Raw genomic sequence first — 72,089 nt, 5'->3', positions numbered from 1 at the left:
AAAAAAAAAAAATTTGCTCGACATTTAATACGTAGTAAATTCCAAGTAGTTTATACACTTTACTCTTTCCACAATGTCAACGGTGGTAATGAAAACATACATTTTAATATTGAACGACTTGGAAAACAATAAATAAGGGGAAAATTATAATTTATGCCCCTCCATAATATGCCAATTACAATGTTACCCCTGAATTATTAGTAGTGTAAATGTTACCTCTCAATTTTCAAAATGGTACATATATTGCCCTCGCGTAGTGTAAATGTTGCCTCTCAATTTATAAAATGGTACATATATTGCCCCTCCCATATAGTACGGGAGGGGTAATGTATATACCGTTTTGAAAATTGAGAGACAACATTTACACCACTAATAATTCAAGGGTCACATTGATAATTGGCATATTATGGAGGGGTATAAATTACAATTTTTCCTTAAATAAGATTACATCCAAAACTAATTATTACATGTACATTAAATGTAAATGTAATAATTACATACTTTACACTTCTAAATGTGACAATTTGATAATAAATTTGGCACCGTGTCAACTATTACTACCAAACTAATTATTACATATACGTTACAACTTATAGAAATGAAAGCACATTTTGCATTGTATTCCCCCGAGTCCCTCACACAATATTTTTCTATTATGATTTTTCGCACTTTTGTGGTTTGCCGGCTAATACACATGAGGGAGGGTGCATGCATATCTTTAAGTAGTGGTTGTGATTATATTTTTCATCGTCGTCCAAAAAAAATACTACATATCTCAGGAATAACAGAGATTTATTTATTTTACATTATTTGTGTTTTTATTAAGAAGAAAAAATATTTGTATTCGCGCACTGAATGAAAATAATTGCAAAATTTTAAAATTTACACTAACTTCAAGGTAGGGTCAGGGTGGGTGAATTAATGTTACAAAATCAATTTAAAATGTACATTAATTTTGAGGTGGGCCAATGTGAGTTGTGAAATTGCAAGAATGACAAATTTAATTTAATTTATACTCCGTATTAAATAAGATTGCATCCATAAAACTAATTATTACATGTACGTTAAATGTAAATGTAATACTTGCATACGTTACACTTCTAAATGTGTGAGATTGGCAATACATTTGTCACTGAATTAACTATTACTACCAAACTAATTATTACTTAAATGTTACAACTTATAAAGATGAAAATACAATATTATATTTCACTCGAGTCTATCACCTAAAGTTTTTTTAATGTGATTTATATCTCTTGTGTGGTTTGCTGGTTAGTAGTTCGTACGCATGAGTGAAGATGCATATCTTAAATAATGTTTCTTAGTTTTCAACCATTGAACTAGAACTCTTGCATGCCATCAACCCAGCTTAGGTTCTTGTTGTCATGGCTTTGGAGTTCGACAAGTAGGACACTCCTTCATTCCTTTCCTTTGGTGAAGCTCATTGCACTCTTCGCAAAGAGCCAGATGAGCTGCCTGCCCAACCCTCACGCTCGTCCAATCACTCCATCCCTGCAACTCTCTCTCCAGCTGTTCCTTGCGCTGTGTTAGAGCCGCTATCACTTCATCTATCTTTCTCCGTTTTAGGGGTTTCAGTAGCTTTCTTTGCTGGGATATCGATGCTCCTTTGGGTTTTCATTGTCACCTTCCAGGGACGTTCCTGGGGGCTTTCCCAGTTGCCTTTATTCCCCGTTTGGCTCCTTCCAATTCTGGAACGATACACAGTAGTTTCACCTCTACTGTTCTTCTTCATCTCTGCCATCCCCTTTGGATTCCCTGTGCTGGTGGAGCTTTTCTTTCTTCTTCTTCTTCTTTCCCCTCCTTCACAGTAGACTCTTCAGACGATCTCTCCTTCCCTGCCTTGACCTCAAGCATTTGTTTGTGGAGCGATTCTGCTAACGTTTCATATGACTGCAAATCTAACTCGGGTAGAACTGGGATGTCGTCCGATCCTCGGAAGTCTTTATCATCTTCCCCTTGCCTTTATCGCCATCGCTGTTGTCTTCCATCACCATCTTTCCCTTGCCCTTGTCGCATTTGCTGTTGCCTTCACCGGCTCCTCCTGCTACGTTTGGGTTAACCATTTTCGCTGGGAAATTAACTCTTTAGCTGCCTGCAACTCTCAATACAACACCGTACCAAATTGTAAGATACACATACATGAATTGAAATACAATAACATAAAGATTAGAAAAATTAGATGCATGTTTACTCTTACCCTAAATAAATAAATAAGTAAAAAGAAAAATTCTCATTTCCATTGATGAACAAAGAAAGAGGTGTAACATAAGATCCATAGAGTAGACATTCACTAAATTTTAAAAGATAGAGAAAATCATAATACCTTTGAGTTTTATTGCAAATGTAGAACAGAAAAGAACTAGTCCTTACTCCTCCGCAACAAAATCACCAGTACGAATCAGCAAGCAAATTCAAGATGAAAAACAAAACAAAGCAAAAAAAAAAACAGAAAAAAAGTATAGAGAAACAGAAAGACTAGAAAATATTAGATCTTTACACTTGAAACATTTTTTTTTTTTAAACTCTCTTTTTCTACGGATAAACAAAAAAAGAGGTGTGACTTAAGGTCTAATTCTAATAGATCAGAGCAAGAATTTTCCGAGTTTTAAAAGAAACACAAGGAGAAAACCAGCATATCTTAGGGTTTTATTGCAAGTGCAGAAACAAAAGTAGTCCTCCGATCTGCAACAAAATTGCCAGAACAGTCAGCAAGTAAATTCAAGATGAAAAACAAAGATTATATTATAGAAAATGGGAAATGGATAAATCAAAATCAAATTAATTACTAGACCAACTAAAAACATCAAAGCAACAAAGAAGAAAATGAAAATTAGGCTGGAAAAAGACTACAAGGAATCAAAGGCTGGAAGAGTATTCGTAGAATCTCACACCAAGCAAAATGAAGAACAATAAAAAATCAATGGAATAAATTAGAGCAAAAACTAGAAAAAGTTCAATCTCAAATGAAAATGAGAACTCACAAAAACACCGTTTAAGCAAATAATAGCATGCAACAAGGTTGTCTCTCCTCTAAGTTCACTCGCTCAATTCCGTTTGTGCTCTGGTGAACAATTAAGTTTTTTGCAAGGCGCTATATATATAAGAAGTCAATAGCGAGATGAAGTGCTGCTTGTGTGATTTTTTGTTCGGTGGCACTTAGAAACGGTTTGACGTTACATTTCAATTCACTTTATAGTTACTTATTTGAGTTTCTATTTACTATATCCGGAGGTAACTAAATAAAAATTTAAGGAAAGTCTATTATGCAAATTGCGGCTACATCTTTTACACTTAATACAATCTTGTATATGGCATTGTCTTTTCCCTACAATATTTCACCTTAATTTTTTTCCAAAGATTTATCCAGAGAAATAGGATATATTTTCCTATTTATAAGTTTAAGATAAGAATTAATAGGAAACTAATTAATATATTCAAATGAATTTAATTTGGAATATACTAACGAAAATATGCAGCAATTATTAAAAGAAACACCATATGTGTATGTATGTGTGTGTGTATACACACACACAAAGATTATTTACTATAAAAATTAAATTATAAATAATTTGAATTAATTTTTGTTAATTGAATCAAACACAAATTGAACAAATGAGGTATGTTTAATTTAAAGCATACTCTTATTGACGTTAAATAATGAAACCTAAGTGATATTAGTTTGATATAATTTTTTTTTAAGTGCAATGTTACATTCTATTTTATAAATATGAAAGATTACACATATACAATTATATTCAACGGCAAATTATTTTGTGGACCCGAGTCCACCTTGCAATGTAGACCCGGGTCCAAAATACACAATTTGCATAATGAATGTTCACAATTTATATACTGATTATTCACAATTTGAATTGTGATTTGTGAACATTATATTGAATATGTAAATTGTGTGGGTCCATAGTATAACTATTGATGATAATCAACTATGTTTAGTAAAATATTTAATTATATTATTAATAAATGCATAATCATAATTAAAATCAACCTGATAATTATTAATTAATAAATGATGACTCTGTTTAGTAAAATCTTTAAATATATTATTAATAAATCAACAATCATAATTAAAATTAATTGATAATTGTTAAATGACAATTTTGTTTATTAAAATATTTAATTATATTATGAATAAATCAATGATCATTATTAAAATTCATTGATAATTTTTAAATGACAATTCTATTTAGTAAAATATTTAATTATATTATTACTAAATCAACGGTTATAATTAAAATCAATTGATAATTATTAAATGAAGACTCTATTTATATTATAAACAAATTCACAATCACAATTAAAATCATACTCCTGCTCTCTCTTAGGTGGGGCCAAGGTGAGTTGCAAATTACAATAATAACAAATGAAATTTAACTGATATTTGGTTTTATTATGGATCTTGAACTTTAATTTGTGTATTTTATTATATATTATTTAATTATTTAGTTAGTATTCACACTCAAGGGAGCGGATACAAATTTCTTAAATATACACCCACTTCGATGTGACATTAGGATGAGTTGTACGTGAAATTACAAGAATTAAAAAAATAAATAAATAAACTCTCACTTTTACGGATAAACAATTAAAGAGGTGTGACATAAGATCTAATCTAATAGAGCAAGAATTTACGAAATTTTGAAGAGCAAGAATTTACGAAATTTTGAAGGAAATACAAAGAGAAAACAAACATACCTTAAGGTTTTATTGCAAGTGCAGAAACAAAAGTAGTCCTCCGAGCTGCAACAAAATTGCCAAAACAATTAGCAAGTTCAAGGAGAAAAACAAAGGTTATAGAAAATGGGAAATAATGGATAAATCAAAATCAAATCAATTACTAAACCAACTAAAAACATCAAAGTGACAAAGAGGGAAATGAAAATTATGCTGGAAAAAGACTACAAGGAATCAAAGGTTGGAAGAGTACTCCTAGAATCTCTCACCAAGCGAAATGAAGAACAACCAAACAACAATGGAATAAATTAGAGCAAAAACTAGAAAAAGTTCAATCTCAAATGAAAATGAAAACTCACAAAAACATCGTTTAGACAAATATACAAATAGTAGCAACAAGGTTGTCTCTCCTATAAGTTCACTCGCACAATTCCGATCTGGTGAAGAATGAAGTTTGAGCAAGGCACGCTATATATAAGAAGTCAATGGCGAGATGAAGTGATGCTTGCTTGCGTGATTTTTTGTTCGGTGGTACTTTGAAACGGTTTGACATTACATTAAGTTTCAATTCACTTTTTAATTTATTCGGTCGCACTTAGAAACGGTTTGACGTTACATTTCAATTCACTTTTTAATTACTTATTTGAGTTTCTATTTTACTATATCCGGAGGTAACTAAATAAAAATTTAAGGAAAGTCTATTATGCAAATAGCGGCTATATCTTTTACACTTAATACAATCTTGTACTCCGTAGATGGCACTGTCTTTTCCCTACAATATTTCACCTTAATTTTTTTCCAAAGATTTATACAGAGAAATAGGATATATTTTCCTATTTATAAGTTTAAGATAAGAATTAATAGGAAACTAATTAATATATTCAAATGAGTTTAATTTGGAATATACCAACGAAAATATGCAGCAATTATTAAAAGAAACACCATATGTGTATGTATGTGTGTGTATACACACACACACACACAAATTACTGGTGAAACTGGTGATGGTGTGAATGGATTTGGGTTTGGGTGTGAAAGGTGATGCTAATTTTGGTTTAGTCTACTGGTGGCTTCACAACTTTCAATTATTTGAATTTTACATGCATTAATGAGCTTTGAAACTTTACATGCAATAAGTGTATTGTAAGATGCAATGAGGTAAAATAAAAAATTATACATTTAAAAATTGAAACTACATAATGCTTAAGACTAAAATGTAAAAAATTAAATTAAATTTGTAATAAATCGGATATTAAATAATTATAAGCATATACGGTGTAGAATAAATAGTATTAAATAGAAATATATTTATTATGTGCAAATACTATTTAAATCTATTTTAGTTATATACNTGAGAATAACATACCTTTAATATCTATATTAATTATTATTCATATCAAATTAAACATAACAAAATTATATTTAGGTAGGCAAAACAAATAAAAAATGTAATTAGACCCAGACTAATATTAAATCAATTAATTTAACCTATTAGAGATCTGCATCTCTTAAGCATATTGCCAGGAGGTCTCTCAATACTAATTAAAAAAATTAGTATTTATTTATGATCAATTATATGTCGCTGCATCAAGAATAAGTCACCCAGACGGCCTTAAAATATTACTTTGTGATGAATCAAAAATTAATTGTACTTCTACTAATATAATTTACAAAAAGATTTTTAATAATTTATAATTTAGTCTTTCTTTCAATAATATTCCCCGTGCATCACTTGATATATTTTCATTCCGTGCATCGCACGGGGCCAACTGCTAGTATAATAATAATAATAATTCTTTTTAAAACTTGTCCAAAAAAAAACTAACACCTCTTGCCCTAAAGGCCTCATTCCGGCTCGACAAAATGGTGACGGGTGAATCTTGATCTTGCGTCTTTATCTATAACCTACCAATTAAATTGCATGTACAGACTAAACAAATTACTAATGCATTGATGTTTGTCAAATAGTCAATTCATAATCACTACAAAATATGAATTTAATATTAGCTCCAAATTAAATTCATTTGGATGTATTAATTAGTTTCCTATTAATTCTTAAAATTATAAATAGCAAATTGATTATATTAGCATGGAAGTTCATGATGTAATATTTAGTTTTTCAAAAATGTAATATTTAGTTTTAGTTTTACTTTTTTTTTTGTTTATTTTTCTTTTCAAAGTAATTCTCTTACAACTTTTTTGTTTTTCCTATTGAATTTGCTTGTTGATTCATACTAGTGGTTTTATTGCAAAGGAGTGAGGACTACTTCTTTTTCGTTCTGTATTTGTAATAAAATCCATATGTATTGATTTTCTCTCTGTGTATCTTTTAAAATTTTTGTAAATTTATGCTCTATTAAAATTAGATCTTATGCTACACCTTCTTTCTTTGTTTATCCATATAAATGAGAATTTTATTTTTATTTGTTTATTTATTTTTTATAGAAATAAATATTTGATTTTTATAACCTTTATGTTGCTCTACTTCATATGTATCTTACAATTTGGTGTTGTACTGAGAGTTGCAGCTAAAGAGTTCTTTCCCAGCAAAAATGGTTAACCCAACGCAAGAGGAGCCGATGGAAGGGCAACAATAATGGTGATAATATGGGATTAACTCATAAAGGATTATAAAATTTCTAACTCAATCATTATTCCATTGATCATGGTGTGTGGACCATAAATAATGTGCCTTCAATAATATAACTTTAATATATTAAAAATGTTTTTTTTTTTATATTTATGTTCCACACAAAAATTTGCCTGGATATATCGACCAATCCTCATGGACATCTTTAGATCAAAGTCTTTTTTTTTTTTGGACAAAAGGGGGGGGGGGGGGTTACCCGGATCAATATGTGATCCTCACAGTATTCAAAGCTCCGAGGAGCCCAATCTCATCATCCCGAAAGAATCTAAGAGATCAAAGTCTTATTAATATTGGATTGTGGGGTTCCGTTTATTTGAGTTTTCGGCTAAGACTATGTTTGACATGTCTAACTAAAAAGCTAGTTGAAAACTTAAGAAATTATTTTAAACTCCCTATATTTTACCAAATAATTTATTTGTAGCTTAAAATAAACTATAAGCTCTAAAATAGACTGTATCAAATAGAACCTAATGCAATTCAACCCTAATGGCCTATAATGCAAGGTAAATTTTAAGATTGCTAAAAATAGTTTAACTTAATTAGTTTTAATTTCAGTCCTATAGGTTTTATTTGATGGGTTAAAGATCGTCCATCCTCAAATAAAATAACCCCTTACAAAAGGGAACACCCTTTATGTTTATTACAAATTTATGTATTGATTATTCTCAATATAAATAGAGATAACTACACTACAATTCAAGCACATATATAGCAACTATATAAAACTTGAACCTCTAGTAAGGTTTAAAGTTCAAACTAATGTTAATGAAATTGAATTCAAATTTTATTTGTTATTCATGAAATTTTCTATGATACGTTTCAAGGTATATATATATTTTGAAAAGACGTTTCAAGTATATTTAAATGTATCATACTTGAGTGTACCAATCATGTGCAATAGTATGCGAATATGTCATGCAACTTAATTGATATATCATATTTAATTAGTTATAATTATATCATACCAATTATAATACAAAGTAAATTAAAATTTTGCAATGGCTGGATATTAGTCCTTGACTCGGTATTAAATGTGTGGTTTTTTTGGGTGATGATGAAAGCACACAATCACTACTCGAAGATATGCACCATCCAGGTCCGTCCCTGGGCAAAGGCGGGCTGGGCCCTTGCCCAGGGCCCACCCTAGTCCACCACCTTTTATATATACACTATAGAGTTTAGGTATAGGTATTTAATGTACATTTATGTAACATAACTTTGATTTAGCTTAGTTGGTGGGATTTATGATTATCAATGTTGATGAGGTCATGGGGTCAAATCTTCATGGGTGCACGTATTAAAATTATAACTTATGAAATTTAATTTTCCCTTCCTACTCTTTAGAAGATGAATTTAAAAATATTATATAGTATTCAAATTATAACATATGGAATTTATTTCTTTTTCTAATTATATTTTATAAGTTGTAACTATGTAATTTTTTTTACATTTCTATAATTTTAATGAAATTTATAGTATAGATTAATTTGTGATTCATATCAAATTTTGAATCTATTTCTATTCGAGTAATTTATTAATATTTAGAACATGTGTTATTTTGTGGACTTTATAATGATTTATATATATGTAATAAGTAATATATTCTGTGTTTTAGTTTTGAAATAATTTTAAAAGATATTTTTTTATAAATTATTTAGTCAATGTAGTTTAGAAGTTCTATTATGCGTTATTGTATTCATATTAATCTAAAAAAAAAATGAAATTGATCTAACTAAAAGAAAAGTATTTATAAATATGATATCAATAGAGAACATGCGTGATTTATAATGTGTTTTCTGTTTGAACTATTTTATCCTATTAATCATGTTTTATATTTTGTTATGAATATCATTTATCACGTTTTAAAGTGTTTTGATTTATTACTCCGGGTAATTAAGATTTCATGCTCTACTCTTATTTGTAAGTTGNAGGGGGGGGGGGGGGGGTTACCCGGATCAATATGTGATCCTCACAGTATTCAAAGCTCCGAGGAGCCCAATCTCATCATCCCGAAAGAATCTAAGAGATCAAAGTCTTATTAATATTGGATTGTGGGGTTCCGTTTATTTGAGTTTTCGGCTAAGACTATGTTTGACATGTCTAACTAAAAAGCTAGTTGAAAACTTAAGAAATTATTTTAAACTCCCTATATTTTACCAAATAATTTATTTGTAGCTTAAAATAAACTATAAGCTCTAAAATAGACTGTATCAAATAGAACCTAATGCAATTCAACCCTAATGGCCTATAATGCAAGGTAAATTTTAAGATTGCTAAAAATAGTTTAACTTAATTAGTTTTAATTTCAGTCCTATAGGTTTTATTTGATGGGTTAAAGATCGTCCATCCTCAAATAAAATAACCCCTTACAAAAGGGAACACCCTTTATGTTTATTACAAATTTATGTATTGATTATTCTCAATATAAATAGAGATAACTACACTACAATTCAAGCACATATATAGCAACTATATAAAACTTGAACCTCTAGTAAGGTTTAAAGTTCAAACTAATGTTAATGAAATTGAATTCAAATTTTATTTGTTATTCATGAAATTTTCTATGATACGTTTCAAGGTATATATATATTTTGAAAAGACGTTTCAAGTATATTTAAATGTATCATACTTGAGTGTACCAATCATGTGCAATAGTATGCGAATATGTCATGCAACTTAATTGATATATCATATTTAATTAGTTATAATTATATCATACCAATTATAATACAAAGTAAATTAAAATTTTGCAATGGCTGGATATTAGTCCTTGACTCGGTATTAAATGTGTGGTTTTTTTGGGTGATGATGAAAGCACACAATCACTACTCGAAGATATGCACCATCCAGGTCCGTCCCTGGGCAAAGGCGGGCTGGGCCCTTGCCCAGGGCCCACCCTAGTCCACCACCTTTTATATATACACTATAGAGTTTAGGTATAGGTATTTAATGTACATTTATGTAACATAACTTTGATTTAGCTTAGTTGGTGGGATTTATGATTATCAATGTTGATGAGGTCATGGGGTCAAATCTTCATGGGTGCACGTATTAAAATTATAACTTATGAAATTTAATTTTCCCTTCCTACTCTTTAGAAGATGAATTTAAAAATATTATATAGTATTCAAATTATAACATATGGAATTTATTTCTTTTTCTAATTATATTTTATAAGTTGTAACTATGTAATTTTTTTTACATTTCTATAATTTTAATGAAATTTATAGTATAGATTAATTTGTGATTCATATCAAATTTTGAATCTATTTCTATTCGAGTAATTTATTAATATTTAGAACATGTGTTATTTTGTGGACTTTATAATGATTTATATATATGTAATAAGTAATATATTCTGTGTTTTAGTTTTGAAATAATTTTAAAAGATATTTTTTTATAAATTATTTAGTCAATGTAGTTTAGAAGTTCTATTATGCGTTATTGTATTCATATTAATCTAAAAAAAAAATGAAATTGATCTAACTAAAAGAAAAGTATTTATAAATATGATATCAATAGAGAACATGCGTGATTTATAATGTGTTTTCTGTTTGAACTATTTTATCCTATTAATCATGTTTTATATTTTGTTATGAATATCATTTATCACGTTTTAAAGTGTTTTGATTTATTACTCCGGGTAATTAAGATTTCATGCTCTACTCTTATTTGTAAGTTGTGTTTTATATTTTTTTTTATTAATAATTACTTTATTATTTATTATAATAACAATGTGATTGTCTATAAGCTCATTTGGTTTTAAATTTTTTATTCATTTTTATTAACTATAATTCTTTATTTATGAAGACACATATGCAATTATTGAATATTTTGTATTTTTTAAGCCAACAAAGAAAAATTCATTCATAACTAATGAAAGCATCTAGAGTTTTTTTCACTACTATTATTATTATTATTGTGTATGCACAATTGTTAAAAACTTGTAAATCTTATTTCAAGTTATTTGTCATTAGTTTTTTTTCCTGTAGTTACGCATATATATTTTCACGTATGGCCCATTTTGTATGCTACGCCCCGGGCCTTTAAAATGACAGGAACAAGCATGGCACCATCAGGCATGTGTATTAGCCTGTACGGAATTTGATCCACTGGACAAAGCCACAAGAAGGCTTTGTGAAAATCAATACTGACGGTTCGGTCAATCCAAACACGAATAGAGCTGGGGGAGGAGGCCTAATACGAGACGCTACAGGAAGTTGGCAACAAGGCTTTGCTCATGACATTGGCAGGTGCTCAACTCTAGAAGCGGAGGCTTGGGCTCTCCTAAAAGGGATTCAACTAGCCGCAGCCATGGGCTTCCAAAAGGTGGTCATTGAGTGCGATGCCAGTGAAATCACGGACTACATGCACCAGAGTTCACCACCAACTTCGGTTGTCCACAATATTTTGGAAGCCTGCAAAAAGGAATTCCGGAGCTTTGAAATATGGCAGCTTCTAGCTATCAGACGAGAACAGAATTGTGTAGCGGACCTCCTCAGAGGATTACATATCTTTGCGACACCACCAGAGGAAATAACGGGCCTCCTTAATGATGACATGCTGGGTATTCCCCAATGGCGTGTATATGTGTAATGTTAGAGAACGGTGGCAATCTTTGTAAGTTGTAGCGTATATGTTAAAATTTTTGTAAATAAATTTTTGTCAAAAGTTTTAAAATAAATTTCATTCATCGAAGTTAATAGTTAAAATTATTGTGCGGACCGAATTTTATAGGGATGGTGTGTCTGTATTTATCTATATACTATATATACACTTATTTGAAAGTAGGTATATATACACTTAATCTGAATATGTGACATGTACAAATTTTAAAATTTACCTCAATTCACCCCTTATTATATTACCCAAAAAATTAACTTATGCAAGTTGGATTTAATAAATATCTTTTTGGATTATACCACACATGTGTTTATAAGTCTTTCTTTTATTGTCATTCATAAATATAGTGAGAAAATGTAGTATTCATGAATACAGTTAAAAATAACTAAGTATAATGTAAAGTAAGTGTCTATAATTGTTTGATATTAGTTGGAGGCGTGACGCTAAATAATAAATGATTCTAAATACCTTATACAAGTAATACATAACCAAAAAAATCATAGCAAAATCATATCTTTACCCAAAAAAGTAAAAAAAAAAAAAAGTGTTCGGATAAAAAATGACTAAAAATGAACTGTCACATATAAATCTATGACAAAAAATTGAATTAACTCATAAAAAAAAAAGTAAAAAAAGTGACTTATATGGGAGTTATTTGAGTTCGATTGCTTGATGTTTCCCAGATAGTTTAGTGGTTTATTTGTACTTTAACCTGGAGTTAACCGGTTAAAAATGTTAATTGCTCTTTTTCTGATTTCAGTGGCTTAATTGATTTTTTTTTTCCGGATTCAGTGGCTTATTTGAGGGTTATTCGAATTCGATGGCTTAATTGATGTTTCTCAAATAGTACGATGACTTATTTGTATTTATCCCTATTAGAAATTAGAAATAAGGTTCAAATTAGCCACTGAACGTAACTTGAAATTGCAATTAGACCACTGAACGAAATAAAAGTGCAATCAGGAGTCAGGACAATGAACACCCCAAATGTATGCAATTTCACTTGATAGCAGGTCACCATCCATTTCTTCATGTTATAAGTAAATTAATTTTTATTTAAAAATTATTTTATTAATTTTTTAATAAAAACATTTAAAAAAATCACAGGGTGTCTTCGTCTCTTCAACCCAGAGACGAAGAGTCTCTTCGTCTCCATCTCTAGTTGGAGACGAAAACTGTAACTCCCCGATTTTCACATCTTAAATTTGATACAAAATTCCAATAATATATTGCGGAAGCTTACACATCTAACCAGCAGAAAATGGGTATTACCGCCACACCTAGAGTGAATTCTATCACCTCTTTGACAAACTTCACTCTAAGTGCATAGGCTAAACTTACAACATCAAAATACATCCAAAGTCCAACTTAATACAAGGAAGTAATTATACAACCAAAATTTCCTCCAAATGCCTACTCCTCAAATGGACTAATCTCAACCTCACTTCTATCCTATTCATGTTCACCTGCAAAAATCATTTTAACAAAAACGAAGGGGTGTATATCCCAAAATTAGCATAAGTTAAGTAAGTTCCATTTCACCCCGAAAAATATAGGCTTGGGTTTTTATCATTTATCTCATAATATACTTTTCCAAAATAATGTGGAGATATACTTTTCCCAAAATGACATATTTGTCAAGGAGGATTAAATACCAAGTTGGGGATACAACCCACACCAATACTCAGTCAATAGGACCGCAGCCCTATGTTCTCATATCAATAGCAAATAGAACCGCAGCCCTAAGTGCTCATAATAATCTGGACCGCAGCTCAGACCGGCAGCAAGTATTCTTATCCTCCAAGACTAAATATGTACATATAATTTCCAAAATATATCATTCTTTCATAATAAATATTTTCTTCAAAAATATATAATTTCTCAAGTTCATAATAAATATTTTCTTCAAAAATATATAATTTCTCAAGACATATTTAAATATTTTCTTCAAAAATATATAATTTCTCAAGACATATTTTAATATTTTCTTCAAAAATATATAATTTCTCAAGACATATTTTTCTATTTTCTTCAAAAATATATAATTTCTCAAGACATATTTTTCTCCACAATAATAAAATATATAATTTCTCAAGACATATTTTTCTCCACAATAATTCATTCCATAAGAATATATCATTCTTAGTACATATATGTACATAACACCAAAATTTCAAGCCAAGCATTTACTCAACACACGGGTTTGACCCGTAAAAATCAATTCTCGATAATTCGAGAATCATACACATATTATGCAATGCACTTGTGATCACATGGACATCATAATGCACATAATTTTGCAAAACACATAATTTTGATATCATATCATAGTCGTATACGAATATACATATATATGGGGTAAATAATAATTTTAGTGAACATGAAATCTCACCCTTGAAGACCAAAACTCTCATCAACACTTAATGGGATTCTAGCCACTTGNTCAACACTTAATGGGATTCTAGCCACTTGATAAGAAACTTGAGAGGCTAGATTTTCCTTCAAACCCTTTAAACATCAATAGCTAAATCCCCTCCTTTACTCAATTCTTTCACCAAAATCCCTAGGCAAAACATACCACCATAACAATAATTTTAAGAACTCTTAACCTATAGCTAGGTTCTAGGGAAGAAAACAAAGCTTTTAACCGAATAAAAATGGAATTTTACCGAATAGATGATGATCTTGTGAAGAAATTGGCTATGAAGCTTCTTGAACTCAAGGAAGAAGATGAAGAATTTTCCTCTCCTTTTTCCTCTCTAAATTTCGGCCAAATGGGTATGGAATGAAGAAAATGGGAGATCAAGTCTCCTTTTATAGCAACACTTTAGGGNAAACTTGGAGATCAAGTTTCCATTTTGATCATCTTCAAAAATATTTAAATAATAACATGTGGTGTAGGGAGTTGCTAAGTGTCACATTTTTGTGGTGGGTAAGGGAAAATATCTTCTGTTACACTGTTCGGGATTAAAACAGATATAGTTTCGGTGGAAAATAATTTAAATAGGAAGAATTTTGAAACCAAAATATTCTAAAAATAATCCCGACATAGATTTGAAAAATCGGATAATTTTCGGTACATCGCGAAATACTGCGATACGAAGGTTCGCAGCTTACTTGCTGAATACTTATCAACTATTCGAAATCTAGGCTCATTGGAATGGGTGAGGGGTTACAAAAACCCCGGGTCTTCGTCTCCAACCGGAGACGAAGACAGGTAGACGAAGGAGGGGGTGGCTGGCGGCCACCTTCGCGGTTTTAATTTTTTATTTATTTTTTTTTAATTAAAAATTCATTTAAATAATTATTAAATTTAATTATAACCTGAAGAAATATATGGCGACATGCTATCAGGTAAAATTGCATACATTTAGAGTGTTCAGTGGTTTAATTGCACTTTTTTTTCGTTCAATGGCGTAATTGCACTTTCAGATTATGTTCAGTGATCAATTTGAACCTTATTCCTAAAAATTATAATAAATAGTCAAATAGTGTCCAAATTGATTGCACTAAAGTAAATATCACTTACTCTATATATCCTACTTTTCTTTTTTAGTCCACCTAAGGATAATGTTTACTCTATTAGTTTAAGAATAATGTTATTTTTGCTTCTTGATTTTACCTCCTAATGTTTACATCTCTTATGTGGTAGTGAAATAGAGAAAATTGCCATTTTAGTCTTGACTTTCGCGTTAGGTTGGATTTATCAATTGACAGAAATGGAGTGTCTGTACGGGTTTAGCTCACTAGTTCAACAGACAGAATTTTAGAGAAATAAAGGTTCGAACCTCAGCAATGTGGGGATTGTGCATAAAGTGGTCAGATCCCTTGTGCGCATTGGCTCGAACCTTAGCAAAGTGGGGACCAAATATGTTTATTTTATAATTAAGATATCAAATTTCAACATTTTAAATAATCAAGGGACCAAGAATTTAATTTTCTCACTAAATAAGTAAATATTCATACCGAAAGTGGAAGCACGAAAATCATGAAAAGCGTAACGTCTAAACAATTGAGACTGTGAGTGTGTAAAAGTGACATACAAGCACCACGCCATGGCCCAAATTGTGGTTCATACTACAATAAAAGGGGAAGCAATTTTTTTTTTTAAATATGGGCTGCTGTGCGCGCCGCCCATGCGGGCACGTGCACTGCACGCGCTTGACACTTGATTTTATTTATTTATTTTTTAAATTGTATTTGTTTTTTTGCTTTCTTTTTCATCTACCCCCATTTTCTCTTTCCTAATCACACTTACAAAAACTCCTCAATAACTGTGAAATAACTCCATTGATAAGGATGCTCTAAGCACGGAAATCATGAAAAGCGTAATGTCTAAATAGTTGAGACAGTCAGTGTGTAAAAGTGATGCACAAGCACCACGCCATGCCTGTATATAACATTTGTCGAACATCAGTGGTAAAGCAGAGAACATATGCAAGAAAGCAAGTGAACTTAAATTCGTCTTGAGCTTTTACACACCTTCAAAACAGAGATAATCTTGTTGGGATTTTTTAGCTTAATCGGTGAAGCGTAATGTCTAAATAGTTGAGACAGTCAGTGTGTAAAAGTGATGCACAAGCACCACGCCATGCCTGTATATAACATTTGCCGAACATTAGTGGTAAAGCAGAGAACATATGCAAGAAAGCAAGTGAACTTAAATTCGTCTTGAGCTTTTACACACCTTCAAAACAGAGATAATCTTGCTGGGATTTTTTAGCTTAATCGATGTTTTGTGAGTTTCTCTTTTCACTCAATATTAAACCTTGCTAGATCTTGCTTTGATATATTGTTTTTTGTTTCTCTTGGTGATCTATTACCAAGAATACCTTTTTGAATTTTGATTACTTGTCTGACTGTTTTAAAATTCTTATTTTTTTTAAAAGCTTTGATTATATATAAGATTTTTTTTCATGAAATTTATTTCCCATTTGGTTTTTGTTTAGCTCTATGTGTGGCTTTGATTTTTTTGTTGCACTAGAAATTAGATTTTATTCTTGCTTTATAATATGCAACCTTGAGACATTGAACTTCTTTTCATCTTAAATTTACTTTGGTTTTTGTTTACTTTTTTCTTGCTTTATAATATGCAACCTTGAGACATTGAACTTTTTTTTCATCTTAAATTTACTTTTTTTTTTTTTTGAGTAATATGCACAAAGAGTCAACAGTTGCCTCCACTGAGGCTTTCTCAACCTAATGAAACACAAAGAGTCAATAGTTGCCTCCACTAAGGCTCGAACCCACTCCCATCATCCATGAAGCACAAAGAGTCAATAGTAGCCTCCACTAAGGCTCGAACCCACTCCCATCATCCATGTGAGAGTGTTAACCGAGACACCGGATGCCACTAGACCACATCATCTTAAATTTACTTACTAATTCATTTTGAGAATTTTGTTGTAGAGGACTACTCATTTTTCATATTTGCATTTATAGTGAAATACAAAGGTATGATGGTTTTCTCCTTGTGTTTCTTGTGTTTCTTACTTTTGTTGCTTGAAATGAAAAATTGCTATTTGGTCCCTCAATTATTACTTGTTATACAATTTAATCTCTAAAAAATATACAGTCACCAAGTTGTTCTAAATGTTGCCAATTCAAATTCTGATTACCTTGTCCTTAAACTTTTGTTTTTCGGGTGGCCATTTTTGAAACTTTACACACAACTCTCAATTTTCTCCTGTAACTCAATACATATTCCTTGTTAGTATAGAGTTAATACTCAATATAGTCCTAAATGACTTTTTGTGCTCAATTTAGTCCTCGACTTTGATGGTTTTACCCAATTTAGTCCTTTGTTAAAAATTCTGTTAGTGGACGGTTAGAAATAGGGTCCTAATGGTAATTTCTCATCCTTCATCCCATTTGTTGCATCCCTTATTAAGATCCATGCAGAAATGTAAATCTTTGTACGCAAATATTTATTTACTTTGTATTTATTTATTTAGGGTTGAAGTTGATTTGGTACAAAAATTTGCATTTTTGCGTTGATTTTAATAGGGGGAAGAATAAGGAATCATCCCAAATGGGATGAAGGATGATAAATTATCATTAGGACCCTATTTCTAACAATCAACTAACAGAATTTTTAACAAGAAGACTAAATTGTGTAAAACCATCAATGTCGAGGACTAACTTAAGCACAAAAAGTCATTCAGGACTAAATTGAGTAAAACCACTATAGTCGAGGACTATATTGGGTATTAACTCTGCTAGTATATATCAATTTTAATGCTAATTATTATATCTGATCTTCACCACACATTTCGAACTCTGAGCAGGGTAAAAATCATATGAAATTAGGCAATTAATACTAACAATGTATATATGTTGGTTATGACTAATGATGGAAAATTGGGGATTATGTAAAGTTTCAAAATAAAATCAAAGTAAACCCTAAAACGAATGATAGTTTAACAAATAGAGAATTCAAAATATGGAATTGGCAATTTTTAGAATAATTGATAAACTAGATTTAATAAAATTGACAGTAATTGACTAAATTGTATAATAGAGTGGTAATTGATAAACTAAAAAGTGTGATGTTCCCTTTGAAATAGAAAATATAATGGAGAAGAAAATAAATTTCTTCTGTTTTTTCAAGTCTCACGCAAGTATATTTATTTATTTAAATTCTTATTCTAGTAGGCTATTTTTACTAAAATACATTTCAATTACTAAGTTTTTAATTTCAATTCCGATTATGTTATTCCAATTCTTGTGTGTCTCACAATTTGCTTTTGCATTGACAATTGTTTCTAAGAAAAATGGCTGAGCAAAGGAATGATCGTAAGGTAGTGTTTCCATCTAGAAAGTGCCAAAGCAAGTTTGAGGTATATATGCTTTGATACTTGTTCTAAACATGTTATTATCAGATCTCAGTTCTGTACAATTTTATGCCTAGCCTACATGCATTATATTCTTTTTCCCTGATGAATTATATATAAGATGAAATCTCAGTTCAGTAGTTTTCCTCCCATCAGGTTCTTTGCACAGCCTGCAATGTGCTTCATCAAAGCCAAGGAATGAAGGACTGTCCTCTCTGTAGAACGCCAATCATGAAGCGGATCCAAGCCCACTTTGTTCCTCCAAAACCACAGTAGACCAAACACAATCAAATCCGATCTTGCCACTCATCCTGCATATATGCTCATGTGTTCTCTCCTGAGAAAGAAGCTCATGTGTGATCATTGCACTGTTGGTGATGAAATGAATTTTATGTCACAGATTGTATGGAGTTTTAATTAGATTGGAATTATTTCTCATTTTTTCCATATTTATTTTAGAAGTCATATTACATATCGATTTTTTAAAGATAATTGTAGACAAAATACTGCATATATTATTCAATTAATTGAGTAATACTTTTGAACTAATCTTATAATCAAATAAATGTACACATTCAATATTAGAATTTTTTATAATTTCATCTTTATTTTTATTATCAAAATACATAATAAAAAAATTTATCCGTGCATCGCACGGGTAATTGGACAATTATTTGCTCTAATTCAAGCAAGGGAAATATTAGAAAACATAATCGATCCAACCAATTTCATCAATTGCGCTATTTAATATTCGATGTTATAATTGTTATAATTATATATCGATCTAAATATTTTTTAAATGTTATAACAAATCCATTCTATGCAACGCACGGACAAAAATACTAGTTAAAACTAAAAGTAAATGTTTATGAGTAAATTGAGGCTATTGAAACTTTTGGGCCAAAAGTAAAATTAAACCAAAACTTTTGTAACAAACTTGAAATTTGCCTCCAAATTGTAATAATTGTCTCAATTGAGATATTCCGCAGAAGAGGGCCCACCAAATAATCATTTAATTTTTATATTATAATAAATATTGTTATTGTCAAAAAAATAAATATTGTTAAAATTGATTGCATTGTAATAAATATTACTTATTATATTTCATGTAATCCTTATACTATAATAAATATTGTCAAAATTGGCTGCATTGTAATAAATATTACTTATTATATTCCATGTAATCCTTCTTTTTGCTTTAGCCCGTCTCAAAATAATGTCTACGCTCTTCATTTAAACATCACTATTTCTTTTTTTAAATTTACTTTTTGTTCATTTTAATTTTTTTAGGTTGCAAAAGGATCATATCTACAACTAGGAAGATAACAAAGGGACCAAATGTAGTCACTTAATCTACAATTGTAGAGATGACTAAAGGACCAAATGTATTCATTTTATAATTAAGGAACCAAATTTCAACATATAAAATAATTAAGGAATCAAAATTATAAGAGTCATTTTCATTTTTGGTTCTACTGTTATTGGGGCATTGCCAATTTTAGTCCACATCATTAATTTTTGCCACATTGCAGCCAATGTCTTATTTAGTCCTTACCACTTTTAGTCCACCGTTAAAATTTTTGTCAAATAACCGTCCAAAATAGGGGTATTTTGGTCTTTTCATGCTTTGGTCATCTCCTTTACCCTTTGCAGTGGTTTTCCTTATACATTTTCATCTAATGAAGAGGTCCGGCTAAAGCCATGGGTTTGTAATGTGGCTCACATGGCTTTCGTCGGACCTCTTCATTGGATGAAAATGTGTAAAGAAAACCACTGCAAAGGGTCAAGGAGATGACCAAAGCATGAAAAGACAAAAAATACCCCTGTTTTGGATGACCATTTGACGAAAATTTTAATGGTGGACTAAAAGTGGCAAGGACTAAATAAGACTGGCCGCATTGTGGCAAAAAATAATGAAGTGGACTAAAATTGGCAATGCCCAATAACAATAGGACCAAAAATGGAAATGACTCAAATTATAACTTTCTCATTACACAAATATTCATGTTGAACGGCAAGCACCACGCCATCATGCACTGGCCGACCCTCTTTAACATTTATTGAAAATCAGCGTTAAAGCAAAGCACATTTACTATAATTTGGACGAGTGCTCAAATATAATTAAATATTTTACTAAATAGAGTTGTCATTTTATAAAAAATATTAATCGATTTTAATTATGATTGTGGAGTTATTAATAATATAATTAAATATTTTACTAAAAATAGTCATCATTTAATAATTATCAATTGATTTTAATTATATATATGTAATCTTTGAAAAATTTATCAAATAAGTCATCTAAGTTGATAATAGTGCAATTGAGTCCGAGAAAAAAAAAAAAAAAAAAAAAAAGAGGTCCATNAAAAAAAAAAAAAAAAAAAAAAAGAGGTCCATTCAAATCTATTAATCGACAAAAATATTCAATTAAACTCCAATATAACATGTTTAGGGGGTTACCATTGTCGTGACACTTGTGTTTCTAATGTTGACATAGATCCCAAGTACAATTATTTTTTTACATGATTTTATTTATTAATTAAAACTACCAATTATCAAAGAGACCACTAGTGGCTACCTCCATTCAAAAAAATTATGTTGTGCATCATAAATAAATGTTCATTTTTAATATAATAAAGAATTAAAGATACATTATTTGTATAATAAAGATTTATTATTTAGTAGTATACTAATAATATATCTTCCGTACATATTCATATAATGTACCTTCAAAAAATAAATTTTTAATATTATTATTAAACACGTACATTTAATATAAAAAAATACTCAGTATATTTTATGTCAAGTCCATTGTATAATGATTGTCCATTCACTAGCAATTAAAAAGATAATGGACAGGGTTGTCTAAGATAAGTAGAACCACAACCATCTAAAAAGAATTGAATTGTTTCTAAACAACTATAAAATATTATTTTGAAGTAATTTTTATAGAGTTAGTTGTAACCTACACTTAGTTTTTTTTTTTTTGAATAATTTATTATGTGAATGCTTATAATGTTAGGTGAATGCTTACAATGTGTTGAATGAATTTTTTAAACATACCATGTAAAATAAAATGAATGATACATATTTAATTTTCTTTGGTATGTTCAAATTAAATTCATTGAATATATAAATTACTTGCCTATTAATTCTTAAAATTAAAAACAGCAATCTTATTATTATATTAATTATTATTTAAGTTAATTACCTAATGAAATAAAGTAATAAACAAACCAAACAAGTGAAAATGGAAAAAGATAAAAATGTTGACAACCATGTTATAATTACACAAGGAGAAATTGGACTTTTAGTCATTTAATTATTTTAATTATTTTAGATGTTAGAATATGATTCCTTTATTATAAGATGAATATGTATCGGTTGTTATGCCATGGACCTGGGTGTCTAAAATGGCGTCACTTTGCTTTAAAACGACGCCGTCTGAATTAAAAGAAAAAAAAATTGCTTCCTTCCTTGACGTTTGTCTTCAGAATTTGTTCCTTTTTATTTATAATTTTTTTAACTCTATATTCACAATTTTAGAATAAATATTCACAATTTTAGATCTCAATATACAAAATTACAGAATTCAATATTCACAATTGTAGAACTCTATATTCACAATTATAGAACTCTATTCATAACTCTATATTCACAATTAAAGAACTCTATATTCAAAATTACTGAACTCTATATTCAACAGTATAACACAATTTTGAATCTATATTCACAATTTTTAAACTCTATATTCACAATTTTTGAACTCTATATTAACAATTTTTGAACTCTATGTTCAAAAAAAAATCATTAGCTGAGAAAACAGTGCCACTAACGGCACCGTTATTCCAGATGCACGTTTTGGACCTGAGTCCACCTTAATGTAGACCCGGGTCCATAGCATACTTTGCTAATACATTTCGTCCCTTAATTATCTTCTTTGCTATAGATATCGCCATTTTACTTATGGACCAAATAGATCTCCATTTAAATCAACTTTAAGAAGGAAAATTTTGATAAGTATGCATAACATATTTTTCACCTTTATACATCATTATCATTTGACCAATCGTACGTATTGAAACAAAATTTATTATCCTCCGGTTCAAATCAAGATTTATTAAGGGTCCATATATATATATATATATATATATATATATATATATATATATATNCATTTTCGTCCAATATTCAACCTTTTTGCTAGATTTTACTTTGATATATCCCATTGATGTTTGATTATTATTTATTTCTCTTGGTGATCTATTTGAAGGAGTACCTTCTGGATTTTGATTCATTGTCCGGTTATTTTAAAATTTTTGTTTTTTGTTTTAGATCTGACTATATATAATAATTTTTTGTGAAAATTTTTTCTACTTTTTGTTGCAGATCGAAGACTACTTTTTGGTTTTGCACATGGATTGAAACACAAAGGTATGGTGGTTTTTTTTGTCTTAAATAATTTTTCTAAATTTTTGTTCTAGGTACCCAACTTGAATCTTATGTTGCACCCCTTTCTTGTCTAAACGTATAGTGAATGTATGTGCTTTGAATTTCTTGGTCATTGGTTGAAATAAAATTGTTTTTTTTAAGAGAAAAGATTTGATTTTGTTAAAATTTTTATGTGGGTGTTTGGTTTATAAGTTTTGAACTCTCCCAATAGATTTAAATCCAATTACGTTGTTTGTTTAACTATTTTTATTTCACTTTGAATTGAAATTCAAATCATGAAGGAATGAAAAAAGTCATTCTCGTATAAAATCTCACTTTTGTTTCTTGAAAGGAAAAAATCAAAATTTTTTGTCACGTACTCCACTATTTTCCTTAGATTAGCTCTTCGGTCAATTTTGAAATACCTTCATATCTCAAGCTATATTCCTTGTTAGTATCAATTTTAATGCTAATTATTTCATATGATTTTCACCACATGCTTCAACCTACAACGGTAGAGATCATTAAAGATCAAAATATTTTTATTTTATAATTAAGAGAACAAATTCAACATATAAAATAATTAAAGAACCTAAAGTGTAATTTTCTCTACACACAAATGTTCATGTTGAAAATAGAAAATAGAAATATGAAAAACTTGAAAAAAATGTGAAAATTCCAAAACAATTGAGTGACAACGAGTAAAAATGCCATGCAAGCTGCATGCAATGTCCTGTCCGCCCTTATATAACCTTTGTTGAACACCAATGTTAAAGTAGAAACACATATGCAAAAGAGCGAGTGAACTTAAATTCTTGGAAATCTACTATGCAACCTCAAAAACAAAGACAACCTTGCTATGGTTTTTTTTTTTTTTGCTAAAACAGTGTTTTGTAGGTTCCCATTTTCGTCCAATATTCAACTTTTGCTAGATTTTGCATTGATTTATCTCATTGATGCATGTTTGATTATTCTTTATTTGTCTTGGTAATCTATTTGCTACCTTCTGGATTATGATTCCTTGGCTTATTATATGTAAAAATTCTTGCTTTTTTGTTTTTAGATCTAACTATATATAAGAATTTTTTTTTGAACTTTTTCCTACTTGATGTTGCAGAAGACTACTTTTTAGTTCTGCCCGCACTTGCATTGAAACGTAAAGGTATGATCTTTTTTTTTTTTTTTTTNTTTTTTTTTTTTTTTTTTGTGTTTCTTATATAATTTTTCAAAATTTTTGTTTTACCCAAATTGGATCTTATGTTAGTTGCATCCTTCTTTTGTCTAAATGCATAATGATGTTTGAAATGAAATTATTTTTTTGTAAGAGAAAAGATCCATTTTCAAAAAAAAAAATAATCTGATTTTGTTAAAAAAAATTTGTGGGTGTTTGGTTTATGGGTTTTGAACTCTCCTAATAGATTTAAATTCAATTACTTTGTTTGTTTTACTATTTTTTCACTGTGAATTGATATTCAAATAATGATGGAATGGAAAAAGTTATTATTGTAAAATCTCACTTTTGTTTCTTGAAAGGAAAAAATAAAACTTTTGGTCCCTCCACTATTTTCCTTATGCAGTTTATTTCCTCAGACAATTTTTAAACAATCAGTCCCTCAATTATTGTTCTTAGTGTCACCAATTTAACCCCTCAGTTAAATACCTTGTGTTTCAACTTTCTTTAGTTTCAAGATTTTTCTTGGATCTTTTTTTTGGGGGAACTATACACAACTCAGAATTTACTTTCATATCTCTATCTATATTCTTGGTTAGTATCAATTGCAATGTTAATTATTTCATATGATTTTCACCACGCTTCAAACCCTACAATGATAGAGATAATTAAAAGTCAAAATGTGTGTATTTTATAATTAAGGGACCAAATTCAACATATAAAATAATTAAAGAACCTAAAGTGTAATTTTCTTTGCACAAATGTCCATGTTGAAAGTAGAAATTAGAAATATGAAATATTAGGGAAGAAAAGGTGAAAATCCCAAAACAATTGAGTGACAACGAGTAAAAATGCCACGCAAGCAGCACGCAATGTCCTTACAGCCTTTATATAACCTTTGTTGAACATCAATGTTAAAGCAAAAACACATATGCAAAAGACCGAGTGAACTTAAATTCTTGGCAATCTACTGTGCAATCTCAAAAACAAAGACAATCTTGCTACGATTTTTTGCTAAATTAAAATAGTGTTTTGTTGGTTCCCATTTTCGTCCAATATTCAACTTTTTTGCTAGATTTATTTTGATTTATCCCATTGATGTTTGATACTACCTCCGTCCCAAAATGGTTGTCTGGTTCGTTTAACGAGGCTTGACTGAAGTAATTTTTAATCCAATTTTTCATGATATTAAGCTTAGCATTAATATTTAAAATTTATATATTTAGAAACTACATTAAAAGTACTATTAAACACAACAAATTAAATTTAAAAATAATAAAATAATACTAAAGAAAATAAGCAAAGAAGAAAGAGTTGGTTTGACCCATGAATAGTAAATAGGACAGGTAAAATGGGACAGAGGTAGTATTATCTATTTCTCTTGGTGATCTATTTGCAGGAGTATCTTCTGGATTTTGATTCATTGGCTGGTTATTTTAAAATTCTTGCTTTTTGTATTTAGATCTGACTATATATAAGAATTTTTTTTGTGAACTTTTTTTTTTCCTACTTTTTGTTGCAGAAGACTACTTTTTTGTTCTGCACTTGGATTAAAACACAAAGGTATGGTGGCTTTCTTTGTGTTTCTTATATAATTTTTCAAAATTTTTTTTTTGCCCAAATTGGATCTTATGTTGCAACCCTTTCTTGTCTAAATGTATAGTGAATGTATGTGCTTTGAATATCTTGGTCATCGGTTGAAATTAAATTGTTTCTTTTTGTAAGCAAAAAGAGATGATTTTGTTTTAAAAAAATTGTGCATGTTTGGTTTATGGTTTTGAACTCTCCTAATAGATTTAAATCCAATTACCTCGTTTGTTTTACTATTTTTTTCACTTTGAATTGAGATTCAAATCATGAAGCAATGAAAAAAGTTGTTCTGGTATAAAATTTCACTTTTGTAGCTTGAAAGGAAAAAATCAAACTTTTGGTCCTCCAATATTCTCTTTATGCAATTTAGTCTCTCAGTCAATTTTTAAACAATTAGACCCTCAATTATTTTAAATGTCACCAATTTAGCTCCTCAGTTAATTACCTTGTCTTTAAACTTTCTTTAGTTTCATCAAGATTTTGTTTGGATCTTTTTTAAGGAACTTCACGCACAACCTTGAATTTATTTTCATATTAAATTAATAAGGCAACTAATACTAATGATGTATATGGGTTGCCTACGAAGGGAAATTGGGAACTGTGTAAAATTTTTTTAAAAAAATTAAGGAATACCTTAAAATGAATGAAAGTTTAACAAATTGTCAAATATGGAATTGATAACGTTTAAAATAAATGATAGACTAAATTTCATAAATTTGACAATGATGAATAAATTGTATAACGTACAATAATTGAGAAACTAAAAGTGTAATAATGAGGGATGGGTGAATTTATTTATTAATATAAGTTTCAAACTAGTGTACTAGACAATTGAGTGACAACAAGTAAAAATGACACGCAAGCCGCATGCAATGTCCTGACCACCCTTATATAACCTTTGTTGAACAAAGAGTGAGTGAACTTAAATTCTTGGCAATCTACTGTGCAATCTAAAAACCAGAGATAATCTTGCTAAGATTTTTTGCTAAAACAGTGTTTTGTAGGTTCTCATTTTCGTCAAATATTCAACTTTTTTGCTAGATTTTTTTTTATTTATCCCATTGATGTTTGATTATTATCTATTTCTCTTGGTGATCTATTTTCAAGAAAATCTTCTGGATTTTGATTCCTTATTTCAAAATTATTGCTTTTGTATTTAGATTTGACTATATATAAGAATTTTTTGTGTGAACTTTTTTCTACTTTTGGTTGCAGAAGACTACTTTTTGGTTCTGCACTTGGATTAAAGCACAAAGGTATGGTGGTCTTCTTTGTGTATATTTCTTATATAATTTTTCAAAATTTTTGTTCTGCCCAAATTAGATCTTATGTTGCACCCCTTTCTTTTCTAAATGTATAGTGAATGTACGTGTTTTGAATTTCTTGGTCATCGGTTGAAATAAAATTGTTTCTTTTTGTAAGAGAAAAGATATGATTTTGTTAAAAAAAAAATTGTGGGTGTTTGGTTTATGGGTTTTGAACTCTCCTAATAGATTTATATCCAATTACCTCGTTTGTTTTACTAGTTTTTTCACTTTGAATTGAGATTCATCATAAAGCAATGCAAAAAGTTATTCTAGTATAAAATCTCACTTCTGTTTCTTGAAAGGAAAAAATCAAACTTTTGGTCCCTCCACTGTACTATTTTTCCTATGCAATTTAGTCCCTCAGTCAATTTTTAAACAATTAGGCCCTCAATTATTCTAAGTGTCACCAATTTAGTCCCTCAGTTAATTACCTTGTCTTTAAACTTTCTTTAGTTTCATGATTTTTCTTTGATCTTTTTTAGGGAATTTCACACACAACTTTGAATTTACTTTTATACCTATTCCTCGATCGTTAGTATCAATTGCAATGGGCTAATTATTTCATATGATTTTCACTACTCTTTAAACCCTAAGCAAGGGTGAAAATCATATGAAATTAATAAGTCAACTAATGCTAATGATGCATATGGGTTGCCTAGCAATGAAGGGAAATTGGGAACTGTGTAAAATAAAATAAAAAATGAAAGTTTAACAAATAGTCAAAGATGGAATTGATAACATTTAGAATAATTGATGGACTAAATTTCATAAATTTGACAATGATAAATAAATTGTATAACGTACAATAATGAAGAAAAAAAATTGAAAAAGAAATAAAATTCCTCCTTGTTTAATTTTCAAGTCTCAAACATACATTGTATATATGGGTGAATTTATTTATTTATATAAGTTTCAAACTTGTGTACACTACGAAATAAAAAATCTACTACATACACATTACAATTACTAAATAGTTAATTCAGATTTCAATAATATTCCAACCAAATTACCCCTCTTTGGTTGTCTATTTATTGTGTATCTTACCATTTGTTGGTGCATTTGCAGCTAAAAACTTGTTTCCAACAAATTAAAAATGGCGGAGGAAAGAGCAAAAGAAGGTGGTGGGGACAGCAAGAATGAGGAGGTTTTTCCCGGTGTGAATGATAGCAAGGGGAAGACAAAGGTGGAGTTTCCATCTTCATCTTCCACAGAGTTAAGGAGTTGTGATGAGTTGAATGAGAGATGAGATGAGTCCGATGGGAAAGAGGGGCCAAAAGAAACAACACCGTACCACTCTCTGAATGGGAAGACCCCATGGCATTAGAGTTAGAGAAGGCCCTAATCCCAAACATAAAGAAAGCCACCCTCACTGTAATGAACAAAATAGTTGAATGCGGATTCACCCAATGGCAAGTTATATCCTGCTGGAAATGGTGTGTGTGCTTAAAGAGGTGAAGCCATTCCTGAATGTTGCAGAAGCAATGTGGCTCCTTTTGATATGCGATCTCAACGTGTTTGAGGCTGTGGAACATGGCATTGTGAACACCAATCCAGTCCTGTTCTCCCGCGGCACCTCCAAGCATTCCCAATGCGAAAACGACACCCCAAGAGGTATATATGTAGCCATTTAGCTATTCGAATATCTATCTCCAATTCATTCTTTCATTTCTTACCCGTTGTAATTGCAATCTAAAACTAAAACTTCTGCTGCAGGTAGCAGTAGTAAAGCCAGTGGTGCTGGCAGAAAGGGATTATCAGGGCTTCGCCAGAAGGCACATCGAGCTGAGACGAGGAGCAAAGGTGGTAAGAGGAGAGGGGCGTTTATAACCAGAATGAACTGTTCAGTTGATGTGACTATGGGCAAGCCACTCATCTCTCAGCTTAGCTCTTCTGGTGGGAAGAAGAACAAAGGTAGTGGAGTTGTTTCTGTTTCTTCACTGCCTGCTGTGACCTCCAAGGCTGTAGCAGTGGTGAAACAAGAAAGTAAGCCAACTGTGAAAGCCCCGGGCTCTTCTGCTATTCCGTCTTCTGTCCATATAAGTGAGAAAGATGAAAGGATAGTGACGTTGATGGTGCGCAAGCAACTTCTGCAGCAGGAGCTAGAAGGCTGGACTGATTGGGCCAGTGTGAAGGTCAGGGAGGCTGCTCAGAAGCTCAGCAAGGAGCAGACTGAGCTGAAAAAGTTAAGGCAAGAGAGAGAGGAGACTCACAACTTTGAAGCATTAATGGAGGAGAAGGTTAAGCAGAGGCAATCTGAGTTGGAGGGTGAACTGTCTGGTTTTCATGCCCAGATGGGACTGAGTAATTCTGCTGTCCAAAGGCTCGAGGCAGAACGTGCCAAGCTGAAGAAAGGGATTGCAGATTCACTGATGAAAAGTATACAGTCTTGTGTAAATCTGGAGGAAACTGTGGAGAGGGAGCAGGAGTTACTGAAACAGTGTCAAACACTGGAGGGGGAGACTAGCTCTCTGCAGGAATATCTTGCAGGTCTGAAGGGTGAATCAGCTAGCTTGCAGGCCCGAATAGACAAAGCTAAAAAGCGTGAAGGGGAGTTTGAGGTATGCTTAGCTTCTTCACAGGGATTATGCTAGTTTCCAAATTAGTTCGGTATAGTTATTCATGTAACATGGCTATTTCAGGCTCTCCGGCAGCAATAAGAGAGGGAGAAGATAAAGAATCTCCAGAAGCTTGAGTCCATAAGGAGTAAAAGAGAACAATGGAAGCGTCAGGTCAAAGCGGAGGAGGATAATTTGAGAGCAAAGGCAACAGCCAACAGGCTGCAGTACGAGGAACGCAAGAGCAAGCTGATTGAAGAAATCTCTGCTCTAAAACTGGCAGCAGCTTCGGGAGGTGTCAAACGCGAATGGGAATTCACTATATGCTTGACTAAGGAACCCTCAATTGCTTTCCTCCCTTGTGCTCATCAGGTTCTGTGCAAAGACTGCAATATGCTTTGATGAGCACAGATGATGAGTGTAAAAAGGGTGTAATGTCGTTCCGCTGAGGATTGGGGCTATGGCACGTAATTGTGTGAATTACCAGGCACTAGAGTATGTGAATTAATAGAATTCAAGCAACAAAGATTGAGTGGTGTAAAAGAAAGCAATTGATTAATGTGTAAACAGTATGATAAAAGTATGATTCTAACAAACTCAGGATTAGGGAAAGAATAATTAACCAAGGGATATATCGGCAATGCACAAAAGAATCCTACTCAGCTACTTTCGTAATCAATAAGAGAATTAGGCTAAGATTGCCCCACTGTCGTGATGCATCAATCATAACCTTAAGCACCTAAGCATTGTAAGCCCCCAAAATTACCTCTACTTTCATAGCAGAAAAATTAGGTTGAAATTGGTAAGGCTCGAGGTCTCCATCCAACTGTCGTTGTAATGAATCCCTCTTCTAGACTAGCAATTAATTCTGGCCACAAACCAATAACTAGTGCAAAGAAATCCCCAAATCAACATAAACCCTATGTAAAAGATTCAATCCCTTTATGCAATTAATCATAAATCGAATATCAAGATTAACAATGGACCCCTAATCCAAACCCATAAACGAATTACTCCCGCATGATGGGAGTAAACACAGCAAAGCAAGAATAAATAACCATAAACATTGCAAGAAATAAAAGGGAAGAGAAACTTAACTGATAAAGAATAAATCCAACTTCAATCCACGATTCCAAGCTTGAAATTAAATAATCTAATGTAAAACTAATCTAAACTATGCTGGGAAAATATAAAGAGAATAAACTAACACTAACTAGGGTTCAGAACTCTGTAAGGGAACCTCCTTCAATTGTAGAGAATAGGTAGAATATATAGGAGGTAGATGGGCCTTGGCCCATTAGGTAGCTTCCAATTCTTTTCCAACTTGTATTCTTCCTTGTGATTCCCTTTTCTTCCAGAACTTGTCCAAAATGCTCCAAAATTCCTCTTTTGTAGTTCCTTGTAGATAATTCAACACTTGGACAATATAACACACACACAATTCCCAATTTCACTAGGATAAGGGAAATACAATTGAAATAAGGGGTGAATTATTGTATAAAATAGTAGATATCATGCTTCATGAGAACCAAGCAACTTTAGACCATGCTCCTTTGGTAGTTGCAATTGAGCCTCAAGTTAGGATGGGAATAGGGTCTTTCTCTTTTCTAAATGTATGGGCAGAGCATGAGAAATTCATAAGAATAGTTAGTGGGGCTTGGAAAATCAGGGTGAAAGACAATGCAATGTATACCTTTGTAACTAAGCTAAAAAATGTGAAAGTAGCATTAATAAAGTGAAATAATTTTGAAGAAGAATTTTTTGTATGGGCAAAAGGATAGTACAAAGAGTTACAAATATAACTATCTATCTCTCAGATACTTAATTTACTATGCTAAGCTTTGCTCTCTAATGGGATGCAATAATTTACAATGAAGAGTGATTGCCTATTTATAACAAACTCAAGTCAATATTTGCATCATCTTATTTGACTTTATTCTTCACAAACCTAACTTATTAAATGCAAACATACTCGACATTTCACTTTATTCTTCACAAACCTCCCACTTAAAGTCTTCCTTCTTCCACCTTTTCACGAACAAAGTGATATTGAACTCGTATGTGTTTCGTCTTGAAATAAAATGTTGGATTCTTTGTTAAAAACAAAGCGTTCTTACTATCACAAAGAGTCATTTTCTCTACTTTGTGTCCAAGCTCCTCCAATAGCATTTGTAACCATATAGCCTCTTTACTAGCTTGAGTAGCAACTATGTATTTTGTTTCTGTCGATGAAGTTGCCACAACATACTGCAACTTCGAGACACAACTTATTGCTCCGCCAACAAGAGTAAACACATAACCCGTGGTGGATTATTTACAATAATCAAGATTACCTGCGTAATCTGAATCAACATAGCCTTTAATAATGAAATTTGATCCTTCATAACACAATGTAATATCTGAGGTACATTGATATATCTAGGGATCCTCTTCACATCACTCAATGCTCTTTACTAGTATTTGCCATGTATCAACTAACCGCTCCTACTACTTGTGCAATGTCTGGTCTAGTGCTGATGGAACTAATTTGTTCGAAGAATTCATGTATTGTTTTGTACGTATGAATCTAGAAAAGTGAAGGGAGGAATTGTCTTGAAGGAGCTTATTTAATTGAATGTGTAGAGAATGTCTAGTAGAGAAAGAGTTCAGAGAGGGAATGAAAGAGAAAAGAGGGAAAAAATAGCCCCTTTACCCAAGGTCAAGTGCCCTTATATAGGTCCAAATGCTGACATGTTGACTTTGACTTTGAGCCGAACCGCTTGACCCCTACCCGACTACAAAACAAGAGCATAGACGTATAGGGAGGTTAAAATTGAGGAATATTCCCTATCAAGTGCAGATCATAACAAACATTAAACTGTCCACTGCTGATACATACGGTACTCAACATTTCCATCCTCTCTGCTTCGTTGCTAGGACTCATACTTGATGATAACTTGAAATTAATAGAAAGATGGGTACAAATTAACTTACACATCTTCCTATTATTTCTGTCTCGGTGGATTTCCATCCCTAGAATCTTATTTGTTGGTCCCAAGTCCTTCATTTCAAATTACCTAGCCAATTGAGCATTCATATATGTTATACGATCATTGTTGGGGCCCAATATGCACAAGGATCTTAATTAAATCTATGGTATCCAAGACTGAAAATGAATGAATCAAATCTCTTATACCAACATCGCGACGCCTGTTTGAGAGCGTATAGAGATTTGTTGAACCTGTAAACCAAGTTCTCTTTTTGTTTTTCTTCAAAACCTTTTGGTTGGTGCATATGTAAATCTCTTCTTCAAGTTCTCCATGTAGAAATGCAATTTTCACATCCAACTGCTCAAGATACAAGTTAAGCACAACACACATCGCTAAGACTGCTCTAATTGTTGTAAGTCGTACAACAGAAAAAAAATATCTCGTTGAAATCAACTCATTCTTTCTTTGCAAATTCTTTCACAACTAATTGATCACGATACCGTTCCACTTGATTATAGCTATATCGTTTGATCTTATAGACCCATTTATTTCCAATAGCCTTCCTTGTGGTAACGGGACAAGTCCCCATGTTTTATTCTTATGGAGATCTTCAATTTCTTCTTGCATCGTTGTCATCCATAAAGATGCATTTGGACCTTTCATAGCCTAATGGTAAGTTAATGGCTCACCATATTCTATTAGTAGACAATATGCAAAATTTCCCGGCTCACCATATTCTATTAGTAGACAATATGCAAAATTTCCCTCCATAGAATAATCTGAGTGCCAAGCTGGTTGTCTCCTCTCCAAAGTTGATTGTCGAACTTTTGAAGTTAAAGACTCAGCTTGATCTGCCTTCCGCTTGATTGGATACACCCAACATCTCCTGGAGTAGTCGTCGATGAATGATAAAAAAAAATACTTTGCACCTCCTAGGGATATAACTGGTGTTTGCCAATCATCAAAGTAGATTAGCTCCAAGATAGCTTTGCTTCTTGCTTTAGAGCTCTCAAACTTTAATCTATGCTGCTTACTTATAACATAATGCTCACGAAAAGGTAATGAAACCTTTTTGAGTCCTGGAAGAAGATGTTGATCAGCAAGAACCTTTAGACATCATTCTGATATGTGGCCAAGTTTTTTTATGTCACATCATCGTTTATTCGTCTGCCAGATTGTCTGATGCAATAGATTTTTTCCTTGTAGTTGTGTTTATCCTTTAAGTATGTATATATTGACCACTATCTTTTCAACTTTCATCCCAATAAACGCGCCCTTGGTTACTTTGATGATCCCATCTTGAGTATGCAAGTACCTCATTGTTGTTGATTAGATTGATAATGAGTTGATCATTTGAATTCGGTAGACTTTGGAGTGAAATTTCAATAGGTTCCTTCACTTCTATTTTATAATTCAACGCCAAGAGTTGTGAGAATAGAGTATTGAGAGTGTTAATGTGCTCAGTTACTGATGATGCCTCCATCATCCTGAGTGTATAGCTTCCTTTTCAAAAGACCTGTGCAGTGATTTAGCCTCATACAACTTTATGAGAGTATCATATATCTCTTTTGGGGTACTTTTCTCTACCACACTTGACGGAACTTCATCAGCAAGTGCTAAATGAAGATTAGTGTTGCTATCCATTTCTATCCACCTCACATCATTAGTGAAATTGACTGGTCTTTCTCCAATTGCTGCTACGCAAGTATCTTTCCTGATAGCTGCTTTATTCTCATTTTTCATAATGAGAAATTGTTCCTATTGAACTTTTCAATCCCATACTTTGATGCCATTGTAAGTGGTAGGGCCGGTCCAAACATTTTATAGGCCTGAAGCGAAATTTTAAAAAAGGTAGTATTTCAAAGTAATCATTTTTTAACCCTTGTTCTCCTTTTGTATTAGAACCATTATCACTCTACAATTAAGAATCAAGTTTAAGGTTTAAGAGCTCTTTAGCAGCCAATGCATCCTTTGTTGTTGCAGAGATAACAGCATCTGAAGCATTTGGCAAATAATAATACTTCCCTGAAAAAGAAAATTTTTTAAAAGAATTATGGTCAAAAAGCGCTTCCTAAAAGTGAACTCATAAGAAAAAATTTTAAAAGGATTAGTATCAGTGTATACCTTCAGCTCTTGAGCAGAGGGTCTGGGTGCATCAGAAGAGGCTATTGCTTCAAGATCAGTAGATCTTTTTAGTGATATGTTTGCCCATCAGTAGTTGCAACGATCATTATGCGTCCAACATCACCGCTCTTCTCTGCATTCATCCCAACTCTAACCGCGTGAACAGGATTACACTTGAACTATGAGACCACTATACTATAACATACCCCGAGCTATATGGTGGTTAGTATAAGAAGTAATATGCTTGAAAAGCTAAATACTATTTTCTGCAATTTATCAAGTGAGAAAGCAAAAGTTGCTTATGAAAAAAAATTCAAAGCATGAAGTTTAATTAAATTTTGAAAAGAAATTCCTTATATGCAACCACTATAAATTATACAAAGAACTGCACGGCAAGCAACACTTACATAAACCAATCTAATTCATCCTTGACTAACTTTTGCTATTCAACCGTCAAAGAGAACAGACAAGAGTCTGATAATAGATAGGGGAGAGTGGCATGACAGCCAAGAGAGACAACCAAAGGAGGTCACCAACCAAGAATGGGGATAAGAGCGTCGCACGAAGGGAGTATGAAGAAAAGAAGAATGCCTTCGTGTCGAAGCTGGCATGTTACGTATGTAAGGGGCCACATCCGAATGATGGATTGTCCAAAACTTGGTTCCCCTAAGACTCACGAGGAAGAGAAGCCGAGCAGGATGGGATCACTCCAAGTCCTCACAACCTTGAAAGCCCAAACAACGCTGACGACTTCGACCAAGGGGCTAATGTACATCGAAGTAGTTGTTTGGTAGATACTCACACACAATTTCAGGACCGAGGATGAAGCTAAAAGACTCGGTCTTCGTTGGACAAGGGAAAGGTTGGCTCAAGGTCACCAATGCGAGAGCCCAACCACTTAGCGACTTAGCGCGAGGCATAAAGCTACGCTTAGGTTCGTAACACCAATGGATGGACTTTAGGGTTTGGGGTTTAAGATTTTAAGGTTTAGGGCTTAGGGTTTAGGACTTAGAGTTTAAGGTTTAAGGTTTAAGGTTTAGGGCAGGTTTAAGAGGTTTTGGGTTTAGGGTTTTAGGGTTAGGTTAAGATTTAGAGTTTAGGGTTTTGAATTTAGGGTTTAGGGGGTGGAATAGGTATAAATACCCCTCAAGGGGCCTCATTTGTAACAATCCAAGAGTGAAAGCAATACAAGTTCCCTACAAAGCTCAAGTGTTCCCTTTAGCTTCGTTGTGTGATTTTTGCCTAACTTATTTTCGTAGGCATCTCATCGTAGTAACATCACTTCCAAGGGTCGAGACTGGGTTTAGGATTTAAGATTTTAGGGTTTAGGGTTTTAAGGTTTTTAGGTTTAGGGTAGAGCGAGGTTAAGAGGTTTTGGGGTTTGAGTTTAGGATTTAAGGTTTAAGATTTTAGGGTTTTGCGTTTAGGGTTAAGGGTTTAAGATTTTAGGTATAGGATTTAAGGTTTAGGGTTTAGGGTTAAGGTTTTGGGGGGTTTTGGGGTTTAAGATTTTAGGGTTAGGGTTTAGTGTTTGCAAGGTGTATGGGTTAGGGTGTTTAGGGTTTAGGGTTTAGGGTTTTAAGATTTTAGCATTTAGGATTTAAGATTTTAGGGTTTAGGGTTGCAAGGTTTAGGGTAGAGGTTAAGAGGTTTTGGGTTTTGAGTTTAGGATTTAAGGTTTTAGATTTTAGGGTTTAGGGTTTGCGTTTGGGGTTAGGTTTAAGGTTTTTAGGGTTTAGGGTGTAAGGTTAAGTTTAAGGTTAAGGTTTAAGGTTTAGGTTTAAGGTTTAAGATTTTAGGGTTTAGGGTTTGCAAGGTTTAGGGTTTAGGGTTAAGGTTTAGGGGGGTTTTGGTGTTTAAGGTTTTGGGGTTTATGGTATTAGGGTTTTAAGAGATTTTGTGGACGGCCCAATAGCCAACTGCAAAGCGAGAATCCATATCGACACCCTAAAGATATTAGAAGATTTGATACCATATTTCCCACTCCCAATTTCTGTTCTTAGTTTAGGAAATGGAATCTCGTGCCTATGGAAGGAGTCCAAAACTCAATTTATGAAGGTTGCTGATGGTTTCCCGATCTTTAGGCGATCGGCTGGCGGGCCAACACTACCGGAAAATTGCAAGAACAACAAGTATATTTTAGTATCAACTCTTGAATCTCTTAGTCTCTCCCTTTATTGTCAATCTGCCCCTCTCAAAAGATCCGCACAGCTATATATCTTAGGCACTTGGACGGTTACATATTAAATCTCCTAATTAATGCCGCAGGTAATGGCTCATAAAATACATTAAATACATATAATGATAGGCGTTTGAACATAAATATCCGTTGATTATCTTAAGCCTTCGTCTTTATGGATTGTCTTCCCAGAGGTCCGTCGACGATCGACCGAGAGCTTCATGTATCTAGTCAAATAACTCATTCTGATCGACCGACCTCCAAAGGATTCGGGATGAGTCTTGAATGTTCAGGACATTAATGCTTATTGGCTTCTCCTTCCGGTTGACCGACCTCGAAAGGAGTCGGGATGGGTCTTGTTCAGGACATTGATGCTTATTGGCTTCTCTTTCTGATCGACCGACCTCCGAGGGGTCGGGATGGGCCTTGAATGTTCAGGACATTGATGCTTATTGGCTTCTCTTTCTGATCGACCGACCTCCGAGGGGTCGGGATGGGCCTTGAATGTTCAGGACATTGATGCTTATTGGCTTCTCTTTCTGATCGACCGACCTCCGAGGGGTCGGGATGGGCCTTGAATGTTCAGGACATTGATGCTTATTGGCTTCTCCTTCCGATCGACCGACCTCGAAAGGAGTCGGGATGAGTCTTGAATATTCAGGACATTGATGCTTATTGGCTTCTCTTTCTGATCGACCGACCTCCGAGGGGTCGGGATGGGCCTTGAATGTTCAGGACATTGATGCTTATTGGCTTCTCTTTCTGATCGACCGACCTCCGAGGGGTCGGGATGGGCCTTGAATGTTCAGGACATTGATGCTTATTGGCTTCTCCTTCCTACCGACCGATTCATCCAACCAGTCACTCTTATATACCATCAGTTGCCTAAGTTAAATTTGTAAATCATTTTCTTTCCTTTCTTTGGACTAGCTGCCACGGGGTCACATTGTGAGAGGGAAAAAAGAGGGTTCTCGATTGCTACTTTCTAACAAGGGGTTGGACTTCTAATTTCTACTTTCTAACAAGAAGATATGAGGAGAGATCTAAATGGAGCATGTATAAAATTACCTATGAAGATAGTGAATTTTGGTTTGGCACTGCCGAAAAAGGCTCGTGATTTTTACCTTTCGATTTTCACGTTAAAAATATTTTGTCTTATCTATTTTCCCCTCTCAATTATTTATATTCTCTCTTCCGATTAGTTATGTTGTCTTGCCGACTAACTAGTCCCCATAGTCATAAAACCAACATTGGAGTCATCCGCACGGATTGATACAAAAAGTTGTGTGCTTCTATCGATTAGATCACGATGAAACAGCTAGCAATGGGCAAGTGGGCGACGGACTTTGAATAAGCGGTCCCCCCACCCTGGCTATAGAGTTGAAGCAGCGGGTGAGGGACGGTGAATAAAAGGTTCCCCCACTTTGACTATGAAGTTAAAACAACACAAGTGAGAGAGCGACCCTAAACATGCTCTACGACTCTGTGTGGTGTTGGAGTCGGCAACGAAGTTAGAAGGGATTTGAGGTAGGCTAGTAGTCTGGAAAAGGAGTCGGCGCTCAGTCTTACCACATTTTTATGAAAAAGGAGTCGGCAAAAAAAGTTGAAAGAGATTTGAGGTAGGTAGGTAGCCGGGTAAAAGAGAGTCGGCGTTTAGTTTTACCTCACCTCCTTGAAAAAGGAGTCAGTAAAAATGTTAGAATGTATTTGAGGTAGTCCTGGTCAAAAAAAGAAGTTGGTGCTCAGTTTTACCGTGCCTCCTTGAAAATGAGTCAAGTGAAAAAGTTGAAAGAAATTTGAGGTAAATTGGTGGTCAAAAAAGAGAGTTGACGCACGGTTTTACCGCGCCTCTTTAAAAAAGGAGTCGGTAGCAAAGCTCTATATAAGGACTTGAGGTAGAATAATCAACAAAAGTGATTACTTTCCTGCGCTGTCAGCAAGGTGAGCCACAGGAAAGTGTGTAGGCGCCCTTTTGGGATGCAGGTGCGGGCTTCCTCATCGCTTGTTGCTTTGTGCTGCCTAGACACTGAGGTTGCGCCGTGGCTGACTGAGTTGGTTGCAGGAGAGATGTAAACAGGAGAAGTCTAGCAGCAACAGTCATTTGGTCCTTGTGCTTTGGTGGAAGATCGATAAATAAATTTTTTTAAAGTGAACATAGTTAATGTCTTGAAATATTATCTAACTTGATCCTCTGTAATCCTTATTCACGAAGTTTTAAAACGCCATTTTTAATAAGCTTTGTAGTTAAAGCTTTTCAGAAAAGCCTATTTTTCAGTATCGTCCAGCCACACTATATGAATTCAATTTTGAGTACATTAAACACACTCATAAATGCCGCAACTGATGGTGTTCTATTGCATTTAATCCCCACTTATCAATACAGGTCTTTCTCCATAATGCAAAGAATGGGTAATATACAGCAATTCATGATTTTATACATATCTGTAAGGGACCAAGAATTTCAAGAAACAACAACCTTTTGTAGTTCAGTAAGCCAACATACACAATTTCTAGATCAGTCTAAGGATACATTCCATATATTATACCCAAGTTCACAACTAATTTATCATTGACAGCCCAGAAGTAGGGTCCGGGCTTCGGCCACAATTCCTGTCTCATAAGTTGACCTAGCCATAGGAACGGAGGACTGAATGATCAAATGGGTACCCACGATATTATGACATCTATCATCACCCAGAAAAACAGAACCGAAAGTACCTGATAATGACTTTGAAGAATTGCCCAAAAAAGAATTGTAGGAAAAGGACCAAAATTGCACCTTAATGTCTTAGGGTTGCTCTCTTCAGATTGGTATGCAATCATCTGCATTGATTTGACTGTGATTTCCAGTCGTCGAGGAGCTTGTTTACGGATGACCCCAACTTTTCCATTTGAGGTCCCGGCTTCAAAACATTGACATCGCCCCATTTCGAGCATTGCTCCATCAGCCAGTTCTTCTTGCCAGTGCACCATGCACCCGGAGTGACTTGGTTAGGGCTGCGATGGAGGATATGCTCGTCAATCATATCCAGTGCCGGGTCATCTTTCTTGAACTGCCTTGCAAAAGCAGCACCGCTTTGAACCATGCCGTCATAATCTGAGGCGTTTAGGAAGTGGGGCTCCATCTTAGGTGGATTATCCCAAACAAAATATCTCAGGTCACCATTAACTGTTGTGTTTTTGAACTCGGGCGAATTGCAAATAACAGAGTGGAAATAGAATTCTTGTGACAGAACGGAATTAGTAAAATACATCAGAAGCTGTCTAGGAAGATTATCCCAACCATAAATACAGAACTCAAGAAAGGAACGGCTTAAAACAACCCATGGAGATCCTGGAAAATGAAAGATCGTAATCAATGATAATGAAGACTGATTAACTCTTCATGTTTAACAGTATACGCATAGAGTAGAATGTTACCAGTGAAAACTTTGAAAGAATCAGGCATAGGTCTTTTCTGAGTGGCATAAAAAATTTGGGTTTTCCTTGTCAAGTAAATCCCTGGATCAACAATTATGGGTCGGACCCGTTGATCCCTGCAATGACATTGCATAAAATAAAACATTAGAAATTTGGGCACATACGATATATCCATATCATTTACTACAAATTAGTAACAAAGGATTGCCTACTCTTTCCATCCGAGATCACTGGTATGGTCAATAAAATTTAGGTCTCTCTTAACAGTTGAGAAGACATGAAATAAATCTGAAAGAAAATCAAAAACAATTTCAAATGTTAGTCATATAGACAAGTTCTCTAAAATTTAGAAGACCTGGAGAGATTGCACACAAGCTTTTATTATATAGAAGCAATGAAAAATATAACAAAAGAACATGAACAGAATAGACCTGGTGAGATTGCAGACAAGTTTTCATACTATTATGAAAGAAAATAAATACAATGTAGACTATTCAAGGACCACCCTTTCGGCACACATAGCCAACTGATGTTCAAAATAAGTAGCATAATATAAAGGAATGACTTGTTTCTGTGATTGACTCATTGACCGCCTCTCCATGCTAAAATCCTCACTTTTATACCTCTTGTAAATTTTCATTTTCTGATCAAGATATCAGCAAGACTTGCTGTTCAAGAAGTTCGGGCTCAATTAAGTTGTTGCGTCCTCTTTTAGGTGAAAACCTTCTCCCAACACCAGGTAAAGTGAAATGTTTCATTTGGCGTGTACAAACAGAAATGGCTAGGTTCTGAACACGTATTGCTTTACCTAAGTGTATACAGTATATATATGATGAATACACGCTACCAATTTATTGTTTGCAATTCTTATAAGGAGTGTGCTACACTGGAGAAACTTTATTGTAGGGCAGCAATTNCCAGGTAAAGTGAAATGTTTCATTTGGCGTGTACAAACAGAAATGGCTAGGTTCTGAACACGTATTGCTTTACCTAAGTGTATACAGTATATATATGATGAATACACGCTACCAATTTATTGTTTGCAATTCTTATAAGGAGTGTGCTACACTGGAGAAACTTTATTGTAGGGCAGCAATTAATAACATATCTGTTAAGAGTCCCACATTGAAAAATTGAAAAAATAAGAGAATATATATATAAAGTCATGTGTTAGATTGACTAATTGATTGGATTTAATTTTCAAGTGTTGTCCAGGTAAAGTGAAATGTTTCATTTGGCGTGTACAAACAGAAATGGCTAGGTTCTGAACACGTATTGCTTTACCTAAGTGTATACAGTATATATATGATGAATACACGCTACCAATTTATTGTTTGCAATTCTTATAAGGAGTGTGCTACACTGGAGAAACTTTATTGTAGGGCAGCAATTAATAACATATCTGTTAAGAGTCCCACATTGAAAAATTGAAAAAATAAGAGAATATATATATAAAGTCATGTGTTAGATTGACTAATTGATTGGATTTAATTTTCAAGTGTTGTTTAGAAATCAAAAAACATCTTCCTTGCAATACTATTCCACTAGTGCTGGACTACTTCATAAGAACTCTTTTCTTACTCATGATAAGTTTCAATACAACATTTTAGAACCATAAGAATTCTAGACAATATTGTTATATAATCTGCTTGAGAAATACAGTACCTATGTTATTAGCTTTGATATCATTAAACAGAAAAGCATCTTCTCTTTCTCTTCTACAGAAATGGGATTGATCCAGATTGACTAAAGCATTCATCTAAGCAAGTAAACATTCATCTAAGCAATACAGTACCTATGGTATTTGTTCACTGGTTATATTGATGAGTATGATTACTATTAGCATCAAGCGACGCCAAAAACTAATAGATAGCCGTGAAGACGCAACTTTATTTTTTTATACCTACATAGATAGCCGTGAAGACGCAACTTTATTTTTTTATACCTACCTAGATAGCCGTGAAGACGCAACTTTATTTTTTTATACCTACCACACAACGCCAAAAACTATAGCTTGTAGCAAATGTGTAACTTTATTTCCTTATATAGATAGCCGTGAAGACGCAACTTTATTTTTTTATACCTACATAGATAGCCGTGAAGACGCAACTTTATTTTTTTATACCTACCTAGATAGCCGTGAAGACGCAACTTTATTTTTTTATACCTACCACACAACGCCAAAAACTATAGCTTGTAGCAAATGTGTAACTTTATTTCCTTATATGCTACACATTTTCGAGATACAGAGTGCTAGACTTAGCCTTTTATCCACATCCACCTGACTGGACTTGGCCTTTACCGACCTCCGCCCAACGATTACCTAAAAATACCATCCATTACTTGCAAGCTATATAAACAACATCAAATTAAATGGAAATCCAAACATACCATCTTGGGTAATCAGGGGGTAATCCAAAGCACTAAGAGTAATAAACCAGTCCCATCCACTCTCCATCTTCAACAAAATTGCAGCTCCCCTGAGAAGTGCAGCAGTGTTAGTTGAGCCCATATAAGTCACAGCATCTGGCTTCCCAATCAAATCCACATTCCCAAAAGCCCTAATTGCAGGCACAGACTCCACAAGCAGCCCCAACTTCTTCCTCTCCTTCTCACTTCCCTCTGATCCCATGTGCAACAAATACCTATTCCTAGGATGATAAACAGCTAACAACAGCCTAAACATCTGGTCGGCGTCTCCCACGCCGCCCGTAATGTAGTAGGCGAAGGCCGGGGGATTTCCCGGCCCACGGTGCACGGCGGTGGAGGCAAAGGACCCGTGGGAGGGGATTGCATAGTATGAGGATCTAAAGCCCGAAATGCCGGACAGGAATATTAGAAGTGATACAAAGGCTATAGAGAAGAGTGCATATAGCCATTTCTTCTCTACCCCCATTTTCTTGATTGATACTCCCCCTTATATACAACTCTTGGGGCATGGAATGAAACTAAGGAAAATTTTGGGATTTATGTCTGCAAATGGGTTTAATCCAGATCTTTGCCTCTGAACTGAAATCTTACAAAACAAAATTCTGGGTACTATTAAACACAATCAACTGTATGAATAAAAAAGGGATTTTTGAAAGAGAATCAGATTCAAGAATTGGCTCAACTTATGGCAGATCATTCAAGAGAGAGACGAGTTACTATTATTATTATTATTATTATCTCTGTGAAGATTGAAACTGGTAATGAAATGGGAGAGAATGTCTGTTGGATGAAAGGGTTTGAAGGTAGGGACTAGGGAGGAGGTGGAGATCTTTGATGCATTGGAGGTTGAAGCAGAAATGGTGTCAATTCTGAGCTGGGGATTTTGAAAAAAAAAAAAGTATAGAACACAATGCATAGCATGTGAAGTAGTATTGCCCACTCGCAGAAGGGGAGCGTGATATCAAAAGAGTCGGTGCTTTTCTGAGAAGCTTTGATGGGTGACGGCAGAAAGGTAGAGTTGCATTGACGCGCTAGACGGTGGCGTGGGGTTGTGTGCATGGAGATCCATGATTCTGCATTTCTGTCACGGTTGAATTTAACTTGTCTGAATTTTCTTCAATATGTATTTAATTAAATATGTATTCTTCAATAATTATGTTGGAGTGAAAATGCTTCCTGCCAAATCTTGATTATTGTTTAATTAAATAACTCAAAAATAGCCAAAGACCTTGTGGTCTAGTGGCACTATGACCCAGTGTCCCAAAAAACACTCAAAGGGCGTTTGGTTGGGAGGAAGGAATTAGGGGGGGAAAGAATTGTAATTCGGTGGAATTGCAATTCAATGAATAAAGTAGGAATTGAAATTACAATGTTTGGTATGCAGAAATAGGAGTACACGGAATTGAAAGGTAAGAAACGACAAAATGACTAAAATGCCCGTATGTTGTGGTAGATGTTGTAGTAATAGTAATAGTAATAGTAATAGTAATAGTAATAGTAATAGTAATAATTCTTTTAAAAAATAAAATAATAATAATAATAATAATAATTCATTCAAATAATAATAATAATAATTCTTTCAAATTTAATTTAAAAAAAAAAAAAAAGACAAAGGGTATGGGTGAAGGGGCATTCTTTACACCAACAAATTGCCCCTCCTCTCCACCGAATTGCAATTCATGGGGTACCCCATGAATTGCAATTCAACATTTGGAGGGAATTGCAATTCTGTGGAATTGTAATTCTCTCCAACCAAACACTGTAGTTTGGAAATTCACTGAATTGCAATTCAATGAATTGCGATTCCCCCCAAACTACATCCAACCAAACATGTCATCAATGGAGGCAACTATTAGACTCTTTTGTGTTTCAGTAGGTTGAGAAAGTAGCTATGAATAGATACTACATTATAACAGAGCCAGTAGTACTCAAAATAAAAAAAATATTTTGATTTAAGAATTAATTGATAATAATGTAACATGAAATATTTTTATCCCATGAATATCTCTATCATTTTCTGTAAATAATTATTAAATCATGATGTTTTTAATTGACCGAGTACGAATTGAAAATAGTATTGAATCAGAGAATGGGTACGATCACCGTTAATAAATTTGTAAATTTATCCTTCCATCATCATTAATTTTAGAATAATTTGACGGTAGTCTCCATTCAACATCCTTCTAAATGTCATCAAAGACTAGAAACCTTTGTTGAAATTAATTCAATAGAACAATTAAAAAAAATTAAAGAAATGAAAATATCCTTATCTAAAATATGATCTTACTAAAAATTTCATCAGAATAGTTAAAAATGTCTAAAATATGATAATTCATGATGTTAAATAGCAAAAACGATAGTCGATGACAAATTTTGAAATTATCACTAAAGACAAAGAACATATGTTATAATTAACTCTTAATTTTAACATAAATTTGAGGTAAGAAACTAAAATGGCTACTAAACAAACAATTAAAGGATTAAATGGGATCACATGCATAATTAAGGAACTGACTTTACCATTATAGCATAATTGAGAGACTAGAATATTCATTCTTCCTATAAAATATTATATTAAACAAATATGTTTTACTATATATGGAGTATCATTTATATATTTACCTAGACGACCAACTATTTATTATACACGCACGCATGCGTACATACATACATACATACATACATACATACATACATACATACATACATATATATATATATATATATATATATATGGTAGGGTTGAAATGAGATCACTTGTTTGGTTAAGATCGTGAGATTAGATCTTGTGTATCCATGTAATATTTTTTAATGGTCTAGATTGATTGACACACACACTCCGTTTGCACACATTTAATCACCGTTCGCACACACTTCAACTTGGAATCTTAATCAATTTAGACCATTAAAATATTTTGAGATCAAATCTTGTACATTAATCTAAAAAAATTTTAATGGTCTAGATTGTTTGACACACCAACTCCGTTCGCACACATTTAATCACCGTTCGCATACTTTTAATCACCGTTCACACACACTTAATCACCGCCCGCACACATTTTATCACCGTTCGCACACACTTCAACTTAGAATCTTTAATCAATCTAGACCATTAAATTATTACATTGATGAACAAGATCTGATCTCACGATCTTAACTAAACGAGTGATATATATATATATATATATATATATATATATATATATATATATATATATATATATATATGGGCATGCACGATCAAGTGAGAACGGTTGTCCAGGAGAGATATTAGAATCACTCACAGCCGTCCACGTGTCCAAATTCAACGGGTCAGATATAATTTTAAAAAAATGACGCGGTGACATTTTTCGTAAATAACTCAAACTTTGGTGCAAGTAAAATGTGTTACAAGTGCAAGTTTGAAAGTAAAATCACTTACAAGTGCAATTATTTTGACTTAAAAGTGCAAGTAATTTACTTTAATAACATTCGTGCGTGCACCTAGTGATAAAGTCTTTCACATAAGTGCACTTAATGATAACGTCTGGTGCAACTAATTATAACGTTAGGTGCACTTAATATTGATGCTTAGTGTATATTTTACTTGCACTTGTAATACATTTTACTTGTACTTAGGTGCACTATATGAAACTGTTACTTGCACTTTTAACACAATTTACTTGCACTTCGATGTTCAATTATTTACAAAAATGTCATTGCATTTTTTAAAAATTAATATTTCTGATCTGTTAGATTTGGGCAAGTGGACGGCTATGAGTTGTTCTTAGTTCTCTCATGGACTACCCGTTCTCACCTTAACGGCCTCCTATATATATAGAGAGAGACAAATAAGACTTAACTTTTTTTTAAATATATATAAACATAAAAATTAAGTCAATAATTAATCATTTTAATATAATATATATTCTACCTATGTATTATTTATTTATTATTTTTTGAATTATTTTAATATAAGCATAATTTTATCGTTAGGCATTAATGTTGGGCACTTAATTTTACACAGCGCCTATAAAAATGAGTAATTATTCTTTTGTGAGTCTATATGTAATTCAAATGTTTTTGGCATCTATTAAAAGTGATGTCATAGGTCATTCCTTGAATAAATGGACAATCAAGAAAGGCCTGCACAACGAAATTGATTTTCAGATTTGATTGTGTAATGCCCTTGGAAAATTAGTAGAAAAGAGAAGAACAGATAGCAGTTGTAATACCGTGGACCATGCGTCATGGCTGATACTGCAGTTGTGTTGAACGGATATTGCAGTTGTGTTGAAAGGAAACTGCAGTTGTGTTAAAGGAAATTGCAGTTGCGCGGAACAGAGGTCATTTCATCCGTCTGTAAATGTAGTTATGTTGAACTGATACTGCAGTTGTGTTGAAAGGATACTGCAGTTGTGTTGAATGGATACTGCAGTTATGTTGAACGGATGAACGACCTCTGTTCCGCGTAACTGCAGTTTCCTTTCAACATGACTGCAGTATCTTTTCAACACAACTGCAGTATCCGTTCAACACAATTGCAGTATCAGCCATAACCACGGTCCACCATATAATTTGCAAACATATAGGGAAATAGAAAGTAGGAAGAAATTGGAGAGAATTTTAGGAAGAAATCTGAATTTTATTGATAGCTCAAAACATGCCTCTACAAACTGATTTCCATACAGAGTTAATTACCGATTTGGTCCCTCGACTATTGGGATTTCACTACTTTGGTCCTCGACAATTTTTCTTGACCAATTAAGTCCTCGATTTTGAAAAAATTAACCAATTTGGTCCTCCGTTTATTTTGGTGTTAAACAACCGTTAAATCAGGACCAAATTAGTGAAATCTAAATAGTCAAGGGACCATTTCAGTAATTAATTTTGACTGAAATTGTCCCTTGACTATAGTGAAATTACCAATTTGGTCCCGATTTAACGGATATCAAATGGTAAAATAAATGGGAGGACCAAATTTGTTAATTTTTTCAAAGTCGAGGACTTAATTGGGCAAGAAAAATTGTCGAGGACCAAAGTGGTGAAATCCCAATAGTCGAGGGACCAAATTGGTAATTAACTCTTTCCATACATATATAGCTTAGGAATGACAGCTAACCATCCCTCACAATCCCCTAAAACTTCCCTTCAAATCCCATCTGCAATAAAAATCCGCAACATATTGTGTAAAGGAAATAAATGACATCGTTCTGACTTATTAACTGTTTGGCCAACCGTCACGCTTCAAATGGCGTCGTCTGAAGGGTTATTCAACAACTTTTTTTTTTTTTTTTTTTTGTTTTTCTTTTTCAAACAGGTTATTCAACAACTTAAATTGATCCTATGACGACGACATTTTGACTGGAATTAATATTTCCAGCTAATTTTTCCTGCTTCTGCTTACTCTGATCTTTTTGCCTTGTTTCTTCTCATCAACTTCCAAGGCCATTACAGAGTGCATCTCACATCTAATTATTTAGCTTAGATGTTTCTTCTTGCGCTGTGAACTCTACAAGTATCAGCAACGCAATTACAAATTTGACTTGCATTGCTTTCATTGACTACATATGCCCAGTTCTTGTTTTGAAATATTAATGATGATGTCTCATTAGTTTCTTCTATGTGAAACTCATGGAAGATGGAAGTTATTAGCTGTTAGGTTTCATAGACGTTGCAACCTAGGTTTTCCAAGATAAAACGCGATTCCAAGTTTGAACACTCAAACAATGGAACTCAGTGAACTAGAACGTGGGATGAAAACATGAGATTGAGAAAGAGGAAGAGCATAGTTTTCAAGAGGTATAAAGTTGATTTCAGTGTGTTCAGACTATGTAAAGTTGTAAATTGCTGCTACGTACTCAACCAAGTTTATATAGGAGTTGTAGGATTAAATAGCATTTAATCATGACATTCAACTCTTGTTTAAAATCCAGATTTTAACCTAATAATGGCATAAATAATTAATCCTCCAAACAGTTACTCTGACTAGGGGTGTACATTCGGTTAACCGAACCTAATTAATCGAAATTTTAAAACCTGTAACCGTTAACCGAACCGAAGTTTGTGTTACCGAATTAACCGAATCGAAATTTTTTTCAGTTAATCGGTCGGTTAACCGATTAACTGAACTTTTTAAACCTAAAATATAAAATTATAAAAATAACACCTAAAATAATAAATCCAATTAAAATAAAATACAAATCATCCATACCTTCAAATATTCAAACATCCATAACTTCAAATTTTCAATCCAATAATTAGTATTTAGTATTTATATTTAATTATTTATCTATATATATATAAATTCGGTTAACTGAGGTTAACCGACCTTTCGAACCGAATTAACCGTTAACCGAAGTTTCAAGATTCCTTTAAACCGAAATTTTTCGGTTCGGTCGGTTAACCGAAAAATTTTGGTAAATTGCACACCCCTAACTCTGGCCTAGAGAGTGGTTCAAATGACCGAGACTAAGATGGTTTTACCGAGACGAAGATGGCCATAGGGCCGGTACTTGTCCCTGACAACCTATAAATACAACATTTATTGTTGTTAAGGGGACTTTTTGGCTATTTTCTATATAATAGTCAAGTAGCCCGGGAACCTTTGAGGCACTGTCACGTTGACCGAGCTACCTTAGGGTATAGTCATCTTGTACCCGAACCATTCATCTATAAGAGTATTTTGTTATATCTAGCCACGTGTAGCATTAATACGTACTTGCGTATTTATTCTATCATTTTGGCGCGATCCGTGGGGATCGATCACAACGAAGCCGATTGATACGCTCGTTCACTGGTCCTCCTCGAAAATGTACCCATACATGGTTTTCTTCAACGACCAAGAAGCGGATGCAAATTCAGATCTCCGATCGCGTTTGAGTTCCTGGTTGGAACCCAATAATATGGCGGGAGTGCCTCCACCCGAATCAGTTAACATCATTAAGCAACCACATGCTTTCTCAATCCGTATAGGGCCTGTCCGATTTCAGTACCTGATGTACCCAATAGACCCCGCCATGCAATAGTGGCCAAACTCTCCTCGTTTCTACGCCCAATTAACAGTTCTCATTCCACGCAAACGGCGTACCCCCATGCCCCGGCTCAGCCAGAAGCCACGACCATAGAGGTAGCCCCTGCTGTTACTCCCGAGCTGCGCCGGGTGTAGTCAGAAATGAGGGCCCAATCTTCTGGACCGCAAGCCCTGGAGCCAGCACGCCGTTCGGCAGGCACTCTCTCGACTTAGCGTCTCGAGGGCTTCCCGCCCCAACGTTGATCACGAAGAGCGGTCACGGGCGAGCGCGTTCGATGATATTACTCCACCCATCTGAAAGAGACCGGGACCGGTAGAAGAGGGACGAATGTCTTTAGATTTACCAGCCATGCCTAGCAAAGGCGACTCAAGTGAAGCTAGCTCAAGTAAGTCCTGGCGCAAGCGTAACCGTGACTGCGCTCCAGGCACCCGCCTGTCAAGAGGAATCCTCGATCAAGTAAGAGAAGAATTCAACCGCTGAAAAAGAGAGCAGGGAGACCCTTAACTGGCCGGAGGGGCCAATGACCTGCTTAGACCCCATTCACCCGAGACATAATGGAACAGTACTATCCGATTGATCTCAGGGTTCTAGGAGAAAAAGATTACAACGGACGAACCGACCCCGAGCAACATGCCAACTCGTATTATGGAAATATGCTCATGATGGGAGTTTCGGAAGTAGTCATGTGAGCTGTCGAGTGTTCAAAACCCTAGAGCCCAGCTCGATATCCAACTTCTAGGTTCGTGCAGCGGTTCGCGATGTCCAAAGCGGTTAAGAAACATTTCACATATCTTGAGAACGCAAAGCTTAGCTCAATAGTTTAAGAGTCATCCTAGAAGTTTTGCTCCAACAACAAAGTAAGAATTCGACTGAGCTGACTTGAGATTTACCTTCTTCAATCTAGTGTAAGTTGGGAAACCTAATTTATTAAAAAAGAAGATAAAATAAATCATAATTCGATTCCTAGTAGCATTTTATGCAAGGAAAAATCATACTCCCAAAGTGGACAGCTCTCTTGTGCGCACCATTCAGCATTTGGCCCTGTGTGCCGAGTCACCGAATTACCCTGATTTATATATCATCTCTAGGGGTGGGCGTAATTTGGATTACCCGAACTAACACCCGAAATCCGAACCGAATTTTAAATTTTGGGTGAACCCAAATAGTTATCGGTTCGGATATTTTAAATTTTGGTATATCCGAATATAAATTTGGTTCGGATATCGGGTGTTAAAAAATTTACCCACACCCGACCCGAAACCCGAACTAACCGAAATTTTATTATAAATATAATAATATATATTATATATTTAGTTATCAATGTATTTCATAATTAATAATATATTAATTTTAAAAAGTTTATTGGTTAATTATTACTATTTGTCTTATTTTTAGTTTGATAGTATATGAAAAAAATATAAATAATAAAATAATCAAAACATAAAAAAAATTAAAATTGATAAAAATAAAATTTTGGGTATATCCAAACTAACCCGAAATAAACCCGAAATAATTTCACCCGAACCGAACATATCCGAATTAAATTTGGTTCGGATATCGGGTGTCAAAAACATCACCCGAAATTTTCGGATATCCGAAATAAAATTCGGGTATCACCCGAACCGAACCGACGCCCACCCCTAATCATCTCACATGTTGGGGCCCTTGCGGTTTGGTATTCAACCTTTTGGGAGAGGATATAGACTAGGCCTAAATTACGTAATCAGTGACCTAATCTAAATAATGAAAGAAATTGTTATCATCATCAACATGTATTACATATTGTAATATATATATTAATTTAATTCCCAATTGGAGCCTTTTGTTTGTCATGCACGGAGCAGGGCAGCTCCATCTATAGGCTATATATAGAAAATACTCCGCCATGCATCACCAAGATCGAAGCTGCCGGCCGGCAATCTGAGATGCTGAATGGGGAATTCTGGTTTTGACCCACAGAATGCTGCTCAAAACGAGGCTAACGGTGAAGAAGAAGACGACCACCAAATACTTGTCCTTGTCAATTCTCCAACCCTCCAAGACTTGTATCTTGATGCTGCTGTACAACCACCATTTGATGAATCCAGCAACAAGGAAACCCATCCTGCAATATTGCCTTCCTCCCTCGCCCTCCTCAAACGCTTCGGAAGAAGATTCAGTAAACTAAAGGGACAAAAAAAGACCAATCCCAGACGTAAAAGAGCAGAAGAATCGGATAATCCCTCCAAGAAGCTCTCCACCGATGCAATATTACGCCTGGCTGGGCATAACTTCATCCAATCATTTTCCCATCACGATAGTACTTTCTTCTTGGGACTTTCGGATCAAGATCGTAAAGATGTAGAGCTGGTAGGATACCTTCTTTCTGCTGCCGAGAAAGTGGGGCAATCCGACTATGATTCCGCAGAAATTCTACTCACCAGATGCGATGAACTAAGTTCCCATCAGGGGAATTCTGTGGAGAGACTAGTCCACTATTTCTCCCAATCTCTCTGGGCAAAAATCTTTTGCCAAACAGATTCCAGCTCTCTGTTCTTCCAACAAGATCTTGAAGAAGCACTCATGAACCTACGGCCCTGCATTGCTTACCATCAAAAAGTACCCATCACTCAGGTCTTCCAATTCACCAGCATTCAAACCGTGATAGAGCACGTAGAGGATGCAAGAAAGGTGCACATCATTGATCTTGAGATTAGGAGTGGGGTTCAGTGGACAATTCTAATGCAAAGCTTCGCCGAATCCCCCTGCCCCGAGCATCTAAAGATTACTGCTCTGCAGGCAAATAAACACCACTCCAAAATCGAGGAAGAAACGGGCATGAGATTAAGGAGCTTTGCCCAGTCCTTAAACTTGTGTTTTTCGTATAACCTAGTGGCTTTAGATGACCTGCTAAATGATAATAAGGAAATTAGCTTCTCAGCCCTCTCTGGGTTTCAGCCAGATGGTGAAGAAAAAGAACAAGAAGAAGAAGAGGAAGAAACAGTTATAGTATACGCAAGTTGCTTTTTCACAACAATGATTTCAAAGCAAGAAAAGATGGAGTCTTTAATGAGGGTGATCAAAAATGTGAACCCCAGGGTGATGTTCCTCACAGAAGTGGAAGCAAACATGAATTCCGTGGGGTTTGTGAACCGTTTCACTGAAGCCCTCTTCTACTACGGGGCGTATTTCGACGCATTGGAGGATTGTATGAAGAGTGATGAAGCTAATAGGACAACAATGGAAGCGAAACACTTCGGACAGGGAATAAGGAACGTAGTGGCAAGTGAAGGGGAGAGTAGGGTGATTCGACATGTGAGCATAAAGGTGTGGAGAGAGTTCTTTGTGCGGTTTGGGATGGAGGAGATGGAGCTAAGCACGCCTTCTGTGTATCAAGCAACTCTGGTGTTGAAGAGATTTGGTTGTGGGAAGAGTTGCACACTTGACATGGATGGGAAGGCCTTGACTGTTGGGTGGAAAGGAACTCCTCTTCTCTCACTCTCTGCTTGGAAATTTCTTTAGGTCATTTCACCATCTTCCTGCACATTTAGATGTGTAACGTTTTCCCTTATATCAATAATAATATTTAGTATTATTTATGTGGTGCAAATTATTTAGGCCTACTAAGTATTAGTATGGTAAATTATTATGTTGTGTGGACTGTAACAAAAAAGTACATTTTTAATGTACTAAATGTACATTATTTTATATATATATAAAAAATAAAAATGTTTAGGAAATTAGATAGATAATAGTAAAGTAATTAATATGTTTAGGAAAGTGATATATTTTGTTAATAAGAAATACAAAGCTTCCTAATAAAAATAAAGTCTTAAGTATTTTGCAAAAAAGGACCCGGTCAATATTGAATTTTTTTTTTATATGATGTGGCACCTTCTCATTCACCGTCGGTGTATAGCATCTATACACCGGCGGTGCATCAAATATTAATCCTTTAAAAAATTGCATCCACTCCACCAAATGTGAATACGATAAATTATTTTTCAAAAAGTATAAAGTAAATGCACATTAAATATATAATACATAAATACTATAGCATAATATAACTTAATTGTTATTTTTTTTAAAGGCAAATAAATATATATCAAAACTTTAAATAAGTCTTATTCATCTAAAATTAAAAATAAGAGTTAATTTCACCAGAGGTTTTTTGTCTTTGGTGGCAATTTCAAATTTAGTCCCAACTATCATTTTTTTTTCCATTTAACATTTCATACTATTATTTTTGGACATTTTTAGTCCTTCTCATAATTTTTCGTATTTTTAGTAAGGGCATTTTTGTTTTTTCATATTTTTCTTTTGTTATTTTTTTAGTTTCAACGGGTTTAATTGGTTTAGGACTTTAGGTAATATCCACCAATTTTTAGTAAAATCCTAAACCAATTAAACCTAGTGAAACCGAAAAAATAACAAAAGAAAAATATGAAAAGACAAAAATACCCTTACTAAAAATTAGAAAAGTCATGAGAAGAACTAAAAATGTCCAAAATATAATAGTCTGAAATGTTAAATGGCAAAAATGGTAGCCTGGAACTAAATTTAAAATTTCCACAAAAAACAAGGAACCTTTGGTAGAATTGACTCTTAAAAATAATAATTATGTTATTGTGTCGACAAAATTTTATACACATGGTATATATAAAACATGCACCCGATTTGAAAATGTAATATGATAAAAATTATTAAAGTGGGTTTAGTAAATAAATTCTCAACTAAGTTTTTTTTTTTTTTTTTTTTTTGTGACGATGAGAACCCACAACCACTACTTGAATTTTTGCACTCCCACTCATGTGTACTAGTCTGCAAACCACACAAGATAGATAAATCACATTAGACAAACTTTGTGTGATGGACTCGAGGAAGATGATGCAGAATGTGTTTTCAACTTTATAAGTTGTAACGTATATGCAATAATTAGTTTGGTATAATAGTTGGCACGATGTCAATTTGTCATGTCTAGAAGTGTAACGTATATAATTATTACATTTACTTTAACGTACATGTAATAATTAATTTTGGATGTAATCTTATTTAATGCATTCCAAGTCCTCCTATTTTTTTTTTTAAAGTATGTTCTCATTACCACTTTTGAAAATGTAAAAAATGTAAAATGTATAAACTACTTGAATTTTACTATATAATAAATGTCAATCTTTTTTTTAATCAAGTTTTATAATATGTAATCCGGGGATGACTTGAATAAGACTAATTTGAGATTAATTGATTGTATTCACTATTTGTTCCATTCTTGTAATTTCACAACTCACCACCATCACATACTCACATTAGAGAGAGTGTACGTTTAAGAAATTTACTTCCGCTCCATTGAATGTGAATACTAACTAAATAATTAAACAATATATAACAAAAATAAACAAATTAAAGTTCAGGATCCAGATATATAATAAAACTAAATATAATTTAAATTTTATTTGTCATTATTGTAATTCACAACTCACCATGGCCCCACCTCAGAGTGAGTGCACATTTTAAAATTTTGCTTCACTTCTATTGTGTGAACACAAACTATTTTTCATCGTCTTAATAAAAAATTCAAATAATATAAAACAAACAAACAAATTAAAGTTTATAATATATTATAAAAATTAATATAATATAAATATTATAACATAATAACTTAATTTCAAAAGTTTTAAAGGTAAATAAATATTTACCAGAATTTTAAATAAATTTCATTCATCTAATATTAAAGTTAATAGTTAAAATATTAAGTAGACCGAATATGTGACATGTACAAATTTTAAAATTTACTCCAATTTACCACTTATTATTACATAAAAAAAAATCATCTAAGGGAGTTGGATTTTGTGAATATTCATGGTTTTGATTATACCATGCATGTGTTAGGTTTAAAATTTCTTTCTTTTAATGTTATTCAAATATATAGTGAGAAAATGCAGTCCTTTATTGTCTTGAAGAAAAACGTCATGCATGAGCTCATGCCCTGCAACCATTGATGACTTCCTATATAACCTTGGTTGAACTTGTTCAATTCTTTGCATAACCAGTATTGTGAGTTCTTTTTTTCTTTGTTCTTTTTTTTTTTTTTTTCCAACTAGTTTATCGTTGTTCTCTATGTCTTGCGCTGTTGTTTTTAGTTGAACTTATAGTATAAATTTGTTTGTTGTTTTACTTTGCAAATTTCATTGCAGAGAGCTACTTCTTTTGGTTCCTCATTTGCCCTTAAAAACATAGGTATAGTGCTTGTTTCTCTCTCTCTCTTTCTGTATGTGTTTCATTTTTGTTATGCAAAACACAGAATCGGATCTTGTGTTGTTCCACTTTCATGTCTTATGTATATTCGGTGTATATGTGTGAGAGTTATTTGTTCATCGGCTGAAACTTGAGTGTTTTTTTTTTCCTTTTTGGGTAAAGATCTGATTTTGCTATGATCTTTCTGGTTATGTATTACTTGGTTTCTCAGTCAGCCATATCAAGCTGAAATACCTTTTTGGACTTTGATTTCTTCTGTAGCTATTTTGATTTTTTAAAAAGAAAATTTAGATTTGATTATATGTAAGATATTTCATGTGAGATATTTTGTTGGACTCATAAGTATAGAATTGCTTGCTGAGTCGTGGATTTTGTTGTAGATGATTACTTCTTTTTAGTTTTACACTTACACTGAAATATATAGGTATACTGGTTATTTTTTTCTTTGTGTTTCTTTTAAAATTTTGTGAGTTTTTGCTCTATTAGAAGTAGATCTTATACTAAACTTATTTCTTGTCTTAATCTATAGTGATTGAGTGTATATCTTTGGGATTTCTTTGTTCATCGGCTAAAATGAGATTTTTTTAGTTTCTTTTTGTAAGAGTAAGGATTTGATTTTGCTATGATTTTTTTTAAAAATCTATTACTTTGTTTCTCTTAGTGTATATATGGAGAATACCTTTCGAATTTTAGTTCATTTTCTGGTTGTTTCAATTTTTTATGTAAGATTTATTTTTAGTTTAGCTTAGTTTTTGTTGTGCTCCATGCCTTGCTTTGATACTTTTATAGTTCAGACTAGTAATTTTAAATTTGTTTGTTGATTTGTTTGGGTTTTCAGTTTTGTACTCCATTTGCTGAAACCTAAAGGTATATATAGTACTTTTCTCTTTGTGTTTTGTTCAAAATTTCATGAATTTAAACTCTATTAGAATCGGATCTTACATTACACCTCTTTCTTTTCTGAATCTATAGTGAGTGTATGTATACCTTTAGAAATTCTTTGTTGTTGAGATTATAATTATTTTTTCCTTTTTGTAACATTAAAGATTTGATTTTGCTATAATCTCTTATTCACTATATATTTCTTGTCTATCTTGACAAATGCAGCTAAAGAATTTTTTGTGAACAAAATGGTTAACCCAAGAGCAAGCGTGTGAACAAAATGGTTAACCTAAGCGCAAGCGGAGATGGAGAAGGCAAAGGCAACGGTGACAAGGGTAAGAGGAAGATGGTGTCTTCAACAGACACTTGCAAGGATGATACACCACTTGTGTTGAGTCAACATGAATTGTTGGAAGAATCACTCCCAAAAACAAGGGCTGAGATGGAGTCTAAAGCAACAGAGACCTGCAGCTCTTCAGCTGCTCCGGGAAGTGATGATAACATTATCTATGATGCTCAACCTCTGAGGAGCATGGCCCCTAGAATGAGAAAGATGTGGTGATAATGAACCTTAATCTGCACATGCAGCGGCTGGAGAGAGTTGCAAGGATGAGTGATATGGAAGCCAAGTGATCATTTCCATTATGCCTTTTTAAACAAAAATAAAAATAAAAATATTTAGATGAAAAGGTTAAACAAATCATTCATGTTGAAATTCCAGAATCATGAGAAAAGTGGTTGAAAATTGTTGGTGGCATTGAATTGACTATTTTTTTTTTATTTCTTTCTTTTGTTAATATTTTATTCAATTACTAAGAAGGCATGTAACAGCCAAGGACTTTGCAGTCCAGTGACATCAAGTCCTTCTCTTTGTACGGGAGGTGATGGGTTTGAGCCTCAGTGGAGGCAATACTAACTCTTGTGCTTGGAGGCAATAAGTTGAGAAAGTAAGTTCGAGCCTCTCTATTATTAGTACAGAGTAACTTCCTTTTCAATAAGAAGTTTTTGTTATAAATATGTTATTAGTGTAGACATTATGGCTATTCAATTTGTAACGTTGTAACGGTTCTATATGTATACTATATATTACATGATATATGGTTGTACTGAGCACTTGAATGTAATTAAAAAAATACTCTCCTCCCTATTCTTTGTTTACTCTCTCATTTTCTTTACCTGCAGTGATAATCGGTTTGAGCTAATAAGTTCACAACACGTTAACCTTTATGCATTTTCAGTGCTTATGCATATATATGTGGTTCTATCAGTAATTTTATTTTTTTTAGTATGCATCTATTGTATCAACTATTATGCTTTGCATATGAGATCAATTGCCGTATAAGTTTTTTTTTTCACATGATATGATAATCTGTAATATTGGATTTCTGATAATGTTATATTGCAAAATCTTAAAAAGAAAGTAGCAGAGATAGAAATACTTTCTATTATATAGTTTGTTGTTTTAAGCATTGGACATAGCAATTCTGCAATTCTATAATCAAAAGAATAGAAACCATGTCTGATTTTTGCCCAGGCCGGGACCAATACATTCATCAATAAATATACAATGTTTTTTTTTTTTCTTTTCCGAATAATGAAATAAAAACCTTACCTGTGAGATACAAGCGGCGATGGTGGTCGCGGGTGACGGGAGACCTACAATTCGGCGACGGCAAGATGCGACTCCGGNGGCGGTGATGGCCGTGACTCCACCCGCCGATCCCTTCCACTCTCCGCGTCTCCCTCCCGTTTTTTTTTATTTATTTTTATTTTTTATTTTTTATTTTATTCTCTCAATCCGTGGGCTGCTAGGTTATTTTCTGCAAGATAATGAATTGTTTGGACCGAGTTTGGCCCAAATTTCGGCCAGACCTAGTAGTCCCTTTTAAGCCTTGTTAGGTAAATGGCTGTTGGTTGATTAGGTTGGTTGTTTGGGTTAGAAGATATGACTTTTTGATAACATTAGCTGATTATAGAAAGTTGTTTGATAAATTAGCTGTTAGCTGATAACTGTTTGGTATAATTTATTTTCTCAAAAAGCTAATTGAAAAGGATGTTTTGAAAAGCTAATAGTGGTCAAATAAGCCAAAATTGACTGATACGCTGATTATTTACCAAACATGGTCTTAAAAAACTTTTTGGGCTTTTCTTGTTACTTGGGTTTATGTTTATTTATATATTTTCAAGCCTAGTCCATTTGATATGTTTTTTTTTTTTTTTTTTATGCCAAGAATGGGTGTCAATATAACTTTTGGGCTTATTATTGTTGTTAGGCTCAATTCATAGATTGAAATGATGGATTATTTTGAAAATTAAATTGAGCCTATTTAAGTTCTTACATTCTAGTCTAATTTAATTTAGGCTTACAATCAAAGCAGTTATATGATTTTTGGGTCCTTTTGTTTCAAAGCATTTGAACTAGCTTTAAATGTTCGATCCATTTGATTTTAGATTTGGGCTTAATTCTTTCATTAACTCAAATCCTTCAAATTTTCTTCCATCATTTGTTATTTTGGGCCTATGTTTATTAATTATTAAAGATAAACCCTCATTTTTAGCTCACTATTGCATAATTCCAATCCTTTTGTCCAAATTTTAGAACATCTATTTGCTCGAATTTGCTTTTGTTTGTGGTCTTGTGAACCATCATAATATTCTCGTTGGTCATAATTATAGGCCATAAAGTAAATTTCTAGAATATATTGACAAGGATTGGTATTTTTGATTTTTCACACTACAAAACGTGACATGGTTTTGTTCAGTTGCACTTGTTGGTGCTAAAATTATCCCTTGTGGTAACAATTATATGCCTTATAGAAATCTCTGAAGGAGTCCTTTTTCTACAGACACACTTTGACTGCCTTCAAACTTTAAGGATTTTAAGTCAGTGAGTGAATCTAAATCAGCTATTCACACAAATGTGTCCCAAACTTAAGTTATCCAACTAGTCAAGGGCATCCTCATTCATATATAACTTTGTCCTAGCAGCAAAGTATGCTTCACATGTGGGTATCAATAGCACTGATCATGTGCATGCCACATCCCGAAACATTTTGCAGAAACCTAAGTAAGCAGCACAGTATTGAATCCAACCAAGTTGCCTTTGCCTGAAGCAAACGCTCTTGTTGGTCATATTGATGACCTCCTTTTTCTTATGTCCCCTATTTCGACTGACCTTTATACAACATCTACAATTCTTCTTACCATTTTTGATAAGGTTTCTTTTGTGAGCTTTACTCTACCAGTTTAGAAACATTATGTCAATTGGTTTTCATGTCAAAAACGATTCATGAAAACACCTTATCATAACCCAAAATTTATATCTATCCCATAAGTAATAGGTTCTTCCTCTATAAATTACAATAGTAATTCTGTTGCAAGATCCTCAATATCTTGAACGGATGTATGATCTATGTTCAGCTGAAGATCACTATCTCTTCATGGTGATAGTTTATCCCGATATGAATAATTCTCAGTAAGATCATCCTGGTAGTAAGAATAGGAATAAAGAATTAAAAAGTTCAGATATCTCGATGTTGTATGCATCTAGGTCCAACCAAATTATCCATATCCTATTATACGATATGTCATTTCATACTCATTTCTTTAGTTTTATTGAAGCTGTTTTGGCACTTTTGAGGAATCATACCGTACTTATGATTATCATTTGGTGTACCAAAATGTTATTCTACGGCCCACACAGGTATTGATGTTTTGGGGGACATCATACTTGATATATTTAAATTCAATACCTCACTACATATCAATATCAAATCCCCCATCAATCTAGTACGTGTAAACTATTTCCTAATTTGCATTCCTATTCTTAGTGTGCAGTCCAAATGTTATATCACCACCATTGCGTATCTTTATGGGTTATACATAAGATTACAAAACTCCATCTATTTACATAGAGTCCATGATAGGGAATCAATAGATACGCTGACTGCATACCGAAGATCTATTTCTCGGCATTAGGGGGAGATATACCTGAATTTAAATGCCGAAAAAAACCAAGAAATGGAATGATCTTCATTATAATCCACGTACTAGTAAAACTGAACTAGAAAGTTCAGAAGATAATCTATTTGCAATATTAGCAAATAATCTGCCAAATATATATACCGATAACATATATATACACTGATCATGTTGATCAGAAAAGAGTGACAAGGTCCCATAGATAATCCCCAAATATATTTATCTCAATACTCCTTGACACCAGAAGTGTAGGAGATCTATCGGTTTAAGAGATATGAAACATAACACTAGATCTAATAAAGAAGCATTGTCACTCTTGTCTTAAAACGAATTATGTCCTGAAGACATTTGTCTAGACGACAAAAACCATAGTAAGGTGCACCAAACAAATATAATACTAGGGATGCGGAACAATCATATCTTAATACTGGGAAATGTCAACAATTTGATTAAAATTTGTCATGATTTTGGGAGAAAATTTTAAAACTGGGAGGAATCTTGGGGGCCTCTGTTTAATGTAATCTTTGTTCTCATTTTTCTTTTCTCCTCTCGGACGATGAATTGAATTGATAGCGGCTAGGCGGTGACAGTGGGAGCTCGTCATGGTGATCGATAGTGGCGTTGGGTATAACGATGGCAGTTGGCAACAATGTTCAACAACAACCTGGTCGGGTTTGGGTTGCAACCGTGACCGACAGCGAGGGAGACGACTTGGATGGCGCGGTTAGGGAGAAGAAGGTTTGGGTGCGTGATGACGACTTGTGGCTTTGGAGAATAACTTCCCCCAAAAAATGGGGGAATGTTTTTTTCCAGGAAAACAATGTTATTTTTCCTTTGGCCCAAAGTGATATTTCATTGACTTTAATTTTCCATGCTTTATCAAACACTAGAAGCACAGAAAATGATTTTTCGTGTTTTCAAACACACCCTTAGACAAAAAAAGAGTATGAGCTACTAGGCCTAATATACACAAAACTTAAGTAACATACAAAAAGGCAAATACTTAGCATGCTGCCAACTAGCTGTGACCATGGTTCGGTTCCGGTTCCGAACCGATAGTTCACAGTTCTAAGAAATTGCAATTAATGTTCCGGTTCCGGTTCAAACCTTTTTTTTTTTTAAGTTTGTTATTTAGTATATATATAAAATAAATTTTCTTATTTAGTATATAGAAAATATATAATACCTAATATATATGTATAATATATAATACGAATTGAAGTATCTAATATACTCCGTATATAAATATCTTCCGTAATATCTAATATATATATTATCTAATATCTAATATATATATAATATCTAATATATTATAATATGTAATATATATATATATAAAATGTTCATGAAGTAGTTGGCAGTGGCCAAACTGCCACTTCCCACCGCCCAATTTGAAACTTCAATTTTTATTGTTTTTACTATATTCACGGTTCTGGAACCGGAACCGTCCGGTTCCGAGGTTCCAAATTTTCCATAACCGGAACCGGAACCTATGGGGTTCCGATTAGGTTTCTACAGTAGACAATTCGGTTCGAACCGTGGTCATCTCTACCATAATATAATTTCAAATAATATATACTTTATGTATACAAATTATGTATTTTTTTATTTGTAGCCCACACAGCCGTTTGAACCATGATCCATAGAATAATGGCGACTATGCAACCACGCCTCCACGACTGCCCGCCAAACAGTCCCAAAAACATCCCAAGTCTGCCCATCAACTAGTGTGCTAAACTAGTACACAAGATTGATAAGCCCTTCAATTCGAATCAAGCCAACTAAGCCAATAGTTTTTTTTTTTTTTTTTTGGGGTGATCCACAAGTTCACCCTCTGAATTTGAATGAAAATCGAAAGTGATGATCCCTGTGACTATGGCCAATGGCAGTCAGGAGGAAAGTGATAGGGTCTGTGGTAACCTCATTTAGGCAATGAAGAGTTCACCAAATTAAGACTTTTGACTCTAAATTAAAAAAAAAAAAAGAAAAAAAAGAAAAAAAAAAAAAAGTAGTTTGCTGTCTGATAAGGATTGATTGATTGATGAGTACACTCCATCCCAATTACACACCTGGCCATTGAATACATTATTTTAATACACTAGCAAAAATAAAAAAACACATGAACTTTATATCATATTGAAATACGTTGGTTCAAAATGGAGATGAAAGTGGATGTAAACATAAACCCTAAAGATCTAGCAAGCTAAGGGTTATATAATGCACCGTTTTCACTTACTTTTCTTGCATATATATATATATATAGAAATTGAATGAAACTTTCTATCTAAAATTACAAATTTAAGCCATACAATTACCAAATTTTGGGTATAATACCCCTGGTAGAGAATTGACAAAAAAATGTAACAGTAGATACCTAAAGTAATTAAAAAAAAAAAAACTGCGGTTGTATTTTTGTAAATATATAAAGAACTATATGTGTCTATCACACTGCTTCCTGGATGCTCTGATCTATTGAAAGCCACAAAATTATTAGAGTTACTGTAGGATAAGGTCATCCAAGCAATCCTGCTATCCCAGTTCACCCTGCAAGAGATCCAAAAACATAATCAACTTAAAATATATAATGGTTGTAATATATAGGGTGTGTTTGGTTCAAATATTGGAATCGGAATAGTAATGTGAATCAAATGCTTAGTAATGATAATGAGTTTATGATGTGTCACTTTGTTGGGTAGTAATAGAAATTGAAATAAAAAATAATTAATTAATTAAAATTAAAATAAATGTATAAAATATATATAATACAAATATATACACATACAAATATGTTTAATGCCTGAACTATAACCTTTTTATTTATTTATTTATTTATTTTCATTTTTTCCTTATTTTTATTTATTTGTTAAAAATAAGAGTGTGTTTGGTTCGCATATGGGAATTGGAATCGGTATAAGTATCAAATAATTGGTAAGGGTAATGGTTTTGGTGAAAGTATTTTGCATGTTTGGTAGTAGGGTGGAATGAGAATGATTATTAATAATTGGGGAAGAAAAAGAGAAAGGGAAAGGAAACCATTATTTAATAAGGTTATGTGTTTTTTCATTAATGGGTATTCCAAACCCATAGTAATATTCTAAAAATCTGTCAACCAAACAATAACAATCACTTTAGTACCCATAACTTATACCAAAACCTGTCAACTAAACACACCCTAAGAGGAGTAAAAGAGTAATAAGTTTTATAAATACTAAAAGATTTGGTTATAATAATAAGATAACAAAAATAGACAAACAAACATGATAATAGGTATCAAAACTTATAATAGAGTAAAAAAGTTTTCAACCAAACACACCCTAGTTAAGATTTATCAAAGTTTTACACACTCATCATAGTATAGTATGCTTTACCGGATTTATCAAAGTTTTACACTATTTTTCTTCCTAATTTTTTTTATTTCATTGTTTAAAATAAGAGGAAATTATTTCATTGTTTAAAATAAGAGGAGTAAAAAAGTAATGAAATTTGTAAATACAAAAAGATTTTATTCCAATAGTAGGATAGCGAAAGTAGACAAACAAACATGGTAATAAGTATAAAAATCCATAGTAGAGTATAAAAGTTCCCAACTAAACACACCCTAGTTAAGATTTATCAAAGTTTTACAGACTCATCATAGTATGCTTTACCGGATTTATCAAAGTTTTACACTATTTTTCTCCCTAATTTTTTATTTTATTGTTTAAAATAAGAGGAGTAAAAAAATAATGGATTTTGTAAATAGTAAAGAATTTTATTCTAATAGTAGGATAACGTAAGTGTTAAAGCTCCCAACCAAACACACCCTAATTAAGATTTATCAAAGTATTACACACTCATCATAGTATGCTTTACCGGATTAAGTTGGGATTCTTGGAAAAGAATAACCAAAACCAGTGGTTACGTTGCAGGAAAACAACAGAAGACAATGAAAGTTAGACCAAATGAGCAGAGATTTAAAACCTTAAAACCTTGTCAAAACATGAAATAATGCCACCAAAAACGTGAGAAATTTGTAAGCACGCAGATGAGAAGAAAGTCGCGCATTTTCACTGTCTCCAAATGTTCGATCTGAGCTTTCCCAGTCTTATGTACAACCTGCAACAATTAAACTCAAAAAAAAAAAAAAAAAAAAAAAANAAAAAAAAAAAAAAAAAAAAAAAGCTCATCATTAGAGAAAACCAACAGAAACTACTAAATCTTGGCATCTCCAGATGAATAATCTGTACAGAATGCTTAAAAATGAAACCCCATTTAGTATATGAAGTGGGGTTTACACCTGGTACTTGAGGTAAAACAAGGAATTCTGACACTAAATCAACAACTTAAGTACTAAATAAGCATCAGTTATCTACTAGTAGAGTAAAAATTAGAGTGATGGGGGCATAGTGAAACCAGTAGGGAGCTCCCTTCAGTCCAAGACGCGACATCAATAGCCGCACACAGCTCCTGCATCGTTGGATCGGAAACCCATCCAATAATATCTCCCTCCTATTACAATTGTCGATGAGTTCTCGAACCAACGAGTCAGTAGCTGTGTCATCGGCCTTTCCGATGCCCCGGACTGGACTGAAGAGAGCTCCTTCCCACTCACTGCCTTAATATATTCAATGGTTAACCCTAGAAAAGTTCTTCTGCATGGACAAATTAAAGTAGCTAGGGTTTTCCTCTTGCAAAAAATATTTCTACCCTAAGTGCAAAATGGGAGATCCGAGGAAGATAAGAAAGTGGCCGGCCTTATGGGTGTATGTATAGTTGTATACATGTCTGTGTTTGAAGAGGCCGGGAGAGAGAGGGATGAATTGGGGACATGAAGATCTATGGAGGGCTGAGAGGAAGATATGTAGCAGTCTCCTCTATCCTCTGCAAGCTTTTGTACTTCAGATGTCAAAATTATAGACGTTAGTAGCTGTACGTACTACTTCTTAATCTCACTTTTTTACACCTGAAAAGAAATAGGACTTGTTTGGTTATCAACGTTAGAAGTTAGCCTTAGCGGATTGTGTTAGCGGTTATCAAAAAGCAGATTGTATTAGCGGGTTTGATCAACGGATTGTATTAGCGGTTTGTAAAAAGATGTTTGGTAAAATTAGTTGTTTAGATTAGCGGTTAATATGTAAAATGACCTAAATGGACATTAATAATAATAATAATATTATTATTATTATTATATTATAAAATAAAATTTACAATTTACAATAATAATAATAATAATAATAATACAAAACAAAAAAAAAATTATAACAAAATAAAATTTAAAAAAAAATAGACAAAGGATAGCCACGTGGGGTGGCTGCCCTTGTAAATGATGTGGGATTTTTATCCCATATCGAAATCATATGGAAGAGGAGCACTTGAGCTCCTCTATATAAGAGGAGCAGTGCTCCTCTTCCAATTGGAATAGCTCTCATGCTTCTCAGCGCTGAGAAGCCATAGCGCCGAAAGGCGCTACAGTTTAATTTTTTTTTTTTAATAAATGAGGGCGTTTTGGAGCAATCCGCTGCTCCAAACCGCTGCTAACCAAACAGTTTACTTTGGCGTTTTGACGGTCAAAACGTCAACATGCCCATAAACTACAATTACTTCCTGCTTCAAATAAGGGCATCCCATTTGAGTGGTTTTTTAGGGTTTTTAAAAATAAATAAATAAATAAAAATTCTTAGATGATCTCAGTTTGACCCGCCGGGTCACTACAAAGGTTAACCGTACCAGTTAACCCACACTAAACTTATTGAAGGACAAAGAGTCAATACTGCCCACACTTAGGCTCGAATTCATGACCTCCTATTTGAAAGAGTCATTCAGTACCCCTAAACCACAAGATCATTGTCAAATCAGATATTATTTTATTTCAAACAAAAATTAAAATTTCAAATGTTAGCTCGGTTTTAAGTTAAACCCCGGCCAAAGACCTTGTGGTCTAGTGGCACCCGGTGTCCCGAAAAACACTGTAGAAGCAACTGTTAACTCTTTGTGTTTCAGTAGGTTGAAAAAGTAGCTATGAACAGATACTAGATTGTAACAGAGTCAGTAACCCCGAAATAATGCAATATGGGGTTGATATTTCAATAATTAAATTTATGAGTAGGACTGATGAGAAAACTATCCTAGGCTGGCTCTTGTGATAAGAAATTGAGTTCGTACAACACAACACTGCTTACACATCCAATCACACAGCTGTATAGCTTCACCACAAAAGGCAAGACGTGGGCACAAACTTTGGGTACGAAATCATTCTATTCCATATTATTCATGTGAGTTTTTTTGGCTTCTTATGCTTCCAATTATGGGAGCACAAATGAAAAGTAGAAAACCCTAGAACGCTTTAACTTTGATTTTTTTGTTTTTCATTTTTTTCATTTTAATTTTTTTCTATAATTTTTTAATTTTCATTATCCCTAACAACAACAACAACAACAACAAAACATATCCACCTTATAGTGACCTGACCTTAGCTTCTACAACTGTAACATAAGTAAGAGACTTCATTAGTTGATTCTTCCTCAGTTCTTTTGGATGATGGACCTTGCTATTGATGGGTTGCTGAGTTTCAATTCCTCTCATATTGTTCTTTCTCATGGATTTCTTGACAAATATGATAAATTGCCCATCAGTTAAAAAAAATTAATTTATCTACTGACATGTAAGTTGGTGGTTCACAGGCTCCTTGGGCGATAAATGGTGCAGTGGATTGTATTCGCGGATTGGTTGCCTCTTGGTCATCTTCTGTGGTTCACATCTTCCTCGAGGCCAACCGAGTTGCAGATGCTTTAGCGTCTATTGGTCTTCGTTGCACTTTGCCTTCTCTATTTTTCTTTTTTTCTATTCTTTACCGACGTCTTTTCAGACGACTTTTTTGTATGATTGGTGGGGATTTTCTTCTCCAAACTAATTTGTGCTAATTAATAAATTTCTCTTGGCTTAAAAAAAATGTAAGTTTAATTTGTATGTCTACTATCAAGGCAGTGGCTTTCTCTTCCTTTTCTTCCTCATCCTTAGACCGATCATTAAAAAGTTTATGACCTTGTTTGGTAAATGGCTGTAGCTGATTGGTTTAGCTGATTGGGTTAGAAGGTATGATTAGTTAATAACATTAGTTGATTATAGAAAATTGTCTGATAGATTAGCTGTTAGCTCATAGTTGTTTGGTATAATTTTTTTTCCCTAATTGAAAAGACTGCTTTGAGTAGCCTTTTGAATTTTAGTATTTTAGAGTTACAAAAAGCTTATTAACCAAACAACTAATAGTGGTTAAATAAGTCAAAATTGACTGATAGGTTAATTATTTACCAAGCCGGGCCTATTTGTTTGTAGTGTTCTGGGATATCAACGATATCTCCTAGCAGTGACCTTCGCATGCCAATAAGGTGGCAAACATCTTAATTAGGACTTTAAGGCAAATCTCCTGCTGGCCTATATCTTTTGCCTAAGCTTATTATTCCACGCCAGTAATTTGATGAATCTTGCTTTCATTTGTGACATTGCTTAATTTCTCTTGATACCATCTTAAAGTCTTCACACTTCATGCCAATAGTGAGCTTGTTGTCATTCGATCTTTTGCTCATATCCTAGCGTTCACCAATTTTCATCAATTATTCTCATATCTCTTTAGCAAAAATACGTTTTCGTACTCTAGAAAAGAGTGACTAATCGATTGCCTGAAATAGAATTTCTTTAGCAATATTATTCAAGTTTTTCCTCTTTTAATCACCAAAGGTCCATTCTATTATAGGCTTTAGTATGTGCTGGCCTGGGGAGCATTTGGTGTAAGTAGTGCTATTGTATTCACTTCCATGATCTCTATTGGATCGGACCATGTGTAATAATCTCCACATGCATCTCATCATGTAGGCTGGGTTGACAAATGTGCCTCATGCGAATATCAAATTTGTTTAATGAAAGCAAGAGATTCTTAAGTACCAAAGATTTGTTTATTTTCATGACTAATTTTATAAGAGATATGAGAGCGCTAAATTTCGAAAAATTGGATCAATTTAGTAGCTAATTAAGAGTGTTTGACTAATTAATAAATTTAAGTCAATTACTGTTATAGCGCTTGATGTTCCTAGTTAAGAGAATAAGCCTAGAAATAGCGAGAGCGGGAGCGAGGGGAGGGAAAGGGATGAATAGACAAGAAAACTTAAAGAGTTTTGTGCAGCAGAAACTGTCTTAGCGCACACACAGATGATTATATGCGAAAATGTGATTAAGTAATATTGGGGTTTTATAGGAAGATGTAGATAACGAAGCCTGAGCTAAGGTCAGAGCTTTAGCTACGAATATGATGTATGCTGGCGTAGGAATACGAGTATTAGGAAAAGAACGAAACTTGTTCTGTGGCGTGTTTAAGAACACTACCTTAAAAGCATTTAGATCAGGGCAATCGCTTTCGACAGGTACCCACAGAACCACAGGCCAGAACCTATGTTATATATATGTATCACTAGCTCAGACGTACGTGGAAGAAAAGCTTAGCAAAGAAGAGAGAAGAGAAGAATGGTTTTTTAGTGTGTTTTTAGTGCACTGAAGGTAGTTGTATATATACTAGTAGCTATACCAGCTTCCTCCTTTACCAGCCATAGAATGGAGAGAAATATGGGGCTATGGACACGTTCATTTAATGGGGCAACACACAAAATGGATTGGTGATCCATGAAATTAGGGAAATAGGGAAAGGGAAGGCTTTGCCTTTGAATGTATCCCAACAAGTAATATTAAGCTAAGTAAAAGTCTATTGCAAGTAAACCTTTTACTGATGCGAAGTTTTAGCATTTTGTAAGCTCTGTTGTTGGCTTAGTCTACTACTATCAAGGTATACGTACTGCATATTACAATATTTTTTGCTTGTTGAAGTGAGCTTTCACATCACCATATGAGTTCTATCGCTTTGAGTGTCCTCTACTCACTATGACACACTTGACAATGAAAATTAGATTATTGGTATCTCTTGTTTGAAAAAAATACGTTAAAAAACCCAGTGACATTTTAATAATTTTTTAAACAACAATTAGCATCTCTTGCACAACAGATGCCTAAAGTAATGACTGTTATCGTCTGGTTCATAGGCGTTTGTTGCAAAGTTGACGCCTATTACTTCCTACAACATATGCAAATAAGCTGTTTTGTACTAAGTGTGACTGGTCAAACCTCAATTGTTGGTAGAAATTCCTTTGTTTACCTCTTTTGTTGTTCAATATCCTTCGTCGTTGATCAATGACTGTTTTTTAAGACAATTGATTTGTACATTTTACAAAAGAAATTTTGGAGGTTTTTTTTTTTTAAAACCTTAATTATATGTTGCATCATATTTTTTAATATCTTCAATTCAGATTAAAAAAATGTTTTGGTTAGGTATTCATTATGTGTGTGTTGTATGAAATTTTAACACTTGCTATCTAGATATATCATAATTTAAAATATTTAAAGTAATAACCAATCCGGTTCACCAAAAATCCAATATGCAATTTAAATTTCAAATTTTAATTTAAATAATATAATATGAATAATGTCAAGCATTATGTGAGACTGTGAGAGTAAGTATTTTATGTTATTATAAGAATATATATAGAGAATAAAATAGATAAATAATGGTGAATAAAGTAAGAATGTGGTAATGAATGCATTTATAACTGAGTAAATAAATAGTATAAAATACAGAGTTATAGTATTGATTGAATGATCTAGAGATATGTAAATGGACGGGTGGGTACGATCTAGAGATATGTAAATGGACGGGTGAGTACGTAGGTGGTAGAAGTAAATAGAAGTTTGTAAGTAATGAGAATGAAATTTATAGATGATGAAGTTGTATGTTTTTTAAATTTTGAAACATTTAGAGAGAAGAAAATTGCTTTTCAAATTCTTTTGTAAAGTTAAAAATTGAATTGAATAAATGAAAAAAAAAAAACATGCTAAAAAGCACAATTTGCATTTTAAAAATTACTCTTTGTCCATGCATACACTTGGGGTTGGAAGAGAACCTATTTGGTTGTGAAATCATTAATTCTATTGTTTCTTAAATTAGAATGTTAACTAATCCTCAAATGTTGAAGTCCCTTGATGACTGTCAAATCGTACTATTTTTAGGATGCATTTATTGGTCAAATTGATATTAGAATTGCTTTATTTGTGTTTAAAATGATCAAATATGTGATAAAGTGTGTTGAGAATTAATTTTGCCCATTTTTTAAGGTAAAAAGAGCAATTTGGAGCAAAATTGAATGTGTTTGAAGTCATATATATTGGCATAAGGGTATGTTCTGGGCATGGGAGTCGTGAGAGATCAAGAAAGTGAAAAAGAAAGGAGTTGGAAATATCATGGCATGATTTGGGGACCCAAAAAAAAAACAAAGGAATGAGAAAAAAGAACTAAAGTGAATTTTGGAGTGAAAACCAAGCGTCACGAGAAGCATTATGAGCATAACACCACTCGTAATAGCAGAGTTTTTACTATTTATGTGCTTCTCTATCATACGACATCTTGGTATTTTAATCATATCTCATCGTAGGAATGTCCAAATAAAGAGATTCAAACGGCATTGGAAAGATAATTGAAAGAAATACAACTTCTATGAAGACCATAAAGTTTAATTTGAATGTCTACAAGGTGATCGAAAAAAATGGGTTAGAAACTATAATTGTTGCGCAAAATTGGGAAGAATCTTCAAAGTGTGGTGCTCTCTTGTCACGATCCCCGTTACGTGCTTAATAGGCCTCGTGACAGGCCAAATCTTGAGCTATAAAAGGAGAGTGTTAGTTTTTCAATAGAAACGGGGGGAGGGAGACGGGGACGGGGACGGGGACGGGGGTGGGTTTGACATTAGTTTCATTTCTCCATTATTCTTAGAACCCTTTATAGAAACTTTAGTTCATTTTTCTTTTCAATTCAAGTCTTAGATATAATTTTGAATCAAGCAAGTGTTGAAGATTTAATTCCATCTCTAAATAGCTAAGTCCATTCTAATTTCCTTTTAATTTGTTGTAATTT

General features: G+C 33.3%; 3 protein-coding genes and 1 long non-coding RNA gene across 4 annotated transcripts; 3 read left to right on the top strand and 1 right to left on the bottom strand.

Moving 5' to 3' along the window:
• The first annotated feature begins 28,411 nt into the window (after positions 1–28,411).
• LOC116015864 (putative E3 ubiquitin-protein ligase RF298) lies at positions 28,412–30,275 on the top strand. Its single transcript, XM_031256034.1, has 4 exons — positions 28,412–28,530; positions 28,733–28,929; positions 29,032–29,876; positions 29,979–30,275. Exons 1-4 carry the CDS (start codon positions 28,412–28,414, stop codon positions 30,273–30,275), a joined length of 1,458 nt encoding a protein of 485 aa, XP_031111894.1.
• Positions 30,276–39,477: 9,202 nt separating this feature from the next.
• Positions 39,478–43,868, bottom strand: LOC116015145 (beta-glucuronosyltransferase GlcAT14A). Its single transcript, XM_031255163.1, has 4 exons — positions 42,957–43,868; positions 40,778–40,853; positions 40,566–40,681; positions 39,478–40,479 (listed from the first exon to the last, which is right to left on the bottom strand). The coding sequence occupies exons 1-4, from the start codon at positions 43,459–43,461 to the stop codon at positions 39,965–39,967; spliced, it is 1,212 nt and encodes a 403-aa protein (XP_031111023.1). The 5' UTR covers positions 43,462–43,868; the 3' UTR covers positions 39,478–39,964.
• Positions 43,869–51,940: 8,072 nt separating this feature from the next.
• LOC116015863 (DELLA protein RGL2-like) lies at positions 51,941–53,509 on the top strand. The gene has a single exon (XM_031256033.1). It carries the CDS (start codon positions 51,941–51,943, stop codon positions 53,507–53,509), a length of 1,569 nt encoding a protein of 522 aa, XP_031111893.1.
• A 2,551-nt stretch (positions 53,510–56,060) lies between these two features.
• Positions 56,061–57,869, top strand: LOC116017840. Its single transcript, XR_004097979.1, has 2 exons — positions 56,061–56,224; positions 57,350–57,869. It is a non-coding gene; the product is annotated as an uncharacterized LOC116017840 (long non-coding RNA).
• Positions 57,870–72,089: the final 14,220 nt, after the last annotated feature.

This window comes from Ipomoea triloba, chromosome 4 (genome assembly GCF_003576645.1).
Source record: "Ipomoea triloba cultivar NCNSP0323 chromosome 4, ASM357664v1".
Lineage (NCBI taxonomy): Eukaryota > Viridiplantae > Streptophyta > Magnoliopsida > Solanales > Convolvulaceae > Ipomoea > Ipomoea triloba.
Note: the sequence above shows the minus strand (reverse complement) of the source record. Positions and strands in the feature narration are given on the sequence as shown.

What these genes read in the sequence shown, in the direction of transcription:
- LOC116015145 (XM_031255163.1), bottom strand. Translation starts at nt 43,461, where the DNA reads ATGGGGGTAGAGAAGAAATGGCTATATGCACTCTTCTCTATAGCCTTT. An exon ending in CCCCCTGATTACCCAAGATG is followed by an intron (nt 40,854 to 42,956) that starts GTATGTTTGGAT and finishes ATTTTCTTTCAG; the next exon opens with ATTTATTTCATGTCTTCTCA. An exon ending in AGTGATCTCGGATGGAAAGA is followed by an intron (nt 40,682 to 40,777) that starts GTAGGCAATCCT and finishes ATGTCATTGCAG; the next exon opens with GGATCAACGGGTCCGACCCA.
- LOC116015864 (XM_031256034.1), top strand. Translation starts at nt 28,412, where the DNA reads ATGGCGGAGGAAAGAGCAAAAGAAGGTGGTGGGGACAGCAAGAATGAG. An exon ending in CCATCTTCATCTTCCACAGA is followed by an intron (nt 28,531 to 28,732) that starts GTTAAGGAGTTG and finishes CCCAATGGCAAG; the next exon opens with TTATATCCTGCTGGAAATGG. An exon ending in CGAAAACGACACCCCAAGAG is followed by an intron (nt 28,930 to 29,031) that starts GTATATATGTAG and finishes CTTCTGCTGCAG; the next exon opens with GTAGCAGTAGTAAAGCCAGT.
- LOC116015863 (XM_031256033.1), top strand. Translation starts at nt 51,941, where the DNA reads ATGGGGAATTCTGGTTTTGACCCACAGAATGCTGCTCAAAACGAGGCT.